The 72,089-nt window shown below is 41.8% G+C and overlaps 3 protein-coding genes and 1 pseudogene across 3 annotated transcripts; 2 read left to right on the top strand and 2 right to left on the bottom strand.

The window, feature by feature from the left end:
• Positions 1-12,507: 12,507 nt before the first annotated feature.
• thoc7 (THO complex 7) lies at positions 12,508-17,373 on the bottom strand. The gene is made up of 8 exons (XM_045224026.1): positions 17,010-17,373; positions 16,454-16,574; positions 13,859-13,986; positions 13,494-13,580; positions 13,234-13,291; positions 13,038-13,104; positions 12,878-12,947; positions 12,508-12,737 (listed from the first exon to the last, which is right to left on the bottom strand). The coding sequence occupies exons 1-8, from the start codon at positions 17,026-17,028 to the stop codon at positions 12,679-12,681; spliced, it is 609 nt and encodes a 202-aa protein (XP_045079961.1). The 5' UTR covers positions 17,029-17,373; the 3' UTR covers positions 12,508-12,678.
• Positions 17,374-17,633: 260 nt separating this feature from the next.
• Positions 17,634-56,888, top strand: LOC123492033 (ataxin-7-like). Its single transcript, XM_045223686.1, has 13 exons — positions 17,634-17,769; positions 27,458-27,557; positions 29,746-29,961; positions 30,136-30,204; positions 36,300-36,404; positions 48,000-48,237; positions 49,466-49,749; positions 50,057-50,139; positions 50,278-50,546; positions 50,670-50,859; positions 51,124-51,245; positions 51,483-52,569; positions 52,807-56,888. Exons 3-13 carry the CDS (start codon positions 29,754-29,756, stop codon positions 52,822-52,824), a joined length of 2,673 nt encoding a protein of 890 aa, XP_045079621.1. The 5' UTR covers positions 17,634-17,769; positions 27,458-27,557; positions 29,746-29,753; the 3' UTR covers positions 52,825-56,888.
• An 88-nt stretch (positions 56,889-56,976) lies between these two features.
• Positions 56,977-62,499, bottom strand: psmd6 (proteasome 26S subunit, non-ATPase 6). Its single transcript, XM_045223685.1, has 8 exons — positions 62,203-62,499; positions 61,568-61,773; positions 61,192-61,337; positions 60,724-60,943; positions 58,990-59,098; positions 58,668-58,836; positions 58,370-58,447; positions 56,977-57,199 (listed from the first exon to the last, which is right to left on the bottom strand). The coding sequence occupies exons 1-8, from the start codon at positions 62,345-62,347 to the stop codon at positions 57,103-57,105; spliced, it is 1,170 nt and encodes a 389-aa protein (XP_045079620.1). The 5' UTR covers positions 62,348-62,499; the 3' UTR covers positions 56,977-57,102.
• Positions 62,500-64,633: 2,134 nt separating this feature from the next.
• Positions 64,634-68,822, top strand: LOC123492108 (annotated as a pseudogene).
• Positions 68,823-72,089: the final 3,267 nt, after the last annotated feature.

The following is a 72,089-nucleotide window of genomic DNA, read 5'->3' as shown; positions in this document are numbered from 1 at the left end:
TGTGTGAATTTAAGTATGCTCCCTCTAATTTTCTCTCTCTCCCTCTCCCTACTCCGGGAGGACCATGCCTCAGGACTTCGTGGCCTGAAGACTCCTGGCTGTCCCCAGTCCACCTGGTCATGCTGCTGCTCCAGTTTCAACTGTTCTGCCTGCGGCTATGGAACCTTGCTGTTTGGGGTTTTAGGCTGGATTTCTGTATAGCACTTTGTGACATCTGCTGATGTAAAAAGGGCTTTATAAATCGATTTGATTTGATTTGTGTGGCACCGGGAACTGTCCCATAGGCCTATTTGTGTGGTGCTAAAACTTTATAATGTTCCCTCTCCCCACGTGAGAATATGACTCGTTGCCAAGTTGACTCCCTGGATAGCCTAACTCATGCTGAAATGGCTAACGAAGGGCTAACCGGAGAAATAAAAAGAAAGCTAAAGGGAATGGGCTACAACAGCATCATTGAAACAGGTGCTGCGAGTCAAATCCCCAGTTTGGAAGGACAACAACACGGTAGATGGATTATGGATACACAGCCTGCACAAAGTTTAAGCAGGTAGGCCTATTTGTTTTTGATAATTCAGTTAAATATCAGTTAGGATTATTACATTAATTCAGACTTTTGTTCATTAGACCATACACAGGCAATATAAAGTGTAAACCTGTGCAGCTGGTAAAGGTTTGTGTAGCCAATAGCCTACTAATGTAGACTATTCTTGCAGCCTATATTCGACTCTGGGAATGGTTTATTTAAGTTTTAATTAGGCCTAAATTATTTGATTATCTAAACAATATTGAATGTAAAGGTATTGTTTTGTTATGTCAGCTATAGTCTTTCATTAGGTAAGAAGGCTAATTAGAAGGCAATTTTTCTCAAAGTGATTTGAGTGATGCATCGGATTGTGAAAATAAAAATATATTGTTCTAAATTCATGGCATGGTTGTCACGATGTCCACCGAGGCTGCCCCTCCTCCTTGTTCGGGCAGGCTTCGGCGTTCGTCGTCACCGGAGTACTAGCTACTGCCGATCTCATTCTCATCACTCCACTTGTCATGTCTTGTCAATCACACACACCTGGTGCTCATTCCCCTAATTAGTATGTGTATTAGCATTGTATTTATACCAAGGTGGATGTTTTGCCCTGAGCTTGTTCCTTTTGACGCTTTGGACGTTTGATATATGTGAACGCATTAAACTCTGGACTTCGGTATTTTACCTCCTGCGCCTGACTCTTTAATTTCACCTCGTGCAATGGTTTCCTTTTATCCAATGTTGAATAGACATGCAGACAAATTAATGAATGTGGGGAAGGGGATTAGTAATAATAGCCTAATAATAATAATAATAATAATAATAATAATAATAAAGCCTACTACTCTGGAGTCATAAAAACAATTACATAAATTGATGTTATATGGCTGGTAACGGTTCGGCTCTTGGAACAATTCTATGCAGGTGGGTCGAATTACTGAGAAAACTCTGTACTGATGTCGGGTGTCAGGTGGGGCTCGGAATTGATGTGGCTGGCGTGGTACGGGTGCGGCTCCAAAAAAACGGACCCGTGCAGGGCTCTAATACATTCTAGCGTGGCCATCTAGTGACTACAGTCTGACCACCTGATCATCATCAAGACATCAGAGTGCCCTCCTGTGGTTGTGGAGGTGCACTGCATCTCTCTGGAAGGGTTTTGGACCAGGGCACACTCTGAACTAGGAGCATGGCCTGCCTGACTGGCTGCAGTGTGGTGCTCTGTGGCATCTGTATCTGTGCGACTCTCTCTGCTCCAATAGGCTGTGGTCATTAAGAGTAAGACCAATGCACACCAGCTAAGAGGCCTTAACTCCACTCTGCAGCCACTTTTCTCTGTCACAAAACAGATGTTTCTCTCTTGATATCACTCTTTTATCCCAACATAGATACATCCTGACATCCAAGATGATGTATAGAATATGTATATTTTCTCTGATGTCAGGGTGTCTGTGTTGGGGTAAAATAATGATATCCAGTGACAGACATCTGTGACAATATACTGTACACTGTAATGACGACATGCCAAAGCATAACTACATTTTATAAATCATATAGGGCTAATCTCCTAAACTCATTCAAGGAACATCATGGATTTATTCACGACCGAGGGTGTTTCAGCATATTCAATAATGTGAACATTTTCTTTCAGGGTCAGGGGTTGAAGCTAAAGTACAAGGATATATTTTGCTGAACTGGAGGAAGATAGGGAGAGGAGGATAGCACTTGAATACTTTCTGCTCCTCCTCATCATCAGCCTGTCTGTCACTTCAGATCTGCTGACAGAGCTCCAGACAGCTAGCCTGTAGTAGGCTAGGCTACTACACAAGCAACATAGCCTACTGTATAAGCAACATATTTGCTAAATAGGTCCAAGACAGGCAAACCTCTGAATAAATAAAGATGGAATTACAAGACTGCATTTTAAATGATGTTGCTCTACACGACAGAGACAAGACAGTGATATGCAGTTAGTTGACTCAGTGTGGAGCACGTGCTTGCAAATTCCGCTCCATCTCTTTACCTCGTTAACTTGGCAATGCTCCTTCCTTAAAAGACACAGCATCTCACCCAATCTCCAGGCAGCAGGGTGCTACCACTGGGCCCTACAGTGTGACTCAACAATGGAACTGTTTTATAATGATATTAAGTGAAACAAACAGCCATCCTCTCTCTCTCTTACTCAACAGAAACAAATGCTTTTCAGGCCTTATTCAGGGTAATAATGATATTCAGTGCCAAGGGTGACTGATACATAAATATGATTTATTTCAATGAATGAATGTGAATGAAACATGTTTGCTCTTGAAGGAATTTATTTTGCACGAGTCACGGACACAAAAACCATGAAAAGCAATGGACATAACAGTTGATGATAACACAAAAGTCACCTTGTCCTAGAGAGATTTACACGGTTTTCAAAATGTCACGCCAGGGTAGGCCTACACGAAACACAGCCCTTATTTTAAGTGTTTCTAAAATCCCCTATGGGAAAAATGAATGGTAGAAAAACGATTGGAACTATTTCCCTGTTTGACCTCTAGGTTTTATGGGTATTATGACTCATACTGTGGTACTCTATTGGTCAGATGCTCGACGTTTATGTAGTCTGTCCAAGTGTGGAAAGCTGTTTTAACATATATTCATTACTTTTTTATATAAATAATTACATTTTTTATATCAATAATTACATTTTTTATATTGATAATTAAATGCTCTATAATTTTTCTTTCACTTTAGAAATGCGGAGTAGGTTGTATACATTAGTAGAAAAAACATTTAAGTTAATCAATTTTTGTATTTAATTTTAAGTGTCACGCCTACTTCTGCTCCTGCTCCCTCCGGCGCTTGACATCGCTGGTCTACTAGCCACCGGTCCTGGCAACCCACATTGTGCTCACCTGGCAACCATCATTGCGCACACCTGCTCCCCATCATTAAGCACCCCTGGACTTCATCACCACCCTGATTACTCTCCAGAATTAAAACAAAAACCTATAATCTTACCTATTTGTAGTTAATAAATCCAACGTGAAACGTGATAACTGTAGTATCCTTAATTAGCATTGAAAAGGTTAATCCATTCTTCTCTAATAAAAAATCTCTCACCATAATTTCTAAATCAGGCTTGTAACATCAGTAGCTAGGCTGAGGGGGAGGGGCAAGTTGCCTACACACACACACACACACACACAGATACACACACACACTGGCAAAGCTTTTCAGCTGGCAGGCAGACACTGGAATAGGTTTCTGAGTGACAGAGGGCTTTGCATAGGCACTTTGTTGCGTTTTTTGGGGGCACTTTAAAAGAATGCCTGTAACGTAAAATGATGTTATTAACCGGTTCCTATGCTTTTAAAATAATGGTTCGGTTCCAGAACAGTATAGATATCTTTCGTTCCCAGTTCTGATTCTGTTCCTAGAAAATTTCATTATTTTCTGTTCTGTTCCCTGAACCGGTTACAACCACTGCTATCTACCTCTATGGTAAGACCACACAAGAAATCTGAAACTGTCGTTCGGCAAACTAAAGTTGAGTGCAGTATCTTATGGCAGCTTCCAGCTTCAGCCAGCAATAACTTTTAATGAAGAAATTTGTAAGATTCGATTCATAGGGATCCGTGTACCATTTGTTCAATCAATATCCGAACTTAAACAATGAAGATGGATAACCATTTAGACTGGATCCACATGGATGACACTCCCCTGGTCCCTGAACCGGTTGTTTCATCCATTATAAAACGAGTCGAAACTTAAAACTCTACTGTTTAAAAAAGGTATAATCTTTGTAAATGATATCATAGGTAGGACTGGCGGAGTTATGTCGCACATGCAGCTCTGTGCTGGAGGCGCTGTCTGGGGTGGCTTTACCAAGGGGGAGCGACTGGAACATTTAAATAAAGATAAAGGTTTCTTTCTGGTTGCTTTAGTTCAGTGGTTCCCAACCAGGGGTACTAGTCTAGGATCCCTGGTGGTACTTGGCCTATCCACAGGGGGTACTTGAGAAGACTCATGAGACCATAGGTTTACTGGTCAAATGTACATGTAATCCCCTGTAGCTCAGTTGGTAGAGCATGGCGCTTGCAACGCCAGGGTTGTGGGTTCGTTTCCCACGGGGGGCCAGTATGAAAAATGTATGCACTCACTAACTGAAAGTCGCTCTGGATAAGAGCGTCTGCTAAATTACTAAAATGTAAAAATGTGGGTACTCAAGGCAGAGCAAAATTCAGATGGTGGAACAGTAATCGAAAAAGGTTGGGAACCACTGCTTCAGTTGATGTATGGGTAGCTGACTAAACTCCACTCCAGAAACATCCTTCACCATGGAGTGGAGTTTAGTCAGCTGATGTATGGGTTGCTTTTCTCGGTGTTTCTTGCAGTTTCAGTTCATTTCTCTAAATTCAATTCAATATACTTTATTGACATGAAAAGTAAAACACATTGTCAAAGTAAACATATAACATTGATGGTCAAATACAAGAATATTCTAGACTGTTTGTAATTAAACATTAATAATGATAGTGGTAATCATATTAACAGCAATTATAACAAATAATAATAAAGAATAGGCAAATATGAATAATCACACTATACTTTTCATTGTCTATCCCTAAGGTTATGGCAGGAGGCCACAAATTTGGCTGCCAAAACACAGCATTTCGTTTTTTCACCAAGTATGTATTTACGTTTATCTTCATAATTAGTTTTTTATTCTTTGTATTGTATTATAATTTTGTGGAAGAATGTATTTCTTATGTCAGAATATCTGTCACAATTTAACAGAAAATGCAGCTCTATCTCTTCCTGGGGGTAGAATGAGGACAGTCTGTCCTCTCTGGGCAGCCAGGTTTGCCTGTGAAAACCGGTCTCTATGGCCAGGCTGTGCTCACTGAGTCTGTACACAGCTAGTGTTTTCCTCAGCCAGAGTGGTCAGATAGTCTGTCACCGTGTACTGTCTGTTTAGAGCCAAATAGCATTGAAGTGTTACTTTTGTCGTGTATTTCCAATAAGTTATCATTTTCTTTTTGCTTTGTGATAATTTGGTTGGGACAGATTTTCTGAGTGCTGTCCTGAGGCTTTTTTGGGTTGGTCGTTGTTAGTGAATTGAGCCTCAGGACCAGCAGGCTGAGGGGACTCTTCTCATTGGCATTTGGGGGCTTTGTAATGGTAGGAGTGGGGGTCACTTGTTTTTAAATGATTATAACATTTGGTGGCTCTTTTGTGGATATGAATCAGAAGTGGGAATTGGCCTAATTCTGCTCTGCATGCGTTGTTTGGAGTTTTTCTCTGTACTCTGAGGATGCTCTTACAGAATTTTGCATGCAGGGTTTCCATTGGGTGTTTGTCCCATTTGGCAAATTCTTTTTTTGCTTTGCTGCCATATAGTGTAATTGATTATATTATTTATTTAAATATTTTGAGCCAGATACTAATTGGTATGTCTAATTTGACAGATCTTTTAATGACATAGAAATCCCTCCTTGCTTTGTCTTTCAGTTCATTCATGTCAGGTTGAAGTTCCCTGTGTAGCTGATTTGTGTGTGTGTTCTATATCAGTGGAGCCCAGTAAAAATGGATATCGGTTTCCCTGACATCTGGATATTTTCTGGAATATCATAATTGTTGTCTTTTTGAGATTGTGGAGGACAGCAGCACCAGGTCATCTGTATATAGGAGGCATTTTATTTCTGTCGTTAAGCGTGAGACCGGGGGCTATTGATTGTTCTAGTGTTTTTGCCAATTATTCTAGTGTTTTTTTCTCTCTCTCTAACTCCTCCTCTGATGTCAACTCTGTATTGTAACATGATTCCCTCTCGAGCTGCAAATAAAGAGGAAGAGAGAAGGAGAGGAATGGCAGAAAAATCAGCTACCAAGACAATGAGGAGTTGATTGAGGACGCCTCTGATGTGGTGGCCTGCTGATTATGGCAAAGATGAAAGGCTCTAATGTTCTCTTCTCCATAAGAGACCTCACCAATTTTATTTTATTTTATTTATTCACCTTTATTTAACCAGGTAAGCCAGTTGAGAACAAGTTCTCATTTACAACTGCGACATGGCCAAGATAAAGCAAAGCAGTGCGATAAAAAATAACAACACAGAGATACATATAGGGTAAACAAAACATAAAGTTAAAAATACAACAGAAAATATATATACAGTGTGTGCAAATGTAGTAAGTTATGGAGGTAAGGCAATAAATAGGCCATAGTGCAAAATAATTACAATTTAGTATTAACACTGGAATGATAGATGTGCAAGAGATGATGTGCAAATAGAGATACTGGGTTGCAAATTAGCAAAATAAATAACAATATGGGGATGAGGTAGTTGGGTGGGATAATTTCAGATGGGCTGTGTACAGGTGCAGTGATCGGTAAGGTGCTCTGACAACTGATGCTTAAAGTTAGTGAGGGAGATAAGAGTCTCCAGCTTCAGAGATTTTTGCAGTTCGTTCCAGTCATTGGCAGCAGAGAACTGGAAGGAATGGCGGCCAAAGGACGTGTTGGCTTTGGGGATGACCAGTGAGATATACCTGCTGGAGCGTATACTACGGGTGGGTGTTGCTATGGTGACCAATGAGCTAAGATAAGGCGGGGATTTGCCTAGCAGTGATTTATAGATGACCCGGAGCCAGTGGGTTTGGCAACGAATATGTAGTGAGGACCAGCCAACAAGAGCGAACAGGTCACAGTGGTGGGTAGTATATGGGGCTTTGGTGACAAAACGGATGGCACTGTGATAGACTACATCCAATTTGCTGAGTAGAGTGTTGGAGGCTACTTTGTAAATGACATCGCCAAAGTCAAGGATCAGTAGGATAGTCAGTTTAACGAGGGCATGTTTGGCAGCATGAGTGAAGGAGGCTTTGTTGCGAAATAGGAAGCCGATTCTAGATTTTACTTTGGATTGGAGATGCTTAATGTGAGTCTGGAAGGAAAGTTTACGTCTAACCAGACACCTAGGTATTTGTAGTTATCCACATACTCTAGGTCAAGATGCAGCGGAGGGTGCAGAGCTGGTGGCCGGGTAGTGGTAGCCAGGTGGAAAGCATGGCCAGCTGTAGCAAAATGCTTGTTGAAATTCTCGATTATTGTAGATTTATCGGTGGTGATAGTGTTTCCTAGCCTCAGTGCCGTGGGCAGCTGGGAGGAGGTGCTCTTATTCTCCATGGACTTAACAGTGTTTCAAAACATTTTGGAGTTAGTGCTACAGGATGCAAATTTCTGTTTGAAAAAACTAGTCTTTGCTTTCCTAACTGCTTGTGTATATTGGTTCCTAACCCTGAAAAGTTGCATATCGCGGGGGCTATTCGATGCTAATGTAGTACGCCCCAGGATGTTTTTGTGCTGGTCAAGGGCAGTCAAGTCTGAGGAGAACCAGGGGCTATATCTGTTCTTAGTTCTGAATTTTTTGAATGGGGCATGCTTATTTAAGATTGAGAGGAAAGCACTTTTAAAGAACAACCAGGCATCCTCTACTGACGGAATGAGATCGATATCCATCCAGGATACCTGGGCCAGGTCAATTAGGAAGGCCTGCTCGCTAAAGTGTTTTAGGGAGCGTTTGACAGTGATGAGGGTTGGTCGTTTGACCGCAGACCCGTTATGGACGCAGGCAATAAGGCAGTGATCGCTGAGATCCTGGTTGAAGACAGCAGAGGTGTATTTAGAGGGTAAGTTAGTCAGGATGATATCTATGAGGGTGCCCATGTTAACGGATTTAGGGTTGTACCTGGTAGGTTCCTTGATAATTTGTGTGAGATTGAGGGCATCTAGTTTGGATTGTAGGATGGCCAGGGTGTTAAGCATATCCCAGTTTAGGTCACCAAGCAGTACGAACTCTGAGGATAGATGGGGGGCAATCAATTCACATATGGTGTCCAGGGCACAGCTGGGGGCTGAGGGGGGTCTGTAGCAAGTGGCAACAGTGAGAGACTTATTTCTGGAAAGGTGGATTTTTAGAAGAAGGAGCTCAAACTGTTTGGGCACAGACCTGGATAGTATGATAGAGCTCTGCAGGCTATCTCTACAGTAGATTGCAACTCCACAGTCCCGACACCTTACCACTGTTACACCTGGCTATCAGGTATGGCAGCGAAACAGTTAATTCAGCCTCATTTACTGCCTTTTAAAAAAGCATAGCTGATTTGGCTGACTTGCTTAAACAAATGTGGTTTCTACTGACAATTGAGATGTACAAACTATGACATAAGGGGACGACAGCAGATAAGAGGCAATCAGTAATTTCGATTAAGACATTAACGAGCAAGCTAGGACGTAGTCAATATAACTATTTGTTCAGCACTTTTGAAATGTACAGCGACCGAATTCAGAACATGGGCCGTTCTTACAGCATTCTCCCTGTACATCAAGTCAGAACCGTAGGATAAATAAAGGGGCATATAAGCAGACAATGAAAGCTCTTACTATATTCGATGATGACATTTCTCTAAAACAGGCTACATGTGCACCACCAAATCAGAACAGTAGGCTAAATTATGAGAGGAAAAGGGACCATATTATTTAGGCACATTGGCTACTAACAGCTTACTACACAACATACACTTAGTATTGCTTTCTTAGCTACAGTATACATATCTCCCTGGCATATTACATAATTTATGCAGCAGCATACAATACATTTTTTGACTCACCTTGTTGTGCTGTGCTCACTTGAACAGGAAGGTGGAGTGGCGGTCCTTCGTGGGCAAATTTTGTCATCAAACATTGTCATCAAAGTCTGGCATTCTCTGGATTTAAAGTGCTTTCAAGACAACTGGGAACAAGGTTGAATCATGACGTTAGTGATCTTCAGGTCGGTGCTCTAGAAAGAGGCCCGAGTTCCCAACTTGGAATTCCGAGTTGGATGACCGTTCAAAACGTATTTATTTCCCGAGTTCCCAGTTGTCTTGAACTCACTGAAGTCTAAGATTTCCCAGTTCCGAGTTTCCAGTTGTTTTGAAAGCGGCAGAAGTCATGCTGAATTGACAGCATGGCCAATGTTGAATGTTTATCCTTTTAAGCTTTGAAAAGAGACCCTTAAACCCAGACTTGGGACCACACATCCACTCCACTGAATAGCAGGCTAGTGATTGCTTTGCAATGCTTGCAGTTAGCCACTGATTCCTTCCAAACCACTCATTGTTGAATTTGCGATTTCCAACTTGTTGTGTAATGTTTATGTCCAATGGCCGATGAGCACCGATAAGTTTTATTTATAATTTCTCTTCATATGACAAGGATTGAAAAGGATTACATTACCAACCCCTATTTTCCGCTGGCTGCCCCACCACCACAGAAAGCACTGAGCTAGGCTGAAACACCTGCATTTTGGAGCTGCCTTGCTCAAGAAAGTAAAAACGAGACAATGTTTGTATGCGGCTTTATTAACTCAATTATTATTATTATTTATTTTTTTACATTGTTTGCAAACTGATATTGGACAAGTATTAATGCCAAAATAACATGCCCTGAATGACGGGCCGCCACTGACCTCACACCATGAAATATTCCCACAGTTGACCGTCAACCAGCATGTGATTAAGATGCCTGACTTATGTTGCACCAACTACATTTATTTAATGACGAATTACTGAGTTGTTGTTTGTTTGACCTGCTGACTAAAATCAAGGTCATCAAGCAGGTGAATGAGTCTACGGCTGAGTCCATGTTGAGGACCCAGCTCAAGATGGAGCTGATAGTGTACACACAGGACAGCACATACAGCCACTGTATGAAAGAAGAGGGAGGAGGTGGCGGAGAAGGACGACCTAGTTGTATCGGAGAGGAGTACTATCTTTAGCACAGATAACCATGCACCTCAAGTCCTTTTACTGCGTAAACAGTGTGTAAATCACCATCTTAAATGGTGGCCTACAGCCCTAAAGATGAGAAGAACCTATAGCCTACCTACATTTCCACTATCTCTTCTGACTATAGATGGGAGGGCACTGGCTGAATTTCAGAGGTGGAATGGAACTCCTAAATTAATTCGCCAATTTCCTGAGAGCTAGTTTATGTCATGACATGTGAATGTCCTATAACATTGTTAGAAGGCTAAAGCTTGAATGAGACAAAAGTGATGGTAGATCACTGTATCGGTCACTAATATTTAATAATGGGTGTGTTCATCTTCATTAGATTGCCAGTCAGCGTCTGGCTGTTTCAGATTCCGCTGCAGGAGTCTGCTTTCCAGCTGCAGAGGGAGATCCTTCAGATGCTGCAGGAGAAAGACAACATCGAGCAGCTGCTGGAGGACTTTGACATCAGCAGCAAGAGTGCTGCACTAGAGTAAGCTCAAACGCCTGAAAAAGGCACGCAGCTACCTAGTGGAGTTCTAGTATGGACAACTGCTTGTTAACATTTAGGGTGGGTGGTCTTTTCTTGGTCAATTGAACTACAGGTGCATTACATAGGAATGACACCTGTCAGGAACAACAGGTTTGATACTGTAATTCGAGCTCTATTACAGTTACTTTGCAACCATGTTTTCGTTTTTTTTTTTTAACCTTTTTTGGTTTATATGAATATGCATTATGTAAACATAAAAATGTTATATTGTTACTGTATTAATTGTGTCCATTCAATATTATGTTTGTCTTTTTGCCACCATAGAATCTCTCAAACCAGTCCTTAGAGTTGAGGTTTTATGCTTTACTTTTTATAGGGTGTGGCAAACTTGCTTATGATCAATGTTTCGTTGTTCAAATGCAAATTTAAAGATAATGAAAAACAAAAATATGTGGTCAGAGCTAGTATATAACAGTGGTTGGAACCAAAATGATTTTCCAAAAGCTTCATTCCGAACAGAACCCCCCCCAAAAATGTTTGTTCCAGTGTTCCAACCAGGAAAATAATGTTCTGAAACGGTTTGAACCCCCAAAAAAGTACCGGTTTAAGTCGTTTAATTTTAACCTGTGACTTTTATTTTATAATTTTTCTCGTCAAATTACTTCTCCAATAATAATAATATGCTATTTAGCAGACGCTTTTATCCAAAGCGACTTACAGTCATGTGTGCATACATTTTTACGTATGGGTGGTCCCGGGGATTGAACCCACTACTCTGGCGTTACAAGCGCCATGCTCTACCAATTGAGCTACAGAGGACCAATCAGCGCATATAGATCAGGCAAGCTAGTTGTTTACATGCGTGATGGGCAGACAAGTGTAGCCTATGGTGCAAGATGCGACTGAATTTTTGGGGATGGGAGAGCGCTTTAGGGTTGAGGAGGCTTGAAGCGCTGGGCATCTTGTCATGACATGCATTGCCTGAATTAGGTCCACAGAATTATACCTAGGAGGAGCGGCTTCTATGGAGGAACTTTGAATGTCCTTTGAGCTAGCTAACAAGCTTGTGTGCAGAGTAGCACCAGAATTAAAAACCTTTTTGTAGTTTATAAATCTAACGTGTAACGTGATAACTAGACCTATTGTATCCATAACTAGCATTGAAAAAGTTAATCCATTCTCTATATAATAAAAATCTCTCTACCTACCTTCTGAATTATGCTTGTAACATCAGTACAGTAGCATATGCTTCTGAGGGAGAGGGGCAGGTAGCCTAAACACACAAAGATTTTCAGCTTGCAATAAGTTTGAGTGGCAGAATGAGGGCTTTTGTTAGGCGCTTTGTCGCGTTTTGTTGTGGGACTAGAAAAAAAATGCCTGGAACGTAAAATAACATTATTAACCGGTTCCCATGTTTTTAAAATAACGGTTCTGTTCCGGAACAGTATGGATCACTTTCATCCCAGCTTCCGTTCCTTGAAAAATGTATTTTCCGGTTTTCGGTTCTGTTCCCTGAACCGGTTCCAACCCCTGGTGTATACATAAACATTTGTGAGAGGATCCTCAAACCAAAGTCATGTTAGTGCCAAGGTGAATATAGGAAAACAATAACCCCTAGCTACACTCCCACCCAGTGACAGCTTATTCATAAACATCCCTAACCCGACTGACATTCTAATGAAGAAAGAATGTGGAAGAGCAATTTACAACTTTATTCAGCAAAAAAAAAAAACATACAGGTATTATAAAAACTAAAATGTCAACTCAAGACAAACTCAAGTGAAACTTCATTGCTCAAATGAAAAGCATTATCAAAAACAAAAAAATTGTACATAACTAAATTACATTGACAGCTGAGATGCATTCATTCTCCATTCTCCATGGAGCTTTCCTGAGTGTCATCATTCTCTGACTTCTCATCATCTGAGAGAAACCAGAATATATAAACATCATTACACAGGAGTAGTGGAGGTGGATCACAATCAATAACCGACAAAACACAGTCCAGCATACTCATAGCCCATCTTGCCATAGGAGAGCACAACGGCTACAGTCATACTTACTCTCCAGTGTCTGCTGTAGTTCCTGGATGGTACTGAGGAGCACATGGAACTGTTTCTTCCTCAACTCCAGCTGAAGGACAAACAGACAATATATTAAGAAAACACCATACAAATCTATAATTAAGATAATATATCAATCAAACAAAGCAAACAGGCCTACCTTATCTTCCACATTCTCTTTGATGTGAGACAACTGCTGGAGCTCTTTGTCAAGCGCCTCCAACTGCCTGTGGTAAAAAGAAAAGCGCACATCTAAAATCGAAATATATGCATGTACATGTATACCTGTATCTGCATAGATGTACATGTTGGCTGCCTCCATTAAAATGTGTAGAGAAATGAGGAAGTAAACTCACTTTAGTGTTTCATGGCGATCTGGATGTTGCTGGATGACCTTTGCCAGTGCATCATACTCTGCCAAATGCAAAATTAAAAGGACAAAGAACATTTTAAAGTGTACTCTAGCATGAAAAGTACTCTGCCAGATTCCTGTACTAAAAGTATTGACACAAGACTAAACAACTGTGCAAGTTAAAAACAATAGATAATTTCCCCAAAACGTATACAGCCATCTTGCACTTTAATACATCTTTAAGTGCACCCAGGTTAACCTCACCTTGACGATTCTTTCGTATTCTCTTTGCCCTCTGGATCTCCTTTTTGCATTCTGATATTTTATCATGTGCTGATGTGATGTTTCGTTCTTAAGAGAAAGAAGAGAATCAAATATGGCATGACTAAGTGTTGACTAAGTTATGGGTTGACAGTAGAACATAGTGTAATGCAGGGTTGCCCAAACTCTGTCCTGACCCTCCGGATGCACGTTTAGTTTTTTTCCCTAGCACTAACACAACTGATTCAAATAACCAACTCATCATTAAGCTTTGATTATTTGAATCCTGTGTAGGGCGGGAGGGGGGAAGGAATACGTTTGGGAAACCCTGGTGTAACGGACTGAGATGCCAGTGTCTTTTCTCTCACCTATGTCGGTGTATATTTTCTCATAGTTTTCCATTTCCCGGAGGTTCATGTCATACACCAGCAAGGTCTTCCCCATTGAGAATTCACATTGTGCCAATGTACCCAACATCCTCTGGTACTGTGTGAATCTGCAAAGAGGAATACATTATAATTTCACTTTGAGATAGTTTACATGACAGTTGATGTAAACGTCAATGAAAACATTTAAACACCATTGGTCAATCTGTTAAAAATGGTAAAATGAATCTACACAAAAGTATGTGGACACCCCTTCAAATTAGTGGATTCGGCTATTTTAGCCACACCCGTTGATTACAGGTGTATAACGTCGAGCACACAGCCATGCAATGTCCATAGACAAACATTGGCAGTAGAACTGCCTTACTGAAGCGCTCAGTGACTTTCAACGTGGCACCGTCATAGGATGCCACCTTCCCAACAAGTCAGTTCGTCAAATGTCTGCCCTGCTAGAGCTGTCCCGGTCAACTGTAAGTGCTGTTATTGTGAAGTGGAAACATCTAGGAGCATCAACAGCTCAGCCGCGAAGTGGTAGGCCACACAAGCTCACAGAACGGGACCGCCGAGTGCTGAAGCGCGTAAAAAAAAAAATGCCTGTCCTCGGTTCCAACACTCAATACCAAGTTCCAAACTGCCTCTGGAAGCAACGACAGCACGAGAACTGTTCGTCGGCAGCTTCATGAAATGGGTTTCCATGGCCGAGCAGCCGCACACAAGCCTAAGATCACCATGTGCAATGCCAAGCGTCTGCTGGAGTGGTGTAAAGCTCGCCGCCATTGGACTCTGGAGCAGTGGAAAAGCATTCGCTGGAGTGATCATCTGGCAGTCCGATGGACAAAACTGGGTTTGGCGGATGCCAGGAGAACGCTACCTGTCCCAATGCATAGTGCCAACTGTATAGTTTGATGGAGGAGGAATAATAGTCTGGGGCTGTTTTTCATGGTTCGGGCTTGGCCCCTTAGTTCCAGTGAAGGGAAATCTTAACGCTACAGCATACAATGACATTCTAGACAATTCTGTGCTTCCAACTTTGTGGCAACCGTTTGGGGAAGGCCCTTTCCTATTTCAGCATGACAATGCCCCCGTGCACAAAGCAAGGTCCATACAGAAATGGTTTGTTGAGATCGGTGTGGAAGAACTTGACTGGCCTGCACAGAACCCTGATCTCAACCCCATCGAAACACCTTTGGGATGAATTGAAAAGCTGACTGCGTGCCAGGCCTAATCGCCCAACCTCACTAATGCTTTGTGGCCGAATGGAAGCAAGTCCCCGCAGCAATGTTCCAACATCTAGTGGAAAGCCTTCCCAGAAGAGTGGAGGCTGTTAAAGCAACAAAGGGAGACCAACTCCATATTAATGCCAATGATTTTGGAATGAGATGTTTGACGAACGGGTGTCCTCATACTTTTGGTCATGTAGTGTATATGCGGATGATACTATTATGTATGCTATTGCTCCGATTGTTGATCTGGCTGTGTCAAAACCAGTAAGATTTATTAGCTATGCTGATTTAAAACTTGTGCTTAATACGGACAAAACCAAATACATGTTTTTAAACTCTTGTAAGAATGTTTCAGATGAACTACATACATACATATACATATATATATATAAAAAATGCTGCTTAAGAAGCTATGATTTAAAGTTGGCTATTTCTACAGAAACAGATCATGCCTTTCACTAAGCAGTAGAAAGCAGATTATTCAGTATACCTTTTTATCTGTTCTTGATTATGGTGATATTTATCAAAGTGCAGCTGCTACTAATCTTAAACCTTTGGATGCCATCTACAATAGTGCCCTTCATTTTGTTACAGGTGACAGTTTTGATACTCATCTCTGCATTCTGTATCAAAAGGTTGGCTGGACTTCACTGAAGACCCGTAGATCTCCACATTACTCCTTTTGTTTACAAGGCCCTACTTCAAAAACGTTGTCTTATCCAACTTTGCTGTTGAAGTGTGGACATCAGAGTTGCTGAACCCCTTCACAGGATTGGTTAACTTGAGGTTCCTAGGTTCTCCACCGAGCTAGGTGAATCTGCTTTCAGTTTTAATGCACTGTATTGCTGGAACAAAATTCTAAATACATTTCATCTTGATGTTCTGGTGCCATTCAGGCAATTTAAAGTGTTGATTGGGAACTTCTTTGTGGAAGAATCAAACTGTTTTTCTGGGTGATTTGTGAGATTCTATCCATCCATATAATGTGTATATTTGTGTTGTATTATTTACATTTTAGTCATTTAGCAGACGCTCTTATCCAGAGCGACTTACAGTTAGTGAGTGCATACATTTTCATACTGGCCCCCGTGGGAAACAAACCCATAATCCTGGCGTTGCAAGCGCCATGCTCTACCAACTGAACTACAGGGGACTATACAGGGTGCATTTGAAAAAGAGACCTATGTCTCAATAGGTCTTCTCTGTTAAATTAAAAGGTTAAATAAAAATGATATATATATATATATATAAAAATAGTCAGTCAAATCAACTTCTCCTGGTATTAAAGGCAATGATTGGTGGTTAGATAGTAGCAACAACGGCTTATCACACAGGGCAGAGCAGTCACATTTACCCTTCTTGAGGCGACCCAGTTGAATTGCACCATTTAGTAAAGCTCTTCAAAAGAACATTGATACGTCGGTCGTCTCCAGCCCCGTCTCCATCAATGAGAAGACGTTTTCGAATAACTTCGTCTGTAATGTAGAAGTTAGCAATGAGCACATTGACCACCTCCAGACCAACAACCTTTGCAAGCTAACCCTAGCTTCATGTCTGCTAACTAGTAACACATTCATATCGCTTGTTCATGACAAACTCAGAAAGGTCCGCCATGCACACTTATGTAAAATTATGTAGTTAGTTAAACACAAGAGATATGTAGCGCCTATCATCATCACGTACTCATGAAATACTGTACACAATAGTTCACTAGCTAGTTAGCATAGCTAACAAATACATGTAACGGTCGCTTGCTAACGTTAGCTAGCCAATCAATGTAGCTGAGGCCTTCAAGACAAGATTAAAATGGCCATTTCAAATACGCAGAACTATTTAAGACAGGTAGCTACTTCATGATTAAGAAACCATTTTCAACAAATTGGGTAATATCAAACAATTAACAATCTCACCATCAGTTACAGCACCCATTTGCCCATCAAGATTAGTTTCTTCTTTGAATTCAACTTTATTTGTTCAAGGAAATATGCCACGTTCATACAACTCGGAAGTGGAAACTCGGAAATCTCCGACTTCAGTGCGTTCAAGACAACTTGGGACTCGTTAAAAAACGAACTCCGATTTGAACGTTCATCCAACTAGGAATTCCAGTCAGAAACTCGGGCATCTTTTTAGAGCTCCGACCTGAAGAACACTGGCGCTATGATTTGACCTCGTTTTTCCCCCGAGTTCCCAGTTGTCTGAAAGTTCCAACAAAGACACGTTTGGAAACTCCGTGGCATAAATAAACAAGGCTACTGGAAATGTCCCACCTCTTAATAAAGGGACATGGATTGGTCAAAAGGCCTCGTGTTAATTTTGACAGCATGCGAATCACATGAAACTGCACTTCTTTGTTCACCATTACGGTGCCTTTATTTAGCTGGAAATTGTTACTTGGCCCCTTTGAGAAGACACAAAATGGCACCAGTTTCAGCATTTTGAAACCGCGTGCTGGCAGGGCTGCAACGTGCGTGCGTGCTGGTGAAGTGACGTACACGTCCCAGAATGCATTCTGGTAAACAGACATGGAAGCACCTGGTAAAGACCTCCACAGTCAGTGAGCATTGCATTCGTTATTTTTTCACGATCTCCTGACTTTAATATCTGCCACATTCAACAGATTTCCATCTGTCTGCCGTCACATTTGCATCCCCAACGTCCAGGACCCTTGTAAGTGTAAATACATCATGTTTCTATTAAGGCTGTTAATGACTTATGCTGTGCTTTTGCCAGCTTCATTGGAAGACATGTCTGGCCAGCTAGCTAGCTAGCAAGCTTACTTGGGCTAGCGCTAATATTAGCAACTCTTCGATTGATTGCAAAATTAGCTACATTTTGGTGAGCTGGGCATCTTTTACAGCTAATTTCACAGTCAGATAAGATATTTTGTGTTTGAATCTGTAGTTATGTCATGTTATTCACTTGGTTTTATGTGATGCAATCTGGAATCCAACATTCCCAGAGCTAGCTAGCCAACTGTCAATTTGCCCATGGTGTCAAAGTCTGAGATGCAACTACAGTCCCTAACTAATATAATAGTAGTATCTAATATACTAATACCTGAACCAGTGCCTGGGCAGAGGAGACAATGAATATGACGAGATCATCGTCTCCTCTGCCCAGATACTGGTTCAACTAATACCTAGCTACCATATAGCTATGTTGTTTAGCTAGCTAGTTAACTTCACATATAAATAACGTTAACATGTTTAACTTCTGTTTCTGGCACGCTATTGGCTGCCTGGCCTACATGTTTGTTTTTTTGTGCCCTATTTTAGCAGTTAACTTTAATTATTTAGTGCAAATGTAGGGTAATTAGACAAATTGTTGAACTTGTGAACATAATCGTTGAGGGATGTGCACTTGACAGTGCAATGTCAACAAACAATGTCAATGCCACCATCAACTGTCAGATGACAAGTGTGTCATTTTTTTATTTTCCCCCCTCGATGAGCCACTATTAAACATTAATAAGTATGATGTTACTTTTAAACTTGTCTCAATGCAGTGTAAACTATGCATTTATAAATTTCTCGATGTAAAATGTATTTTGTGCAGAGAACATTGGTGTTGAGCGGTGAAATGGCTCTGTGCCACAATGCGGTTCATATGAACAGTCATATGCGTGACCAAAGTGTGCATTGGTTTTTAATCAGTGTAACTGACAAACCAAACCAAAAGTAGCCTAAATACATTGTATAAAACAGGCTTAATTTTTCTTTCCTGCTGCTGTAAATCTTTTTCATTATTTTGACACAATTATGTCATTTACTCAAATAATACATTTAACCTACTAGATAGCTAATGTTCTTGATTAGTAATTGTTTTAGTCAAGTTAACAAGTGGGTCGCTCAATGTCATTTAAGCAAGCCATGACACCCACCATCTCAGATTGTTCTGAATCCTTTCTGTAGTTAGAAACAGAAAAGATTAACATTCCTGCAATGTTATTTTGTTGAAATATAATTTGATATCTGAGAAATTAAGCAAATTGATTGCATCCAAATTGGCAATTTTATAGGATTAATATAATATTTAATTAATATAGTACCTATCATCCGATTTGGGCCAAACTTTTTTCTATCAATGAGTAAGACATGAGGAATCCAAAGAAATGGGCAAAAGACACCCATGGACTCCGCCACACCCCACACCAATCCCACCCCAATGAGTATATAGTATCAGTTCTCTATGGCTGACAAGTAGTATACATTTACATTTTAGTCATTTAGCAGACGCTCTTATCCAGAGCGACTTACAGGAGCAATTAGGGTTAAGTGCCTTGCTCAAGGGCACATTAACGTCATTTAGCAGACGCTCTTAGCCAGAGCGTATGGAGTTGCGGCTTGGAGTATTGTTTCTTCATCCTATGTAATGTATTCTTAGTGAATTTGAAGATGTTTTTTTACCCTGTTCAGAGAAATTAGTCATTGAAGTTAAGTTTATGTCCCATCCTACCTCCTGATATTACCAGGTTCTGACCACGAGATGATGCTGTTCCTGCTATTAGGTGATTTAACAAAAAATAGAATCCTCCCCCTCAATGTTAAAGGGATAGTTCACCCAAATTAGAAATTACATATTCGTTTCCTTAACCTGTAAGCAGTCTATGAACAAGGTATGACAGCAACCCATGCTTTGGATTTGTTTACCTGACTGGCCACTGTTTCAAATGTTAACTTTTTTACATTTGTGGCACATCCAATGCAAGTCAATGGTACCTATATTGGCATTTTCAGGCTTCATATCCATCTATAAGTAACATCATGGAGTTACACAATCATTTTTTTGATACTTTAGAATGATTTGGATATGAAGTGTGAAAATACTAATAAAGGTACCATTGACTTGCATTGGTTTCGTTGAAACAGTGGCCAACGAAACCAAAGCATGGGTTGCTGTCATACCTTGTCCATAGGCTGCTTACAAGGGTAAGGAAACCAATATATATTTTTTTATTTGGGTGAACTATCCCTTTAACATTGAGGGTGGTATTTCTTCAAACCTTTTTCACCAAATAGAGGAAACAGCACCATCTAGTGGTTAGGACCTGGTAATATCAGGATGTAGGATGGGACATGAACCTAACAACTTAAATGACTAATTTCTCTGAATGGGGAAAAAAAACATCACCAAATTCAATTAGAATACATTACATAGGATGAAGAAACAATACTCCAAGCTGCAACTCCATACTACTTGTCAGACATAGAGAACTGATACTATATACTCGTTGTTGGGGTGGGAGTCCGTGGTTGGCTTTTGACAATTTCTTTGGATTCCTCATGTCTAACTCAATGTTCGAAAAAGTTTGGTCCAAATTGGATGTTAGATACTACATTTATTAAATATGAAAATGAATCCTATGAATTAAAATGGCCAATTTGGGTGCAATCAATTCGCTTAATTTCTTAGAGATCAAATTATATTTGAACAAAACAATGTTGTAGGAATGCTAATCTTATGTTTCTAACAACCAAAACGATTTCAGAACAATCTGAGATGGTGGGTGTCAAATCCTCTTTCTTGTGCTTTTTGAGGTGGAATGACCCAAGTGACTCTTTCACTATTCATTTTCATGTAGACCAAATGCAGCTAATGCTAGCTGACCGGTAAATAAAGTAAGTAACTTAGAATTTTTTTGGGTCTCATGATTTCAATAGATTAGGCCTTCTTGCTAGTTACACAATTTGGAAAATGTGGCTTTTGAATGAACTAGGCTTAACTCCTCTAGTAATAATATATGCCATTTAGCAGACACTTTTATCAAAAGTGACTTAGTCGTGTGCATACATTTTACGTATGGGTGGCCCCGGGAATCAAACCCACAACCCTGGTGGTGAAAGCGCCATGCTCTACCAACTGAGGTCTCTCCTATCATTGCTACACTATGTTGCTTACTGTGTAGGGCTGGGCGATATGGCCTAAAAATCATATCTCCATTTTTTTCAAACATGGGCGATTCATGATCTATATCTCTTTTTTGTTTTCTGTAAATTAGCCTTGTTGCACAATTAAAGGTCAATACACTGCATGTAAAATTATATCTATACTAAATATAAGCCTCCCACAACCATAAGACTCACTAATCATTTAATTATTTTACCAAATTGTTTAACCTGCTTTTTTCCAATAATCACTGATCTGGCCTTCAAGACTGTCAATGAAAAATGATATATTTTTTATTTATTTAACCAGAACCATGCACAATGCACATCCACTAATAATGACCAAGTTCTTGTAGCAGGCGTTATAGAAAATTAACACACTCTCATAAACAATCTCTCAAGCGCAAGCCAACGTGCTAGTGAGAAACCAGTTAATCTTTATATTTAAAGTCTAAACAACTTGAATCTATTTGCTTGCTAACAAGGTAGAACAGTTGAACTGTTATGAAAACACCCTCTTGTCCGTCTCCAACTGTTTGAACAACATGACCTATTCACTTTGTTAAGATATTGAAGTCAAGTGGCCTACCTGGTTAAGAAGATGCATATTTTGTCAGAATGAGAACAAGTTTCCAATTCGTGATATAAATGCATCTTTTTATGCTCATTACACATTTTGTAAAACACAGACTGGACAGTCTGTGGCTGAAATGCTGCTAGCGGTACAGAAACGGAGCATTCATTTTCCACAGTCATGTTCATTGATACGCTTGTTTTTAGTAGAGTCTTCTCTTTTTATTTTATTTTATTTTACTTTGTCTCCCCAATTTCGATCTTGTCTCATCGCTGCAACTCGGGAGGTCGAGTCTTGCGTCCTCCGAAACATGACCCGTCAAACTGCGCTTCTTAACACCCGCCTGCCTAGCCCGGAAGCCAGCCACACCAATGTGTCGGAGGAAACACTGTTCACCTGACAACCGAGGTCAAAAAAACTATATTCTTGCGATACAGGCATTTGGAACATTGTGCTAAAACATACATTCAAATGAATATATCGCCCAGCCCTTCTACTTCACTTAATCTAGTAGGCCTAGGCTGGTTGAAGTCATGATGCATCAGTGCTGATGTAGCCTAGGCCTATATTGTGTTTTGTGATTTAAGGGTGTGTACATATTTTTTTGATTAAACAAGGCCTCACTAGTATGTGCAGCTGAGCAAAAATGGAAGAAAACTAAACTTCCAGAGGACTTATCATCCTTCCCCTCTCTCTTCTCTACCTTCTCCTCCTCTGTATCTGCTGCTAAAGCCGCTTTCTATCACTTCTGGCTCTAACCCTAGGAAACTATTTTCCAACTTCTCATCCCTCCTTAATCCTCCACCTCCTTCCCCTCCCTCCTCCCTCTCTGCGGATGACTTTGTCAGCCACTTTGAAGAAGACGGTAGACGGTAGACGACATCCGCTTCTCTTTCACTCCTATTGAGTCCACTGCTCCCGCTCACAAAGAACTACCCTACACATTGATCTCTTTCTCTCCTCTCTCTCCAGATGAAATCCTGGGACTAGTGATGTCTAGCACACCCGACAACTTGCCTGCTCGACCCTATCCCCTCCTCCCTTCTCCAGATCATCTCTGGAGACCTCCCGTGGTCCTATGTAGCTCAATTGGTAGAGCATGGCGCTTGTAATGCCAGGGTAGTGGGTTCAATTCCCGGGACGACCCATACGTAAAATGTATGCATGCATGACTGTAAGTCGCATTGGATAAAAACATCTGCTAAATGGCATATATTATTATTATCATTATATTATTCCTCACTTCCTTCATCAACTCATCCCTGACCACTGACTGATTTCAAGATGGCCAGAGTTGCTCCCCTCCTCAAGAAACCAATACTCGACCCCTCTGACATCAAAAACTACAGTCCGGTATCCCTTTTTTCTTTCCTTTCCAAAACAGTTTGCTGTCTATGACCAACTCTCTCATTATCTCTCTCGATCTTCTTGACCCTAACCAGTCAGTCTTCAAGATGGCTCACTCAACTGAGACCGCTCTCCTCTGTGTCACGGAGGCTCTCCGCTCTGACATAGCTGACTCTCTGTTCTCATCCTGCTAGATCTATCTGCTGCCTTCGACACCGTGAACCATCAGATCCTCCTTTCCACCTTTTCAGGGCTGGGCGTCTCATATCGGCAGGTTGCTCGTACCAGGTGACGTGGAGAGGATTTGTGTCTGCACCAGGTCCTCTCACTTCAGGGCTCGGATTTAGGCCCTTTCCTCTTCTCTCTATACACCAAGTCACTCGGCTCCTTCATATCCTCACAAATGATGTCTCTCCTATCATTGCTATGCAGATGACACTCAACTACTTTTCTTCTTACCCCCTTCTGACACTCAGGTGGCGACACGCATCTCAACGTGCCTGGCAGACATCTCAAGCTCAACCTCGACAAGATGGAGCTGCTCTTCCTCCCGTGGAAGGCATGCATGCTCCAAGACCTCTCCATCACGGTTGACAACTCCACGGTGTCCCCCTCCCAGAATGCAAAGAACCTTGGCATGACCCTGGACAACACCCTGTCGTTCTCTGCAAACATCAAAGCAGTGACTCGCTTCTGCAGGTTCATGCTACAACATCCATAGAGTATGAACTTTCCTCACACAGGAAGCAGTGCAGGTCCTATTCCAGGCACTTGTCATCTCCCGTCTGGACTACTGCAACTCTTTGTTGGCTGGGCTCTCTGCTTTTGCCATCAAACCCCTGCAACTTATCCAGAACGCTGCAGCCCGCCTGGTGTTGAACATTACCAAGTTGTCCCATCTCACACCACTCCTCCGCACACTCCACTGGCTTCCAGTCGAAGTACAGATCCACTTCAAGACCCTGGTGCTTGCCTACGGAGCAGCAAGGGGAACTGCCCCTCCCTACCTTCAGGCTATGCTCAAACCCTACACCCCAATCGATTGGTCGAAAAATGTGTATGTGTATTTTTCCATATATAGACATGTTTTTACACCCTATGTGTTTTAATAAAATCAACTATATGCGTTGAGCCTGTCTGATGGCTTTAAGATTATGGTTTGATGAAATAAGACAAATGCCTCGAGGGCGCCAGAGATCTAGATAAATAAAATGTAACCTGACCCAACTATTCTCCTCCTGCTGGCTTTAGCATATTCTGCCATTACACTGCTGAAGTTGCTGGTAATAGGCTACACGAGGAGTCTGCAACCTTTCTCATGTGGAATGCCAATTTATCTTACCATTTCTACCGATCTGCGTGCCAGTTATGGTTTTCATATGCACATTTTCGTGAAACGGTTTAATTTAATTTATAATAACGTCTTCATATGTCAAAATCATTGTCATGTGGTTAATCAAAATTCTATCCAAATCAAAATAAAAATTATACAAACCTAAAAAGTAACTTATATTGCCATTGCCAACTATGTCAAATAAATAAAGCCAACAAATAAAAACATTGCTGCCTGCATGTAGAAAATATCCTGATAAAAATAAGTATCCTATAAATCACATTGGCTACACATGGCCTGTCTGCAAAGAACTTGAAACATTGTATCAACTATTAACTTTGGGTCTGCCCCAAAGCTTGAGCTAGTGAACTTGTAACATTGTATAAAATATTCTGGGCCCTCAGAGTTTCCTGCGCCAGTGAGCTCTGGACAACTATTTTATGACGTTTCCACTGGATCAGAGCATGACATTTTACCCTTTCAAGCTGAGTGGTTATCGAAAGGGAGAGAGCTGGAAAGATTTTTCAAATACATTGAGGAACTATTGTAATTCTCAATGGATGTAAAAACAGACTTTGTTTGCTTGCAGTTTGAGGTGAAGAAAACATTACTTTGAGAAGCTCCACAGGTCATTAATGGTGGTGCGTTAAGCCAATCAGAAATACTATCAGATCCCCAAATGGGTACATTTTCTATGTCTACATTTACGCGCAGGCCAGGTAACTTATAGGCCTACTTCTATGCGTGCGCGTCCTAACTCCACATTGACAGGAGCGCTCCAAACAAAAATACAATGATTAAATTGACAAAACTCGTAAATGGAATGAAATAAACCAAAACTTGTTTCTCACAAGTGTAGCATAGGTTGTGCACTCTGCAAACATTGTGTCCACTCCGACAATGATAACGGGAAGACTGGAATAGTAATTTATTTTATATTTTATTTTACCTTTATTTATCTAGGCAAGTCAGTTAAAAACAAATTCTTATTTACAATGACCGGCCAAACCCGGATGACGCTGGGCCAATTGTGCGCTGCCCTATGGGACTCCCAATCACGGCCGGTTGTGATACAACCTGGAATCGAACCAGGGGGTCTGTAGTGACGCCTCAAGCACTGAGATGCAGTGCCTTAAACAGCTGCGCCACTCTGGAGCCGAATACATTAACATAAATTACCGTAACCAAAATAACAAACATTGTATATTAGAAATTATAGGAATTAACGGTAAATGTACTACTGGTGATATATGTAATGGGGAATTGATATACACTAACAATCAAACGCAAACAATTCACACCATGAAGTTATGAAACAATGAATGTGCACAAATTGGCGGGAGAGGGCGCATTCTGGAGAGATAAGTGCATTGTGCATCTGGGCGCATGGTCAATCCGACGGTGATACGGCCTCAGCAGAAGTCAGAGCATTCATACTTCTTCCGCTTCGTGGAGCAGTGCAGAGCTGTTGTCAAGGAAGTGAGTTTGTTTTTCTACAGGATGTACCGCCCCCACCTACCGTCAACCAATCATGTCAATTCTGAGTTATACAGAGCCGTCTGCATTGTTACAACATTTGGGAGTCGCATGGCGATGCGGTACAGAACTCGATTTGGCCTCTGCATGCCTCTGGAGGCTCCGCAATTGCGTCACATCCTCTATATGGAGCCTCCAACCACATTTTCAGATCAAGCATAAAATGGCTTTTAGTCTAGGCCTCCGCAATGGATTAGTTCACTGAGATGGATTAGTTTGATGAGATGGGCGCAAATATACACTATGTTCAAAAGTTTGGGGTCACTTAGAAATGTCCTTGTTTTCGAAAAAAAAGCCATTTTTTTGTCCATTAAAATAACATCAAATTGATCAGAAATACAGTTGAGACATTGTTAATGTTGTAAATGGCTATTGTAGCTGGAAACGGCTGATTTCTTTTATGGAATATCTACATAGGCGTACAGAGGCCCATTGTCAGCAACCAACAGTCCTGTGTTCCAATGGCACGTTGTGTTTGCTAATCCAAGTTGATCATTTTAAAAGGCTAATTGAACATTAGAAAACCCTTTTGCAATTATGTTAGCACAGCTGAAAACTGTTGTGGTGATTTAAAGAGACTAGTTGAGTATCTGGAGCATCGGCAATTGTGGGTTCGATTACAGGCTCAAAATGGCCAGAAACAAATAACTTTCTTCTGAAACTCGTCAGTCTATTCTTGTTCTGAGAAATTAAGGCTATTCCATTCGAGAAATTGCCAAAAACTGAATTTGTACAACGCTGTGTACTACTCCCTTCACAGAACAGCGTAAACTGGCTCTAACCAGAATAGAAAGAGGAGTGGGAGGCCCCGGTGCACAACTGAGCAAGAGGACAAATACATTAGAGTGCCCTAACCTTTGAACGGTAGTGTATATATTTGTTACTGCTCGACTAAAGAAATCTTGGTCGACCAACAGCCTAACGACCAAACAATCGACCAGTCGACTAATTGGGGTCAGCCCTAAAGGGTTTCATATTCACCACCTACACCTATTTAATGTCTTATCTTTGTAATACTGTTTTCATTATTCACATTGTGTTGAATTGATGAGTAACCTACAATGGTAAAAAAAAACAGAAATTGTCTAAAGTTCTTGAAGTTAGTTCTGGGCCTACTGATGTTTACAATGCTTTTGTGTACAAAACTAAAATGGATGGCCTAATTGTTATTACTGTTCTGTATTTAATTTTTCAACTAATTTTCTTGCTGTCATATTAGGCTACTATGTGTGGTGCATTAAAAGCCTACAGTTTGCAACAGTTTTTCTAGTGGAAATAATTGGTTTCCTGTGTCTAGCTAAATTAAGTTAGGTGGCTCAAGCCCCCAACCCCTCTCAAAAAATGTTTTAATGGGAAAATGATTTTAGTGTTGTTTTTTCTCATCTTTGGAAGGGATTATTGCGCTGCAAACTGCAGGGCTCTGGAGTGGTTAACCAGGGATAGTGCTTATTGGATTGGATTACTCTGCTGCGGCGAGGAGCTCCATAAGTAGCTCATGTGCTAGCTTGAAAGCTGCCGAGCACAGAGCTACAGCCAGATCCACCAGGAGCATTGGAGGCAGTGTTATCTTCCAGACAGACAACCTGTAATTCCCTAAACAGTGATTACGGCATCAAGACAAGGAAAACAATTAACCTAATACTAACTTTTCCCACCCGTCTCTTTCTCTATCTCACCCAGATTCCTTCCACAACTTGTGTGGAGTGACCAGAGATCACCCAAACCGATGAGGTTTTACTGATCCAGTTAAGATTGCGTTCCCTTTTCCACATTTGACAAGGTAAGGTTTCAGTGAGCACAATACCCTGTATTTCTACTCATTCTACACATCAATCTTGAGACTCACTCCACAGTCCTGCAACATAGCTACAATCAGACTGCTCTCAGGTCTGCAGTTGTTCAGCGGCCATTTCATTACAAAATCTCAATAAGATATTGATAATAAATTAGTAAATGTAACAGAAGTGGTACGACGCATATGAGTAACCTAGGCTGAGACCGGAAGAGCCAATGCCTAGGCCTTGACTTATTAGGCTGATGCGCTCTTCTGCTGCACCATAAACCTGAGTTCGAACCCCATGGGTCATATTGGTTCCATGAACTGGATGAGTCTCTGTCAGGAGGTCAAAGCGAGATGAAGTGTCATAGAGGTATCCCTGAGACCTGAAGAGCAGCATTGGCTCCTGAGTCAATGCCTTCTGATGCACGGCGGACCCGTTGGTCCCATAAACAGTAGGCCTAAATACATATGGTATAACAACTGCATAGACCAACATGGAAGTGTAATATTTATCATTTGTAATTTCAAAGAATAGCCTAACTTTATTCTTAGTATGTCAGTCTGTCAGATGCAGACAATTAGCCAAATAATATTTTATTATTGATTAGAATACAATTATTTAATATTTGTAATACGTTAACACTGTGGAACCATATACAATCCCCCAAAACCAGCTCCATCACAGCATCATACCTACACATTTCGCTGTCTGTCATAAATTGTTGCACTGATTAGTTGTCATTTATAGGGCTAGTTTCTGCACACTTATTTGTCCTTTTAGACTTTTGTAATGGCAGTAGAAGTTTTGCGCATGCAGTGAAAATGCATTCAGTAATTTCTGGTTACTACTGGTAAACAAGATTAAAAACTAAAGATGGTTGTGTAGGATTTCACCACTTATTAACATGTTATGAAACCAGTATGAAAAATGTATGCACTCACTTAACTGCATGTCACTCTGGATAAGAGCATCTGCTAAATGACTAAAATGTAAAATGTTATAACTTTCACTTCGAACTTCAATCCTGTATGGCAGGTGAGGTTACAGTGTACACTATCTGTTACAAGTTGATTCTGCCCATGAGTAGCAGGAGTAGTTTAGGCCTGTGCTGAGAGTTACAAACATGAGATAATATGAAGATACATCCGAATCCCATTTTGAAAGTGGAAGGTATACATCCGAGGAATATTTCAATGCTATAAAGACCTCAGACATTCATATGTTTGTAAGACCTAATCTACAGACTCTTATATAACTGTACATCTGAATGAAGTCTTTTAGAAAGGTAACCGTGAACGGATAGCTTTCTTTCTGCTTGTTTGGTGTAAAGTGTTCCCAATTCCTAGATTATGGATGTAGGAATTCCATCCATGCGTCACATAGCACTGATGTGTTGCAAAAGGTTGTGAGAAATATGAATCTGTCAGTACTGTAAACTGGAAAGCAGTCGCGCTTTAAGGAAGTAGGACATCAATGAATATCTAGTCCCCCATCCCGCGACAAAAAACAGGTCCCTGTCTTAATTGTTTTACTTTAACAAGCATTTTTATATAAATGAACTGTTCGGTCATCGATGTGCATTATCGAGGGTGTGTACCCTCTCTGTCATCATTCTGAAGTTGGAAGCAAGAGTGATTCAGGTTGTTATGATATAATACATCGGAGCATATTCATTTGATCAATATTAGGGCACTGTAAAAAAATACAATAAAAATAGTAATAATATGTTACTATAACTAACCACATTTTCATTAATTAAACAGGTTTTTCGATAAAAAAAAAACAACAACAACTAATTACTACAATGTGAACTGTATCAATTAGGGATAGGCTATAAGAAGGTGATGAGTATAGTATTTATTTTCTAGTTGACAACATATTGTTGTCACACCCCGTGTAAGTGACCTGGATTTATTACGTTTAATGCACTCAGGGAGGTGAATTTAGATGTTCCTCCTTAAAGTTTTATCTGCGATATCTGCGATTGCCAAGACTGTATGTACCGGGGGACGGCCTCGCACACATGCACCCGTCAAAACAAGAGCTATTCCGGTGGTGTCACTCCCTCTAGCTTCTGAACACATAATCGAAGGGATTAGCGTTACGGAAACATGCGTTTGCCCGAGTCTATCAATGAAGCAATCCTGAGAACACCATAACGCTGACTGCCGTTTTGTTACATTCTAGCGGAAAGAATGTCGGAAAGGGCCGATGATGACGTCAGGGGGGAGCAGCGCAGAGTGGCCAGGCAGCTAAAGCAGCAACAGCAGCAGATCCAGCGGGGAGAAGGCTCCACAGCAATGGCGACTGTTGCGGAGCGCAGATCCATGCCTAGTCCAGAAATAATGTTGGGACAGCCTTGGAGCAGCTGGGTCAATGCTGCCAAACTCCACGGCAACGACGGTGAGTGCTCGTGCGTACTGGATGTGTGTGTAGAATCGAGACATAACGATGATCGTGAGCTTTTTTGCCGATTGCGTGCAGTTTTTGGAATATGAAGAAACGCTACTGGTAACAACAGCAGAAGCAAGCAAGTGCAACTATTTATCTCAGTGTGTAATCGATTGCCTCTTTTAGGTGCTGAATCAGAGGAAAGTTTGAAAGAGTTCGGGAAAAATCGAGAAGCCATGCGACTGTGCAGAGATGGTGAGTGTTCTCGCTTTTGTCAAAGCCAAGGTGTGTTTTGGATTTGTTGGGTTGCACCGGCTGAAATCTGGTTGTTCTGTTTAACAAGTGCACCAGACTGACCGGTGACAACAAAAGTCTGATCAATCAATGATATAGCCCAGGAATCTGTGGCCACTAGTTGACACCTTGAAGAGGGGGCTCCTATCCTCTGACCCTAAGTAGGTGCACACCACAGGTAACAACCAGGGCTTATTCAGTGGGGTGGAAAAATATACATGTAATGTAATAAAGCTGAAATGTATGTTTGTCTTACACAACAGAGAATTATAAATCTGTTTTACACCATAATTTCTGTCTGACTGTTAAGTATCATTGTGCCCACCTGAAAAAGCCTGTGTGCACGGTTAGGGGATGGGCACACTCAGTGTGGTGATGGCACTTTCACAGTTAAAATGGGTGCAATGAGGCTTTCATTAAAGCTAGAATCTTAATTGAAACAATAAGAAAGCGGACTCCCCGCCTCTGTTTTGGTTAAAAGCTGAGGGAAGGGCCTGGAGAAATATAACTGTTCGCAAATTCATAGAACAAGTCATAGATGCAAGGACTAACCATCCATGATATCAGACTTAGAGTTTTATTCATGTTTTGAGGCTATACAGTGTTTGTTTACATTTACATTGTTTACAAACATTGGACTAAAACAAGCTTATAAGCTATATTCTTCAAGAATCAATGCATATATATATATATATATATATATGTGTATGTGTGTGTATATATATATATTTTTTTAAAGTCCAAAAATGAATGTAGCAACTAAGGATTCTAGCTTTAAAGTGGCAATATGTAACTTTTTGGGCAACCTGACCAAATTCACATAGAATGTAAGTTATAGATCTATAATTCTACTTGAAATTAAGTCTATGAAGCGGTAGATCTGTTTTATGTGTGCTATTTCTAAGCTTCCCATTCTTAAGTTTAGTTTTAGTGGGGGGTTTTTAACTTAAAGTTTTGTACACCAGCTTCAAACAGCTGAAACAACAATATTTTTGATTTTGGAAAATATATTTCACAGCATTTTAGATAGTATAGTGTAGAGATTCATTTTACCATCTTATTTTGTCACATAAACTGAAATTAGGCAAACTATTCGAGTTTTGGCAACCAGGAAATTGCGGCGCGATTTCTGCATAGTGCAACTTTAAGAATAACTGCTATTCTTGTTGGAAACGGTCTAAAACCTCAGATGGCTTTCCTATGTTAGTTGAATATTTATAGTGCTACTAAACTACTACACATTCACATCTTTGTTTAGCACATATTTATATTAGCACACTCAATAAAGTACTCATCATTTACAATATTAACAACAAAGGATGACCTTACTCTTTGTTTTGGCTGCTATGATCTATAATTGATTTATTACATGGGTTGGTGTCAGTGATCTGATCAAGGCTGTCTTGAAATGTTAATTACCATGCTATAAAATTAGAGAAGCCCAAGGCTGTATGTGCAACACTGACATAACAAAAAAATGGAATGCAGTCAAACGCATTTAATTATATTTTGCCACATAGCCATCAGAAGGCATAGTGGTCCTTTTGCAAAAAAAATCTGAAGAATATTATGTTTTTTAGTAATGGTGACAAAAACTGTGCTGTAAATAGTCACTCTAGGCTGAAGTTACCCGTAAGCACAAATCTAGGATCAGCATAGCCAATCCTAACCTTTAGTATGGTAACAAGATACTGTCCTCAGTGTAAAGTCACGCTACAACTTGATTCCCAAAAAGCAACTTGTAAAAGTAAGCACTATACATGTAAGGACATCATGTACTGCACACAGTCAGTCTAGTCTTTACTCACTGTTTGGGAAGTAAGAACGGAGATGAGAAAATAGTTTGTTCTATTCATTAAATATCTATAAGGTGAAAGCTAAATTCTCCCTTAATAAGTTACCCCACTTATAGTCAAGAGAGCAGGGGAAACGCCTCGATCACACCTACAGTGTCATTGCGTTTTGGTACACCAGAAGTACATTCATTTCCAATGGAACACTGTTTGCCTTGCAGCATTGCGTTGCAGAGGCAGTTGCAGTGCGTTCTGTGTGTTGCATATGTTAGATTTCAAGAACGTATGCATCAAATTGTATGCGTAGACGGCTTGACGGAAATGGTCGCAGAAGGTGAATGTTGAACTTTTGTTGCACACATATCCAGATGAGGTGTGATCGAGGCTAAACTCACCCCTGAAGTCCTCTATAGCTGTCATGTGTCATAGGCCTACACTTGTGATGTCAGCAATACGTAGGCAGCTCATTTCAGACTTTTCCAAATAGCTTTTTTTCATGTTGAAATGGAAGGGGTTATATACTGTAGCCTACTTGTCAGGGCACTTATCTAACAGTGCATTTGCATTGGCAAACAATGGTGCCAGTGTGCGCACTGCAGTGACATTGCACAATTAAGAACAAATCACTTGTATGCTAGAGGTCTCACAGAAGCCATAACAGAAGACCAGACCTGTCTGATTTACACACTTATTTCCAGGCGTAAAAGGAGCCAAAACTGTTCAGCAAAGCACCTGGATCCAGACAATTTTGACATGACCTTCATTTACATCTTAACTTTTTCTCAGGAAGACCAAGAAGCTTGTTGACAGAATGTGATCAGGAAAGTCACTGTTGTGCTACTGCATTAGTCCAGCTACAATAGCCTATTATTACAGTGATTCAGGAAACCTTTTCTTTGTGTCATTTAGTGCTTGTTGGATCACTAAGAGGAGTATGGACCAGAGCTCGGTTTGTGTGGAATATGTAATTGAAATGGGGATAATGTTGGCTCCAAAGGTTCGAAGACAGTTCCATTTTAGTGAGAATGCTAATTCAATTGGTTGTTTTGATACGTTTGGTGCCAATGTGGAAGATAGTTTTGTCAAACCATATATCTACACACCTGATGGGGACTGAGAATGTATGCCACTGCCCGCTGATTCTGCAGAGGTGAAATGTGGCAGTGTCTCATAGTAGGTGTTGGCACTGTGAAAAAGCACCAGCTACATGTCTGAAGGCCTCAGAGTCTGGGCCTTGTTCGTCAGGCAGAGGATTCCGGAACTGTTTGAAAGGACCTGAACAGACGAAGTGAAATATCACTTCTTTTTGAAAATGAATGGAAATATTTGCTCATTTTAGTAGAATGAGAACATGACCTGAACAAGACCCAGATGTTCTGAACTTTGTTTTTCCCTAATTGTTTGTGTGACCTGCAGGATCCAATGGGATGATATTAGTGCAGTAAACTGCTGTCTGTAGGAAAACAGGGGAGCACTGATCGTGTCCTAAAAACATCAATAGAATAGAATACGACTTTATTGTGTCCATTGGTTAGAACAGAAATGTGTCTTCTGCCTTTCCCAACACCCAGAGGTACACACACACTCGTTGAGAGGCACAGGGTCAGCAGCAGTGCAGCATCCCTGGATGGAGAGCAATTGTGGGGGGCTAAGTGCCTTGCTCAAGGGCACAACTGCAGGAGATGATACATGGGATCAGAGACCAGCAGGCTGCCAGTTCAGTTCCATTTCCATTTTTCTGTTGACCAGCCTAGGGCTTTAACCAGCAACCTTGCGGCTGCTGGGCCTCTCTAACCTTGAGGCTACTGCCACAAATGCCTTCCTTTCCTCATTCTCTCTACCTCATCACCATGTATAGGTGCACACACTGGATAGGGTTTCCACCATAATGGCCTCACCTATCACAGCCTCACCTATTGATTACAGTTCAATGGTCTTGAAAGAAAATAGATGAGTACAGGACGGCTGATGCTAGGGTGTGTCCTTAGTTGGACTGCAGGCCTACTGGCTCCACACACACCAGCTCCTCTCCTGTGTTTTATATCACATTGGGTCCACAAACTCCTACATGCTCATCAGGTCTGGAGTGTGTCCTCTTGTCTTTGTCTCCTAGCACATTGTCATTCAGACCAAGCCTTGTGAAATGGGGGTACTATGGCTTACCCTGTGGATGACTACACCACTACCATGACTCACCACATATCTCCCTGGTGGAAAAGCCGTTCCTACGCACGCACGCACACACACATATACACACACACGCTCCAGAGTCCAGACATGACACACTCACATATTGGAACATGACTGTGGGATTCTCTCCTCTGATCTGCTTCTGAGTTCACTCACTCCAATATCTCTGACTCGCCTTCACCTATTTGACTGATAGCAGACTGAGAGGGGGAGGCTGGGGAATGTAGTGGCAGCAGGTCAGAGGTTGCTGCCCTGTGTCTGTGTGTGCAGTCAGCCTCTGTGCTGTGTGCCTCCAATAGCTGCTACTACTCTACCTAGATCATTCATCACTGCCATGGAAAAGGATGGTGAAATTAACTTCTCACTCACTCACTCACTCACTCACTCACTCACTCACTCACTCACTCACTCACTCACTCACTCACTCACTCACTCACTCACTCACTCACACCTTCACCCGCTCTCCCTCTCTCATCTCCATACCACACAAGTAAATGGAGAATGAAATGGCACAATGGAGCTTCACCACTTTTAAAGTCAGGCGCTTCAAGTGCAGTGCCACTGCCATGTCCTGAATGCAGAGTGGACTGGTGATTCAGCTCATTTAAGCGACCAATGGACACCCATGATAGCCAGTGTGAGCTTTTGCATAGGAATTTAATGCGACTCCTAATTTTTCCTATGAAAACAATTTCACCTTGTCAACTTTGTTTTCCACTCATTTAGATATGAAGGGTTTGTTCTTAAGAAGGTACGGTTGCATTTAAATCATTCGGTAGTAGACCGTAACTCTGTTTGGTAGGCCTATGAACTCTTTATATGTTAATTAACCAGACATTTTCATCTGAGCCAGTAGTCGATACTTCCACCTCAGTGGTAGGAGCTAACACTTAGTGAAGTGGGCCCAGACACTAACCCTGTGTGAAGTATGGGTCGGCTTGTTAATTCCCGCTCCACAGCAGCAAATGACTTCCCTAAGAGCACAGGTAAGCTTTTGTGTGGACATCGCTTGGTGACGTTTCAAGTGTCCTCAGCCGTGTGTGTGTTAAATTTTTTACATTTGAGTCATTTAGCAGACGCTCTTATCCAGAGCGACTTAAAGTTAGTGAGTGCATAAATTTTTCATACTGGCCCCCCGTGGGAATCGAACCCACAACCCTGGCGTTGCAAGCGCCATGCCCTACCAACTGAGCTACAGGAGGCCTCGTCTGCCATGGCGGTCAGGCGGGCGCTCTGGGTGGTTTCATAATTAGCCCCTTCATTAGCTCTTTGTAGTTCTCCTTGTGAGGGTCTCATCTTCTAACGTACCCCTCTGATTTCCATGATCATGAGGCTTTCACCAAAAAAGGAGGGAGTTGTTTGTGAGTGGTGGTGTTGAATCCATCAAATAACCAATCGGATCTGTTTACCTAGCATTTAACTAACACAACGACTGACAAAGGTTAAATATTTTGACATTGTTAACTGCATTCAACAGGTAATGTGGTTTTCTTGACACGTAAGATAACATTCATTCCTGTGAATGATGGTGTCCTTTTTTGCCTGGATGAATTTATTTATTTGAATATTTGCAGGTATGGTACATTAAAGCCCAAATGGCAGTCTCTCTATCGCAGTTGCTCTCCATTCTCTCTTTTTGATTTGAAGTCACATATCATTCAGAGACTCTGCCACTGGCTGTATTTCTCCTGCCTACTTTGTTGTGTAGCGAGTCTGTGTGTGTGTGTGTTTGCTTCTGCAGCAGGTAACCTTTGGAGTGCTGGCTCGGTCCTCTTTATCACTAGGTAGTTTACGTAAACGTAGTTTCCTCTACTGTGAAATGGGGCTAGTACCTAGGAGTACCCTCTGCGTTTGTAATCTCTGCACCTGTACAATCATTTTTTCTCTGCAATGATTTATCAACCATAACCATCCTAGAGTATTTAATGCTAGGCTCCATCTCCCTCCATAACACAGCATGGTTTGAAATGTTTCATTCAGCAACTGCCTGTGTCTACCTCCTACAGTTTAGGCTAGATACTGGTTATCTTCATCCTGTTCATCTGTGTTTTTCTCTCCCCCATGGAACCACAGACATGCCCATATTTGGCCAGTGTCCAGCACAGGATGACTTCTACCTGGTGATGTGCAGCCACTGCAGTCAGGTGGTGAAGCCCCAGGCCTTCCAAGCGCACTACGGTAAGTCTCACACACACACACACACACACACCACTCATGCAAACATTGTCCCCAAGAGCTGATCCAGGGTCGGGGTTTATATTGTTTTGTTTTATAGCTCTCCTGATGGGAAAGGTTTGGGCAGGGAGAGAACTAGGGATGGGAATTGCCAGGGACCTCACAATACGATATTATCACAATACTTAGGTGCCGATATGTGTTGAGATTCTCACAATTCTATATGTATTGTGATTCGATACTGTGATTTTATTTGCGAAACATGTCTGCAGCAGAGGGACAAGATAGAGCCATGAGAAAACAACATGTTTTGATCAGTCAAATTGGCTACCTATTTAAAAAGATGGAGAATAAGCTATGAAGGAAAAATAGTTTTGGTGCAGGTACAGCCAATTAGCGCAAAAGTAATATTGCAATATTGTCAAAACGATACGATATATCATCAGAAATATCCCGATATGGAACTGTATTGATTTCTTTCCCCCATCACTAGAGAGAACATTCTAGACTTGTGCTTTGGGGAAATCTGCTTGGCACTAATCTCTGTCAGGATGGCACACTACTGTGTGTGTGTGCGCATGTTCAAACACTATCAACCTCAGGAGGATTAAAAGCACACCTCCCGTTCTCCACCTCTAACATGAGAAAGGAGCACTCCGGCTTTTGATTTCCACCGCCTGAGACTTGTGTTTTCAATTCTCCTGTTAATATTTGATTTGCTCCTCCAAGTCCATTCCTCTGTGTGAGTGCAGCCTAATTTATTGTTTTATAATATGCCATTTATTTTAGCATGTTAAGCTGTCCCTGAGACATCTGAAGATGTCTAAAACATACTAGTTTCCCTCTCCACGGTGTGTTAGTTCTTAAACTGGCTCTTTGGCCGGCACGCTGGAAAGAATTGAATTTATTATGGATTTCAGAATCAAGGGATCGCTTTGCTGTGTATCTCGTTAAAACCAGCCTGTTGAACCCTCTATGCACACACTTGCGGCACGCACACAGACACACACACACACACACACCCCTGTGCTTCAGTGCAGTTAAGGGAACTGCTCTGTCCACAGACACAGTGAGTGCCTATGAGCCAGTGAGGTGGTGTAAAATGTAAACTCTCTCGCTTTCTCTTTCTGGTTAGTTCCTCTCCACGGTGGGCTGTTATGCATCAATTGGCATGTATAATTCATTTATTCCAGCTGTTCTTTAGGTCAAAGTTTGGAGACCTTCTAAAATTGATTTCAGTGCACTCTTCCACTTACCGTTATCATTGATACCTCTAGTAAAGAAGAGCAAGGTGCTTTCTGTTGTTCCTTGAGCCATTTCATTTAAGGATTTTTGTCAATGAAATAGACTAGTCTAAACTGGCAGATAACCTTATGTTATGGGTAATTCTTCAATATTTTATCGTTTTATCATATTTTCTAACACATACTGTATATTGGATAGGTCAGTGTTCCGACTCCTCACTACATTGACAGAGGGAGAGCGTTCTAATCTTTTAGGCATGCTTTCAGAGGCTTTAGTATGGATCTTTCAGTCCTTATAAACTAATGAGTTTGTAAAATTGCATGCAAGCAGTTTGCTTTTTAAGCTAAATTGGAATATTAATTTTCTAGTGTAATCCTGGTGAGCCTCTAGCCTATATCTTCCTGTGGGTGTCAAAACCAATGCCTCAATGGCACATCCTTCCATTTCTACTCTGGGCTGATCACTTAAGTCCATCTGTGTCCCAATATGCATACATTACTACACTGCACTTTATGTTGGTGTGGACATTGGGATCAATACCATTAAAATTGTCCAGTCAAGGCCACAGGGCTTCAAAGGAATCACTACTGTCCTTTTTACTATGGGGTGTTTGTTTCTTTCTCAAAGGAAAGATTGAATGAAAAGCTAGGCCTATAATATTTCATAACTGGTTGTTGCTGGTTATACAGTTATCAGGATTGGCCACAAGATGGAGACACAATAGCACTCAAGTGTCATTGGGAACACTCATTGGTCGTGTGTCAAGAGTCAAGACAGAGCAATCATGGACTAATGGCACGTGAATAGAGTAGCAACTACAGAAGTTCATACTTTCCACAAATTGAGGTTAGCCTAGTGCTGGTGTGGTTGCACCTGACTACTATAGCTTAGTAGTTCATTAACCCCTACGGGATCAATTTGTAAGTTGCTCTGGATAAGAGCGTCTGCTAAATGATGTAAATGTAAATGGGATCGGTGTCCCGTATACGGGACAGTTGAGCTAACGTGCGCTAATGTGATTAGCATGACTGTTGTAAGTAACAGCAAACTTTCAAGGACATAGACATGTCTTATATGGGCAGAACGCTTAAATTCTTGTTAATCAAACTGAACTGTCCAATTTACTGTAGCTATTGCAGTGAGAAAATACCATGCTATTGTTTGAGGAGAGTGCACAACAACAAAAAAACGTATCACGCCAATTGGTTTGATACATTCACCTCTGAAGGTAAATAATGTACTTACATTCAGTAATCTTGCTCTGATTTGTCATCCTAAGGGTCCCAGAGATAAAATGTAGCATAGTTTTGTTTGATATTCAAATGTAACTGGGTTCTACAGTTTGAACCCCTGCTGTCTCTGGCTCCACACCCACCCCTCCCGGCCATCTAGATGTGTGAAAGTTAGTGTATAAGCTAATGATCGGTTATGTATGACATTCCTGGGAGTGTGTAAACTTACATTTTGTATTACCATATCATTTTTGAATGTTCTCTATAGTTATGTACTTGAAAATTTATCAATTCGGCACATTTGGGCAGACTTGATACAAAGTAGTCCAGTATTGCAATGCTTCACAGGATCAATCTGAAACTTTGCGCACACACTGCAAAATCTAAATTGCGCCTAAACAGCAATATTATATTGTGGCCTTTCTCTTGAATTTCAAAACATGTTTTTTTGTTTGTATTATCTTTTACCAGATCTAATGTGTAATATTCTCCTACATTCATTTCACATATCCACAAACTTCAAAGTGTTTCCTTTCAAATGGTATCAAGAATATGCATATCCTTGCTTCAGGTCCTGCACTACAGGCAGTTAGATTTGGGTATGTCATTTTAGGCGAAAATCTGATACTTAAGAGGTTAACAGAACTTCCACTTTAGATGTTGTGCAATAACATTAAATTAGATAGGATGAATCTGGCTTGGATCATTGTCTTAAGTCAGATAGTGTGACTATTCCACCTGCACTGATCTGTCTCGGGTCTCGCAAAGGGTAATGGGATAGATTAAAAGTAGTTTGGCTACAATGTGCTGTCTAATGTGCTAAAATATCACCTAGGTGACATCGTCTGCTGAAAAACAGCTAAAACAATAAAAATGTCAAAGTTTTACATATTTTTTACATCTAGCTAAGGATTTTTGTGCCTCACCGAGCAGTATTTCTGAAGTTTGGCAGTGGGTTGAAAGCTAGCATAAATGTGTCCAACATAGCTTGCTAGCTGAGCCTGTCAATGAAATGATGCCGCTAACCAACCAGTGCCTATTTCATGGAGTTAATTGAGAGCGCAGTGATAGAAAAAATGAGGAACTATGTTTTCATGTTTGAATGACGGATTGTCGGGAATCCCAACATTTTAGGATGAGTTCCACGTCCTACAGGACAGATCGGTTGAGGGACGAGCGTCGCGTAGGAGTGACGCGATTTGACGTAAGACAATGGTCTTGGATAGCTCACATCCACTGGTACCACAGACTGTCTGTCTCATCTTCATAGTGATAGTCTCAGTGAATTGTAGAGATAGACTAGTCATTATGAAGCTCCATAGTAGGCCTGTTCATTCATTAGTCTTCCAGTGTACAGTGTGTGAACACAGGACTCGCCAGTGCCTCTCTGAAGACTACTGGACTTGTCTGGCCAGTGAAACATTAGTGGACTTGTCTTCTATAGAGTAATGAGCTCATCTCTGCAAGGCACAAAAGACGGACCTTCATTTTCTGCGCTGGTTGTAGTCTGTAGTTTTACATGACTTTCATTCCATGAAGCCACTGTGTTGCTTTGTTGTGTTGCTGCTGGTAGGAAAGGCATTAGCTGAGAGAGTCCGCTAAAGTTCAGTGCACTGTGATTCTATATGCTGTGATTCTTCTCTCTCTGAGGGCAGATCCACTGAGCTTAACACAATCTAGACTGTTTCACCTCATTCTCCTGTATTGCTTGAAGCCCATCCATATGGTGTATGGCAGGGGTAGGCAACTAGATTCAGCCGCAGGTCGATTTTTGTCGGAGTGAATGGGTGGGGGGCCGGAACATAATTTGTATAATTTTTTTACTTTTTTTAATCGACCACAACTAGGCCCAAAAAGAGATTGTATTTGAAAATATCAATAATTTCATACCTTGATTACATTGACACACGATCACATGCATACATACAGGTAACTGGCAAAATAAAGAAACCACCAACATAAAGTGGCTTAATAGGGCGTTGGACCGCCACGTTTTAAAAAACAAAAACGGGGATACCAAAAAACAATGCTTGCGGGATGGTTTTGGCCGACAGGCCGCCTGTTGCGGTCCCCTGGTGGATGGTGTGTTTTGACAGTGGGGCTATATGCAGAGTTATATGCTCTGATGAGAACAGGCCTGCACTGTTGACAGGACTATGTAAATACACCATCCACACCATATGAGTATGCAATCCACCAACTGGTTGCTCTAAAGCAGATCTGGTTTTATTAACCGATTTCTACAATAGTGTTGTCAAGGTGTAAGAGGATATTTTAAGGCCTATTCCTTTTGATTGGGCCTTTTTGTTTTATGTGTAGCCTACACTGAGTGTACAGTGTGTAGGCCTATACTGTATGCCGGGGCCCACTATCCAAAATGTTCCCCAGCCAGCCTGTCTCCTCAGTAGCCAGGGATTCCACGGAGAGAAGATGGTGTGAGAATAGACCATAACACTGCTCCTCTCCTCTCCGTCACTGTTTTCCTGTTCTACTGGTCTGCCAGGACCTCTGTGGCTGGCTGGCTCTCTCAGCGTTTGGCAGGCGTTGTGGGAACGTCACGCTGGGGAAGCCTGCTTGTGCTTGCGTGTGGGTTATTAAGCAACTTCTGAGCTGGACTGAGCAGCAGCGATGGGTTGGGGGGTTGAATGGGGGGAGAGGCTGGGTGCTAGCCTAGCCTGTTAGCAGGAAGACAGTGTGTCATGGGCGGGAGGGTATAAGAGGGAGAGGCCCTGGGGGGAAGCTCCAGCTTGACTCAGGGAGGAGCTTTGTCACAGCATATAGGCTGGGCTGGTTTAGTCTGTGTGAGGAGGGAGAGGAAAGGCCTGGGGTTGTTGCTCTGTTAGCTAGCTGGTGTAGTGTAGAACTGTGGGTGTGGGGCTAGGAGTGGTAGCTGTGCATTCGGTCCTGCTCTGTTGCTGCTCACCCACTGAGACAGCATTGGCATGAAGCCCAGATCTGCATGGAGTTAGTTGGAGTTTCGTATCTATGTATATATCTATCTATCCATCTCTCTCTTGTGCTTTCTCTCCATTCTCTTATTTCTCTACTCTCTCACTGTTTCCTCTCATACACTGATTGTATGTATATTTATTGGTTTCTCTGTCTCTCGCTCTCTCCTTCTCTGACACATGCTTTTCTCCATGGCTAGAAGATGAAACTGGTTTTGTAGTGCTGCTCTGCTGGTTGGGAGGAGGTAGTGCAGTCAGTGTTTCTGTTTCTGTTATCTGGCTGTAAAATAGTCAGATTAACCCTCTCAGGACTGGAACAGCCCCGAGTTGCTTTGGCCAAAATTCAACACCACATTGGAGTTTGCATTTAGTCTTTAGCTCACTTTCATTTCAGTGCTCTGCTCTTATCTAAAGAGCTGACTCTCTTGCTTTCTCTCACATGCTTTCTTCCTCTCTTACTGTATAACTTTCATTTTCTCTCTTTCTGTTTTACCTTCATGTTCTCTTTGTGTGTGTGTCAGCTTGTGTTCGTTTATGGGGTGTGAGAGCTGCATAACTTTAGAAATAACTGTTCAGGCTAAATACTGCAATACGGTTTTGATTGCACGGGGCCCTTTGTCCTGTTCAGCAGCTGCTGTTTTTTTGTCTTTGTTTAATTATTTTCATCTCTGTCTTTTATCAGTTATAGGAAGCCCAACCGTTCCATTCTGGCTGACAGGAAATCAAGCTCTTGACCCGTGTTTCTAGTTCAGGATGAATTGGCCTGGATCAGCAAGGCTTTCTTTGCTTTTGAAGCTGCCTGCTTTTGACTCTATTAAGGAAATGTTTACCCGTTGATTCCATGCACATTTATAGCAAAAATGTTACTGTTCAAAGGCCCGTTGTTTCAGGAAGAAAGAACACTACTACCTTATGAGTTATGTGCCCGTGTCAAGGAAATCACACTACAAACAATCACCCTCATGCTCTTAAGGAAATCGTGAATGTCATGGATACATTAGAACTAGTAGATATATGGAGGCTTAAATATCCTGATCTAGTGAGGTATACATGGCGGAGACTCAATCAAGCTAGTCGTCTTGACTTCTTTCTTATGTCATTCTCGTTGGCACCAAAAGTGTTGATAGGGGACAGAATGCGGTCGGACCGTCATATAATTGGCATATACATTACTCTTACTGAATTTCCACGTGGGCGAGGATATTGGAAATTTTATCAAAGCCTATTGGATGATAACTTGTTTTTAACTAGGACAGAGGAATTTATATTATATTATATATTTTCCGACATAACATAGGTACAGCAAATCCCCTTATTGTATAGGACACCTTTTAAATGTGCCTTTAGAGGCCATGCAATTCAGTACTCATCTCGAAAACAAAAGCAATTTAGGTCAAAAGAGTCCACACTAACAAAGGAAATAGAAGGTCTAACAGAACAGATAGATAGCAAAAAAAAAATGTAACAAAGAGGCTCAGAATAAATTAGAGGAAAAACTAAAAGAAATGGAGAAACTTATTCAAGAAAGATCAAGTGTAATATATTATAAAAAATAAAGCAAACTGGATGGAATACGGGGAAAAATGCACCAAATTATTTTTTAAATCTTCAACATAGGAATGCTACCAAAAATAATTTATTGAAACTGGTTACAAATGATGGAGTCACCCATGATTCACCAAATTATATTTTGAAGGAGGAATCAAAGTACTTGAAGCGTATGTTTTCGTTTCAGTCGCCTCCACCTCCTCTAACTGAAGCAAATTGTAGAGATTTGTTTTCTATTGATAATGTAACATTAACAGCTATACAGAAAGACTCATGTGAAGGTGAATTAAAGAGAAGGAACTTCTGGATGCAATTAAAGACTTTAAGTCCGGGAAAACTCCAGGGTTGGATGGCATACCAGTCGAGGTATACCAAACCTTTTTTGATATACTCAGAGGACCGTTATTAGCATGTTTTAACCACTCCTATGTAAATGATAGATTATCAGACACTCAAGAAGAAGGTCTGATTTCATTATTACTGAAACAGGATACAAGTGGAAAATATAAAGATCCAGTCCATTTTAAAAATTGGAGGCCCCTTACACTTCAGTGTTGTGATGCAAAATGTATAGCGCATAGAATTAAAAAGGTATTGTCGGACATTATTCATTCTAATCAGACAGGTTTTTTACATGGGCGATACATTGAGATAATATAAGGCAAGTACTGGAAACAATAGAACACTATGAAAAATCTGTGAAACCAGGCCTGCTATTCATAGTAGACTTCGAAAAGGCATTTGATAAAGTACGACTGGGGTTTATATATAAATGCCTGGAGCATTTCAATTTTGGACAATCTCTTTATAAATTGGGTTAAAATCATGTATAGTAACCCTAGGTGTAAAATAGTAAATAATGGCTATTTCTTTTAAAGTTTTAAACTGTCAAGAGGAGTGAAACAAGGTTGTCCACTATTGGCATATATGTTTATTATGGCCATCGAAATGTTAGCTATTAAAATCAGATCCAAAAATAATATCAAGGGATTAGAAATCCAGGGCTTAAAAACAAAGGTGTCATTGTACACTGATGATTCATGTTTTCTTTTAAATCCACAACTTGAATCCCTCCACAGCCTCATAGAGGATCTAGATACATTTTCTAACCGCTCTGGATTACAACCAAATTATGATGAATGTACTATATTACGAATTGGATCACTAAAAAATAAAATATTTACATTACCATGTAGTTTACCAATACAATGGTCTGATGGTGATGTGGATATACTCGGAATACATGTCCCAAATCAAATAAATGATCTCACTCCAATACATTTTAATAGAAAGTTAGCAAAAATAGATAAGATCTTACTACCATGGAAAGGAAAATACCTGTCAATTTGTGGAAAAATCACCCTGATTAACTCTTTAGTATTATCCCAGTTTACCTATTTGCTTATGGTCTTGCTTACGCCTAGCGAACAGTTTTTTAAATGATATGAGGAAAAAATATTCAATTTTATTTGGAACGGCAAGCCAGACAAAATTAAACGGCCCTATTTATATAATGAATATGAATTCGGAAGACAGAAATTATTCAATATTAAAGCATTAGACCTATCACTAAAAGCTTCAGTCATACAAAAGTTATACTTAAATCCGAAATGGTTCTCTAGCAATGTTCAAGAATGGCCTTTTTCCCTTTATTCAGATTACAACCTCTCACTTTCAGTTATTTGAAAAGGAAATAATCCCCCAAATATCACTATTTCTAAAACAAGGCATCGAAAGTTGGTTGCAATTTCAATTTAATCCTCCAGAAACAACAGAACAAATATTGCAACAAATATTGTGGTTAAACTCAAATATACTAATTGATAAAAAACAATTTTATTCTGACAAAATGTTTAAAAAAGGTATAATCTTCGTAAATGATATTATCGGTAGGACTGGTGGAGTTATGTCGCACACGCAGCTAACAAAAACATATGGATATATCTGCTCTACCCAAAATTACAACCAAATAATTGTAAAGTTGGTTGTTGATCATTGCTAGATAGCCATTTTCAAGTCATGCCATAGATTTTCAAGCTGATTTAAGTCAAAACTGTAACTAGGCCACTCAGGAACATTCAATGTCGTCTTGGTAAGCAACTCCAGTGCATTCAGAAAGTATTCAGACCCCTTTTTCCACATTTTGTTACGTTACAGCCTTATTCTAAAATTGATTAAATACATGTTTTTCCTCATCAATCTACACACAATACCTCATAATGACAAAGTGAAAACAGGTTTTAAGACATTTTTTCAAATGTATTACAAAATAAAAAACAGATACCTTATTTACGTAAGTATTCCAACCCTTTGCTATGATACTCGAAATTGAGCTCAGGTGCATCCTGTTTCCATTGATCATCCTTGAGATGATTCTACAACTTGATTGGAGTCCACCTGTGGTAAATTCAATTGATTGGACATGATTTGGAAAGACACACACCTGGCTATATAAGGTCCCACCGTTGACAGTGCATGTCAGAGCAAAAACCAAGCCATGAGGTTGTAGGAATTGTCCGTAGAGCTCCGAGACAGGATTGTGTCGAGGCACAGATCTGGGGAAGGGTACCAAAACATTTCTGCAGCATTGAAGGTCCCAAAGAACACAGTGGCCTCCATCATTCTTAAATGGAAGAAGTTTGGAACAACCAAGACTCTTCCTAGAGCTGGCCGCCTGGCCAAACGGAGTAATCGGGGGAGAAGGGCCTTGGTCAGGGAGGTGACCAAGAACCACTCTGACAGAGCTTCAGAGTTCCTCTGTGGAGATGGGAGAACCTTCCAGAAGGACAACCATCTCTGCAGCATTCCACCAATCACGCCTTTATGGTAGAGTGGAAGCCACTCCTCAGTAAAAGACACATGACAGCTCGCTTGGAATTTGCCAAAAGGCACCTAAAGGACTCTCAGACCATGAGAATCAAGATTCTCTGGTCTGATGAAACCAAGATTGAACTCTTTGGCCTGAATGCCAAGCGTCACATCTGGAGGAAACCTGGCACCATCCCTACGGTGAAGCATGGTGGTGTTTTTCAGCGGCAGGGAGACTAGTCAGGATCGAGGGAAAGATGAACGGAGCAAAGTACAGAGAGATTCTTGATTAAAACCTGCCCCAGAGCGCTCGGGACCTCAGACTGGGGTGAAGGTTCACATTCCAACAGGACAACAACCCTAAGCACACAGCAAAACAACGCAGGAGTGGCTTCGGGACAAGTTTCTGAATGTCCTTGAGTGGTCCAGCCAGAGCACAGATTTGAACCCGATTGAACATCTCTGGAGAGACCTGAAAATAGCTGTGCAGCAACGATGTGATATTTCAGGGTTTAAAAAAAATAATAAAGAAATGCAGAAAATTCTAAAAACCTGTTTTTGCTTCGTCATTATTGGGTATTGTGTGTAGATTGATGAGGGAAAAACGATTTAATCAATTTTAGAATAAGGCTGTAACGAATCAAAATGTGGAAAAAGTGAAGGGGACTGAATACCTTCTGAATGCACTGTATATTTGGCCTTGTGTTTTAGGTTATTGCCCTGGTGAAAGGTGAATTTGTTTCCCAGTGTCTGTTGGAAAGAAGAATGAACAAGGTTTTCATTTAGGATTTTACCTGCACTTAGCTTAATTTGGTTAATGTTTATCCTAAACAACAAGCATACCAATAACATGATGCAGCCACCACCACGCTTCAAAGTATGAAGACTGGTGCTCAGTGATGTGTTGTCTTGGATTTGACCCAAACATAAGGCTTCGTATTCAGGACATAAACTGAATTTCTTTTGCCACATGTTTGGCAGTTTTACTTTAGTGCCTTATTGCAAACAGGATGCATGTTTTGGAATTTTTGTAATTCTGTACAGGCTTCCTTTTCACTCTCATTTAGGTTAGTATCGAGGAGTAACTACAATGTTGTTCCATCCTCAGTTTTCTCTTATCACGGTCATTCAACTCTGTAACTGTTTTAAAGTCACCATTGGCCTCATGGTGAAATCCCTGAGCGGTTTCCTTTCTGTCCGGCAACTGAGTTAGGAAGGACGCCTGTATTTCTGTAGTGACTGGGTGTATTCATCACCACCCAAAGTGTAATTCATAACTTCACCATGCTCCAAAGGATATTCAATGTTGCATTTTACATATTTATCGTTCTACCAATAGGTGCCCTTCTTTGCGAGGCATTGGAAAACCTCCCTGGTCTTTCTGGTTGAATCTGTGTTTGAAATTCACTGCTCGACTGAGGGACCTTACAGATAATTGTATGTGTGGGGTACAGAGATGAAGTAGTCATTAAAAAATCATGTTAAACACTATTATTGCACACAGAGTCCATGCAACGTATGTGACTTGCATAACAAAGGGGTTGAATACTTATTGACTCAAGACATTTCAGCTTTTCATTTGTAATTAATTTGTAAACATTTCTAAAAACATAATTCCACTTTGACATTATGGGTTATTGTGTGTATGCCAGTGACACAATCTAATTTTAATCCGTTTTAAATTCAGGCTGTAACACAACAAAAATTTGAAAAAGTCAAGGGGTGTAAATACTTTCTGAAGGCACTGTAGGTCATGTGTCTGTGTGGACTGTACATTAGGTTATCCCTAACCTGCTTTTCCCCTGACCCCTATCTAGAGAGAAGACACAGCTCGTCCAGCAAGCCCACCTCCACCTTAGCCACCTCCTCACCCCTGTCTCGGAGCAGGAGCAGTGGGACGGGTGGCGGGGGTGTCAGCGGAGGGGCCATGGGGCGCTCTTCCAGTGGGACCAGCGCCTCGTCCAACTCCAAAATCCTCAAACCAGCCAAAGAGAAGCTGCCAGGCATCCAGCAGAGACCTCACTTCCCTCCCTTCAGGATGCTCAACGACAAGATGTAAGTCATGTCTAGCCTAGCCATGCTGGTGAACCATGCTGAACTCTAGTAAAACGTATTGTCATGTTGAACTTCAGCCTAGGACTGGGCGATATGGCTCAATGTTTTTCCAATATATGGGTGATTCACGATACAGTGTATATCTAAATATTTTTAGTGTTTTTTCCTAAATAAGCTTTGTTGCACAATTAAAGGTCACTGCATTTCAAACAGTCAGCAATAATCTAATGAAAGGGGCGGAGCTGGACAGTTTTTCCTGCCCAAAGTCGACCTTTCAAATGTTTATTTAATCCTAACCTTAAAGCGTAGTCTCAGCGATATGACGTAGATGCAGAAAGTAAACAGCATAGTGGGTCAATTTCCGCAGCAACTAAGAGCGCTAAAGTGCGAGGCTCAATTTCTCTGTTGTTTTGCGTGAAGCGCAAGCGCAAGCGTGAAGCGAACCCGTTCACATGTACAGATACTGTGCATCTCGCTCATCTCATTTCAGTATTTTGCTGAGTCTACCTTTAACCATAACCACACTGCTAACCTTATGCCTAACCCTAACCTTAAGTTAAGACCAAAAAGCACATTCTTGTTTTCATAGTTATTCATAATATAGTCCATTTTGACTTTGTTGCTATAGTAACTAGTGGAAATTCAGTTGTGAGTGGCAGGGGAGGGGCTTGGTGTGTCTATGAGTGAGAAGGTGCACACAGGACAGAAAGAGATGAGACCAAAAAGACAACATGAGAACAAGCAGACATAAACGCTCATAAATAATACAAAATAATCTTGATTCTTGCGAGACAGGCATTTGGAATTTTGCACTAAAACATCAATTCTAATTAATTCGATATATCGGCCAGCCCTACTTCAGTCCCCTGCTTCTTAAAGCCCTGCTTCACGTTTGTTTTGATCCTCTGAGTTAGATCTTATCTCTTCATCTTAGGTCCTCTCCCTGCTCCTCAGAAGTCTAGCTCTGTCGGAAGTCTTCCTGTGCTACTCTCTGTCTAAATGAGCCCCTTAAAGAGTTAGTTTTAAAAATAGATCCTTTATCGAACTCCATTTGCAACCACTCAAAACATGTTGGCTTTCTGCTTGAGGATTTGAACACATTTCAAACTCTTCCTACAGCTGTTCTGTTAAAATGAAACGTTTTTTCTGAAGTATTTGATGCTGCTATAGATGAATGAACTCCCTCTATCCCTCGCTTTCTCCACCTCCGTCCATCCCTCTCTTCCAGCCTGACCCCTGCGGTCAAAGTGGAGAAGATGCGTCTGAAGTTGGATTCGTCGGCCAAGATGGTGCAGGTTCCCTCGGCCCCCTTATCGTCCTCTTCCTCCAGCAGCACTGTGAGCTCCTCGTCACCCCTGAAGCCAGGCCTTAACTGTCCCTCCATACCAAAGGCTCCCCTGCTGGCCCCCGGCCAGATCCCCAACGGCAAGGGCCATCTCTCCCTTTCTGCCCTGGACAAGAAGCAGGACAACAGCGCCAGTAGCAGACAACACCTCTACAAGAGACTGTCAGGTGAGAGGAGATGATGGGGGTTTATGTCTGTAGGATGTTTTGTTTTAAAGGTCCAATGCAGCTGTTTTTATCTCAATATCAAATCATTTCTGGGTAACAATTAAGTACCTTACTGTGATTGTTTTCAATTAAAGAGCAATTTCTCAAGCAATACTTTTGCTAGGACTGTCTGGGAGTGGTCTGAGTGGGGAGGGGGAAACTGAAAACTAGCTGTTATTGGCAGAAATGCCACTAACTGAATACTATGTTTCTCTGCTACCGCTCTCTCTTCCTTTCTACCTCTCCTGTTCTCTCTCTCTTCCATCAGAACGTGAGTTTAATCCAGATATCCACTGTGGAGTCCTGGATATGACAGCTCGGAAGCCATGCACACGATCCCTAACATGCAAGGTACCAAGCCCTCTCTTCTGCCCCCTCTCTTTCTCTCTGTTCTGTGTGGTTATGAATTATTCCATGTCACAGCCTTCAGATACTCAGAGTGCAGCTCACCCTGACCTAACATACGTTTTGGCCTTCTCCCTCCCTCAGACACATTCCCTAAGCCAGCGGAGGGCAGTGCTGGGCCGGAGGAAACGGTTCGACACACTGTTGGCTGAGCACAAAAGCAAAGCCCGGGAACGGGAACTGCAGCACCCCCACCCCCAGCAGACCACCCCTCTCAGGGAACCCCACCCCTCCCCCTCCCGGCTTGCCCCCCACCACGACGCCCACCAGGTGCCTCATGGCAACGGAGCCACCGACGTCACCAAGCCTTTGGCGTTTGGCAAGCCCAGACCTCACAATCTTGGTCTTCCACGGTGAGTCACTTCACGTGCTCTTCCTGGGTTCTCAACATCCAACAACTACTTTTTGCAGTGTGGTACAGCCAGTACCTGCATCCCTGATGTGTGTTCCTAAATCACTGTTTCCTCTGCACTCAGACTGAACAGCATTATTTCTCACGGAGGTGGGGGTACCCCGGGAGACCCCTTGTCGGTCCACGAGTCGCCCCACCCCTCTACGTCCGCCCCCGACGGGGTCTCCCGCCTGTCCAGTGACGAGGGGGAGAGGGAGGAGAGCACAGACAAACTGGACTGTCACTATTCAGGTTACCACCCACGGCCGGCAGCTGTAAGTTCACCACAAGTTCACTTTATATTTGACTCTTACAGGAATATGCTCTACATTTATTAAGCTCCTTAAATTCACATCACAGCAACAATGAAACAACAGCATAGCCAGATGTGTGAAAAAATCTGTCCTTATCCAGTTTTGACAGGCCCTATAAACAGTACCAACCTCCATTGAGTGGCAGCTTGCACCGTGCATGGGAAGCAGCAGTGTGTGTGATTGGTTTGTTAGTTTGTGTTAACTATTTCCATCCCTGCTGCTCAGTTTTGTACCTTTGGAAGTCAACTGTTTGGGAGAAGCTGCTACTCGTTTGACCGGCGCTGGGATCGAATGCGATGTGCTCTTACCGCCATGATGGACAAGCACGTCAACACTCAGATGTGGAAGTAAGTCTGTGCACATTCATTAGACCAGAGTTCCTTCCATAATACCTACCTAATTCACAAACCTATTGCAAAATCACAGAGGCAGGGAGCAATAGTGTTGCAGGGTGGTGAAAGGAGATGTATGGGACACCATAAGCTAGCAGTTCCAGTGTCTCTCCAGGACTGTCCTGCGCTGACCCCTCTCTAGGTGTAAATGTTACTGATGGGGATGCTCATGGTGGTCTGTTTGTGTTATAGGAAAATCCCTTTCGCCTTGGAGAACTCCTCCTCCTCTTCTTCCTCTGCACCGGCCCACAGGACAACCACAAACTCCATGTCCTCATCCCACGGTAGCGCCCCTGTCTCGGGCTTCCTCAGCCCCTCCTCTGCGCCCCTTCCGCCCCCCTACACTCAGTCCTACGACAGCAAGTCTGTGCTCTCGTACGGGACCACCTTAAACGCCCGTGCCTCCCCGCAGGGCGCAGCCGACCACCCTGCCTACAGCGCAGCACAGGCCAGACAAGTGTCTTCGTCGCCCCAGATGCCTTCAACCCACTCCTCGGTCCCCTCCCTGGCTTCAGGACGACCGCTCAAGTCCAGATCCAGCGTCAAGTCCTTCAGACCCCGGGAGTCCTCCTCCACAGCTGCCATAACCAACTCCACCTGCGGGGGCAGCAGTGGAGGCAGTAGCCTCAGCTCGGGGAAGAAGAGGAAGAACAGCTCCCTCCCTACATCGTCTCACGCTACCACCTACTCCTCAGAGTCCTCTTCCTCCTCCAACACCACCCCTTCCTCCTTCAAGAAGAACTGCATGGTAAACAGTGGCAGCTCAGGGAGCACGTACCACCACGCCTCGCTAGTCCCCCCCTCCTCCTCCTCGTCTCACAGTGGCGTCCACAGTGTGGGACTCAACTGTGGCCCCAACGCCAGGACCAACTCCCTCAGTCTGAAGGCAGAGCCCTCGGGGCCAGCTGGGGTGTCGGGGCCCGGGGTCAGAGGCCCCCCCTCAGGCAGCCCGGCCGAGTCCATCAAGAGGATGAGTGTGGTGATGAACAGCAGTGACTCCACCCTCTCCCTGGGGCCCTTTGTCCACCAGGCCTCAGAGCACCACAGCAGCTTCAGCCATGCCCACACTGACGTCCGCCTGGAGGGGAAGAAACGCAAGGGCTCCCCCGCTGTCAGCTCCATCAACAGTGGAGGAGGAGGAGGAGGTTTAGGGGGCGGTGGAGGGGGGCCGGGCAGGCCCAAAGTGGCCAAGTCTCCAGCCATCAACAACATCCACAGCAAACATGGACGAACAATCCCAGGAGCCACGGGGCTCCCCAACAACTCCCTCATCCATCAGGTGGGTTGGACACCTCACACACTGGCTGCTAATGCCTATCATCAACCAGTCAATCTCTTTATCTGTTGGAAAATTCACTGTGCAGTCAGGACTTGTATATCTTCAACATGTACATGTGACCACATATAGACTTGAGAAAAAAACATTAAACTAAAAATCACCAATGAATGAATGTTGTAATTTATCATCTAACTTCCCTGCCCCTCTCTCTCTCTCTCTCTCTCTTGCTCTCCTCAGCCAAAGGCCCGCCCCTGACAGCGGTGGCTGGGTTCTCTGTATGGAACCGAGGGGCGGATGAAGAGGAGGCAACATGTGCGCTGCTCCGGACTGCACGAGGCCTTCTAATACGTTACTCTCAGCTTCCCAAGATCCTCAGGGTGGATATGATCTGGACAGCCCAGTGACGTCACCGTTGTCGTCTATAGTGTAACTATTCCTCCCAAAGCCATGTAGGAGCGCCGTGTGGAGGTGGCAGGCGTTAGCACCCAGGGTGGGTCACACTTGGTCCCCTGTCAGTCAGTGTACTGAGGGAGGTATTCCTATGGGGAAGACAGGAGAGAAAAGGAGGGAGTAGCAGCCTGCCTGCCCTTTGACCTAATGTTGGAATTCCAGAGGTACGGAGGAAGGGAAAAGTGCTGGCACAACAGCCATGGCACTGCCCACCTACCGTCATGACGTAGAGCCACTGGGAGTGACTGGAGAGCCCTTAAGCCGCAATCCGTTGGTTTCCGACGATCTCTTCCGTGCGTGCGTGTGTGTGTGTATGTGTGTGTGTGTGTGTGTGTCACTTTAGATTCTACTGGACTACTGGAAATTCAAATGTACACCTCCACGCCTGAACTCAGAAGCCTTGGAAGGAGAGGGCAGGAAGAGGAAAAACTGTCAGTTGCAACACTTCGAACACAATCACATTGTTGTTTTTTAATCCTTTCACTACATTTTGTCGGTTGGTTTTAATCAGTGTGACGTGTGCGTACATAACGTCAGGTTATGTACAGTAAGTAGCCAGAGATGAACAACATGAGGAGCAGATCCAGTCAATTCTCTATGTGAGTTCCATACATGACCGAAACAATTATGCAAGTGTTACTTTTTTATGTTTCTTATGTTTTTCACTGAATTTACCTACAAAAGTCTGTGTGGAGATGGGGAAGAAAGTAAATTGTGCATGCATATGTGAAAAAAGGATGCCTGATACGACAATTTGATTGAATGGTTGTGAAAGAGGGAGTACTTGTCTTGAGGACAAGTGTTAATTCCTACATTATTTTCATCTTACAAATGAACAGCTACAGTAGACCTAGCCCTAACTGTGAACAGCACTAAACAAACACAGACCCACTACTTGCTTTAGGACATTTAAGTTGTGCTTAATTGCCCCAAAAGCAATCCAAAGGCAGCCATCTGTTTCTCCCACCCTAGTCTGTAACCACTACGCCAGCTTCGGCTATTGGCTATTAGGGTTTCCATTCCGGTACAATATAGTGTTGTAGTTTGTGAGTAGAGGGGTTTGTCATGACTCACATCACACTTGTCCTTCGTCAAAGCACGGAGTCTTAAACTGGCAATACTTCCCCTTGTCTGTCTCTCTGAGATGAGATGATGCTCCTTGGGATCAAGTGGTGTTTTTTTTGGGGTGCGAGATTCATGGAGATGGCTTCAGAGTAGGTTACTACTTTTTTTGTAACTCCTGTAAATTTCGTAAACTCCACTGATGTCAGGCAGCGAGCGTAGTTGAGGAGCCGAGTGTTTTCTATCTTACTTTCGCTTTTTCTTGTATGTATTGAACAAATATCGAAGTATCCCTATTTCAGAATACATATTTTGTTAATGAATTGTACATATTGAAATATGTATTTTTGCACAGGCATTTTCTTATACAGTTTGTTTTGGTACAATTGAGATCATTATTATTTATTTAGTAAATGAAATAAGTTTAAGAACTTAACTTATTTGAAGTGGTTCACTGCCAAGTCTATAATGCAATACGCCTATAACTAGAGGTTAAAGCGTCACATTAATCATGTACTGGGATCCTTTTAAAACAGGGGTGTCAAACTCAATTTTGCCCCGAGGGGCACATTCGGTCTTCAACGAGGTGAATGTAGGTGTATTCTCATTTCTACACAGTTTCGATTTGGTTTTAGTCCTTTTTAAAGCAGGGTTCCCCGAATTAGGCCCGGGGGTGGTTTTATTTGGCCCCTCAAGTTTTCTGAGCAAAAAACAACTTTTTTTTGTTATTTTATTTTCATTGTTGGACATAAGGCTGTAAAAATACCAGGAAATTAGCTCCAGGTAATTTTAATTTTGTAAGTCTGCTTCCAAGTATTCCCACACTTAATAGAGATGTGATCATATACAAATGTAAGCAAGGTTGTTTTAGTCAAACATGATATCTGTTCAGGCTTCTTGCGGTCAATTAGCAATCTACAAATTATTATTTTTATGTAATTATGTTCAGGCCTCCCGACCATCTGCTCAAGAAAAGAATCGGCCCGCGGCTGAATCTAGTTGATGATCCCTGTTTGAAAGTATATTGAGTTTGTTTTGTTTTACTCAAATTACCCCTGGGCTGGATTGGACCCCCCTCCATATGTTTGACACCCCTGCTTTAAAAGGTAGTGTTGCCACAAGCATGCGTTTGTGTGGCAGACATTACTTTGTTGTTAACTCTCCAAGGTCTCACTTGTGCTTTTTACTATTTTCAAGTAGCCTCTGAATCAACAAAAGAAACATCTTTTTTTTTTTTACCCAAATAGCCTGTGATTCTGAAATGTCCCGCAGGCTGAAAGCTGTGCCCATTGTCTAAGCGATTTCCATGGATTCAATCATTTACCTTTTTAGACGAAGACCTTGTAACATTTCATAATTTGAAACACTTTCCTTTAAGGCTGAAGGGACTTAGCAATCATTAAAGCAAGGAAGATGAACACTTCAAACAGTGGAACTGCTTGCATCATTGTTGCCAAACTTAATTTGAAGCACAGCGTTTATGGAAATTCTTAGTTTGCAGCTTTTAGAAATGCTGAAATAAGAAAGTGCCTGCATTTGTTTCACACTGACTGTTTGAGGACAGAGCTTTTTTAATTTTAGTTTTACCTTACTTGAATGTTCAAAGTGTTTTAGGAGCTTGCTTTTAAAATATGCCTATGAACCCTAAATGTGGTAAAAACCTGATAGCTTGTCAGCTAGCTGGTATGAAACACTTTGGCCTCTATTCAAGCCGTATCACGGAAGTTAAGCGTTACATTGTCGTTGAAATTTAAAAGCAATGTTCCCTTATTAGCGTAGACTGCATTCGTGGTAAACACTGCAAATGTTTGCCTGGCTACCCAAACTCCTTGCTCCGGGCAACCGCTACGCCACACCAATGGATGTTTGTTTCTTCTCCGTAATGAGTCTGGAGCTGAGTACCTCCCTGATGATTTCTAGAACGCAAACACATTCTAACCCAGGATTTCCCAAACTCGGTCCTTGGGACCCCAAGGGCTGCACTACACAGCTGATTTCAAATAATCAACTAATCATCAAGGTTTGATAATTTGAATCAGCTGTGTAGTGTTAGTGTAAAAAAACTAAACGCGCACAGAGTTTGAGAAACGCTGTTCTAACCGTTCTGAAAATTCGTCATTGGCTTTGATACTCTTGATTGTTTAGAGAAGATCCAATCGCTGATGACTTCTTGTATAACACTACCACAAATGACTTCAATGATGGCAGTCTCATACTGAAGTATGTAGCGAACGAAATAATTCAGTTTGAGTTGTTAATCAATGCATGACCTTTACATTTCCATTGTGCAATCTGTAACGCTTAAAGGATCCAGATTGAATAGAGCACATAGTGTTAACCGTTATTTTTATCAATGTTTTCCAGATAAGAGACGTCAGATCTTGGTGCAGACCAGGGGGTGTTGAAGCTCCCTGGTCGGTTATGAGTTGTTTAACAGGTTCAGTAAAGTGTTTTTGTTTACCCTCAACCTCCACTGACAACGCTGACCTTGTTTCCATATGATGGAAACTTTGCAAAGATGTTTTTATCAAGTACCACATACTTGGAATGTGAAAGTGAGATAGAACACAGCTTGCTTGTGGGAGGAAAATATTTTCAGTACAAACTCCTATATAAGAGCGTGTATAGTTTTTTTTTTTGTAAACATTATCAGAATCATTTGATCAGCTGGACTTTTGTGTATTGGCTGCTATGTAATTCATGAACAAACTTGTTAGGTTAGATTTACTTAATATTTAAGATTGTATAGTCTTTGTTTTGTAACATGTTTCTGTAAATAAAAAATAATTTATACAGCTATTTATACAGAAAAAAAACAGTCTTTGCTTCATTACTGAAATTGTTTTATTTCAGAAATCACTTTCATCCATGTCTGTATCAAAGGAAAAGAAGAAGTCACCAAAAAGAATTTTATTATATACACAATAAGGGTCAGTTCTTCAGACAAACTATTGGTGTGGATACTGGTACAACAGAAAACCCCAGATCTCCCTCCCAAAGGACAAAGGTAACACTGCCATGTTACATGTTAATAACTCGGGACAGCTTCTGGACGCGGTTGAGCAGTAGATCCCCTTTCTTGATTGTCTCCTGGTACTGCCAGTTCTTGCTATCAGGTCTGAAGGAAATAAAATACAACACTGAGCTCTGCCACTTTTAATATAGAAACCAATGTTTTACTACCGTTCAAAAGTTTGGGGTCACTTAGAAATGTCCTTGTTTTCAAAAGAAAAGCATTTTTTTTGTCCATTTAAAATAACAAATTGATCAGAAATACAGTGTAGACGTTAATGTTGTAAATGGCTATTGTAGCTGGAAACGGCTGATTTTTTATGGAATATCTACATAGGCGTACATAGGCCCACTATCAGCAACCATCAGTCTTGTGTTCCAATGGCACGTTGTGTTTGCTAATCCAAGTTCATTTTAAAAGGCTAATTGATCATTAGAAAACCCTTTTACAATTATGTTAGCACAGCTGAAAACTGTTGTGCTGATTAAAGAAGCAATAAAACTGGCCTTCTTGAGACTAGTTGATTATCTGGAGAATCAGCAATTGTGGGTTTGATTACAGGCTGAAAATGGCCAGAAACAAAGTACTTTCTTCTGAAACTCGTCAGTCTATACTTGTTCTGAGAAATGAAGGCTATTCTATGCGAGAAATTGCCAAGAAACTGAAGATCTCGTACAACGCTGTTTACTTCTCCCTTCACAGAACAGCGCAAACTGGCTCTAACCAGAATATAATGAGGAGAGGGAGGCCCCGGTGCACAACTGAGCAAGAGGACGAAAACTGTGTCTAATTTGAGAAACAGACGCATCACAGGTCCTCAACTGGCAGCTTCATTAAATAGTACCCGCAAAACACCAGTCTCAACAGTAAAGAGGCTCCAGATACACAACTAGTCTCAAGAAGGCCAGTTGTATTGCTTCTTTAATCAGCATAACAGTTTTCAGCTGTGCTAACATAATTGTAAAAGGGTTTTCTAATGATCAATTAGCCTTTTAAAATGATAAACTTGGATTAGCAAACAAAGGTGCCATTGGAACACAGGACTGATGGTTGCTGATAATGGGCCTCTGTACGCCTATGTAGATATTCCATTAGAAAATCAGCCGTTTACAGCTACAATAGCCATTTACAACATTAACAATGTCTACACTGTATTTCTGATCAATTTGATGTTATTTTAATGGACAAAAAAATTGCCTTTCTTTCAAAAACAAGGGCATTTCTAAGTGACCCCAAACTTTTAAACGGTAGTGTATGTGAAAATGTTATTCTTACCTGTTGGTTTCCACAATCTCGTTTACTTTGTCGATTTTGCAATGGAGGCGACCAGCAGCTATGAATCGGGAGAGTTCCCTGAGAGCGAAGGAAAAACAAATGTAGTTATCACAGTACAACCTTTTCTGTTCCAGTGTAATCAAGAGCAATAATCATTGTCTTCTGACAGGCGGCATCATTCCTACGCGACTCGCAGTCCTCAACCAACGGAGTAATCGCTATCTGACGTAAGACAACCTCCAGGATGAGCACTAATAGGTTTTGTGGGTATGGGACAAGAGGTAGACGTGAGACTCACTGGTCAATGAACTCTGTACTGACTCCAAAGGCCTCAGCCATGTAGCCCAGGGTGAGTGAGCGGTAGGACTCCAGGAGCTGGCTGTAGGCATGGATACGCATCTCCCTCACGTAGTAACGGTAGTGAGGGGCAAACAACCAGTCCTTCTTCATATCCTGCTCCACCGTGGCTGCAGAGAGAGGACAGAAACAAACAGGTTTACAACTAAGGAATGACGGGAAGTGAAACATACATGTCCACTCACTGGCTGCAGACATCAATGCTCTTCAGCTTTACTTTTTGTAAGCCTAAATGAGGGGAGAGCAAAGGAGGGGTGTCTCACCCAGTGACTGGAAGAAGACAGAGTAGCGACACTCGTAGAGGGAGAAGAGGTACTGGCGGACAGCAGGGAGACTGTGCAGCACCTCCAGGATCTCTGCTCCCTTTATCACCTGGGGGAGAGGGAGAACAACACATTAGTCCACAGGAGATGCTACAGTCATGCCAGAACTAGAAATCTACCAGCTAGAAAGTATTCAGACTGCTTGACGTTTTCCACATTTTGTTACGTTACAGCCTTATTCTAAAATTGATTAAATAAATAAAAATCCTCTGCAGTTTACACACAATACCCCATAATGACAAAGCAAAAATAGCTTTTTGGAAATGTTTGCAAATGTATTAAAAATTAAAAACAGAAATACCTTATTTACATTAGTATTCAGACCCTTTGCTATGAGACTCGAAATTGAGCTCAGGTACATCCTGTTTCCATTGATCATGATTGGACATGATTTGGAAAGGCACACACCTGTCTATTTAAGGTCCTACAGTTGACAGTGCATGTCAGAGCAAAAACCAAGCCATGAGGTCGAAGGAATTGTCCGTAGAGCTCCGAGACTGGATTGTGTCGAGCCACATATCTGGGGAAGGGTACCAAAACATTTCTGTAGCATTGAAGATTCCCAAGAACACAGTGGCCTCCATCATTCTTAAATGGAAGAAGTTTTGAACCACCAAGACTCTTCCTAGAGCTGGCCGCCCGGCCAAACTGAGCAATCAGGGGAGAAGGGCCTTGGTCAGGGAGGTGACCAAAAACCCGATGGTCACTCTGACAGAGCTCTAGAGTTCCTCTGTGGAGATGGGAGAACCTTCCAGAAGGACCACCATCTCCGCAGCACTCCACCAATCAGGCCTTTATGGTAGAGTGACCAGACAGAAGCCACTCCTCAGTAAAAGGCACATGACTGCCCGCTTGGAGTTTGCCAAAATGCACCTAAACACTCTCATACCATGAGAAACAACATTCTCTGGTCTGATGAAACCAAGATTGAACTATTTTGCCTGAATGCCAAGTGTCACGTCTGGAGGAAACCTGGCACCATCCCTACGGTGAAGCATGGTGGTGGCAGCATCATGCTGTGGGGATGTTTTTCAGCGGCAGGGACTGGGACACTAGTCAGGATCGAGGCAAAGATGAACGGAGCAAAGTATAGAGAGATCCTTGATGAAAACCTGCTCCAGAGCGCTCAGGACCTCAGACTGGGGCAAAGTTTTACCTTCCAACAGGACAACGACCCTAAGCACACAGCCGAGACAAAGCAGGAGTGACAAGTCTCAATGTCCTTGAGTGGCCCAGCCAGAACCCGGACTTGAACCCGATTTAACATCTCTGGAGAGACCTGAAAATAGTTGTGCAGCAACGCTCCCAATCCAACCTGACAGAGCTTGAGAGGATCTGCAGAGAAGAATAGGAGAAACTCCCCAAACACAGATGTGCCAAGCTTGTAGCGTCATACCCAAGAAGACTCGATGCTGTAAAACTTGTTTTTGCTTTGTCATTATAGTCAAGGGGTCTGAATACTTTCCGAAGGCACTGTAGAACATAAGTGTCTTCACTTAAAACAAGTTTGAATGTTCATGTTCTGGCATGTAGAAAGTATTGTCTACACATTGTTTTCTGCAACCACACTGTCTTAAAACGACCAACTCTAGAATGACGTAGTCACATGGATGCACTGTTGATGACAACACTGCCACCGTGGCTCCAGAATCTTCCTCCTCTCCTGCTACCAACCTTTTCTCTGAGGTCGGGCCTCTTCAGGGCAATCATGCAGACGTAGACAGTGTACGTGACGAAGGTCTTGTAATCCATGAGCTCATAGGAGGTGAAGGTGGACACTGTGTCCAGGAAGAGCTCAGCAGCCTGTTTAAAGTCACGAATTGCCACACAGTACAGGCCCTGGTACACCTTGAGACGGTTCCTCCTGTCCCAGTCACCCCCCTCCTCAATAAGGCTGTGCAGACACAAACAAGGTCACTGTAATGATGATGCTTACAAAATACGAGGATATAGAAAACAATGGCTTACAACAAATAAGAGTCAACAATGGAATGCAGGCAAAACGATATGAAAACACCTAAACAGGCCTAAACAGTTCCAGTCACTGCAAATATAATTCTTAGAATAGATAGTGAGGACCCCAAATGGCATGTCATCAAAGTAGTGAATGCAGAGAGAAGCAGTCCCTTTTAGCCAAACTACCTTTTAGCTTTCTCAGTGTTGCGTGTGATGAGGTCACTGTCCATGTAGAACAGTCCAATCCTTAGCAGGTAGAACACAATGTCTAGTCGATGTCCCAGGGCCACAGTCTTATCAAAGGTCTTCCTGAAGGCAGTCAACGCTTCCTCCTGTGAAATGAAAGTCAGTGACTTGTTTGATTGAGCTAGTGATGTACGTGCCTGGCTAGGTTTTGCAGAGGCAGCTCCTTGCTTTATAAGTATAAAATATGTAGCTCTACAATGAGCTATGGGCTGACACCATGTATTGTATGAGGTCAAATCATGGTACTAACAAATAACATGGTTTCTTACTCTGTGGCCTCTGCTCTGAATGTAGTAGCTGATTAATGCAAACTCACCTTATTCCCGATTCTGATTAGATATTCAGCTCTAGCCATCATTGCATCTCGGATTTCACTCTCCCCAAGGTTCTTCTCTGCATCTTCCAGGACGTCATCCAGGCGTTTTAGCTCGTCCTCGTTGGCCTTCTTCATCTTACTCAGCAGGTCTGTGTCAAGCTGCCACTTTAGGTCTTTACACAGGCTTTCATAGTAGGGTGCCATATCTGAAACAAGAGACAATTCATCATCAGCTATAGTGGCTAGCTAGCTACAACTTGACGGTTGTAACCTTGGCAACATTCTAACGTTAGACATTTTTATTTAACCAGTATATTGCCGTTATCTGTTTGAGTAGCTAACTAGCAAACTTAGCTAGTTATAATACCTTGTATATTGAGTAGCTAACTGACCAGTAGCTAGGTAACATTAGCAGTCTGATTTATGTCTGACAGTGACGCAACGTCACTGGTTTAATTTCAGGCCAGAGACAGTCAGAGTATGTTAACGTTAGGGAACTAAGCTAGCGAGACAACCGTGTTACTTGCAGCACCATACTACGGACAGAGCAACTAACGTTAATGTGGTAGCGGAACAAACTAGCTAGCTAACGTTATTGTTGTTGGTTTTTTTGCGAGGCAGAAGCCTAAACTCACTATTCTCTTTGATTGAGTCCATGAGCTCGGTTTTCACTTTAGCGTCCTGTCGGTGACCGTCCATCGTGAGCAAAAATTTCAGCTGTGCTATCCTAAGATCAGGGTTTTTAGGCAGACCCTCTTCTTCCAGATTTTCCAACGGCATTTTGACTAGTATTAAAGTAATGAGCGCAGATATTTTTTTTATTTGTGACAACAATAATCAGAGGGATCTTCTGCTAGTTTGCTAACAATGACTACGGAAAACACTGATCTGCCACTTCCGAGGTACGGCGCAAACGAGTTGAAAAGAGAACGTCAGAGGTGACAGGATGAGAACGTGCTGCCCTCGTCTGGCTAAAAAGGGAATGCCCGCCGAGCACACGAAGAATACCAAATTATCTCATTATAAAGCAGGTCTGTAACAACTTATCACTCAACAAAAAATATATATTTTGCCAGATGTATTTCTTACTTTCTACAACATATACAGCGATGAGTACTGTGTCAGAGACAGTGACTCAGGGGTTGAAAGGTAAGCTCCCTCTGAGATGTAAAAAATGAATCTTATTCCAAAAAATATCTAACAAAGCCATTGTCTGGTGGACATGCAGACATAAATAAGTGTGTTACATGGAACTCTCAAGATACACAGCATGGAGACTTTGCTGAGGCACCTGGTAGGCACAATTTGATTATTTAAAAAGGACATACTTTTTCATATCTGTGTTACTATATCTAATTATTAGTTAACATGAGAAACAATTAAACTGTTGAAACCATGATTAATATATATATATACAGTACCAGTGAAAAGTTTGGACACCTACTCATTCTAGGGTTTTTCATTATCTTTACTATTCTCTACATTGTAGAATAATAGTGAAGACATCAAAACTAAAATAACACATATGGAATCATGTAGTAACCAAAAAAGTGTTAAACAAATCAAAATACATGTTATATTTGAGATTCTTCAAATAGCCACCCTTTGCCTTGATGACAGCTTTGCACACTCTTGGCACTCTCTCAACCAGCTTCACCTGGAATGCTTTTCCAACAGTCTTGAAGGAGTTCACACAAATGCTGAGCACTTGTTGATAGTCCCACTAAGCCCAAACCAGATGGGATTGCGTATCGCTGCAGAATGCTGTGGTAACCATACTGGTTAAGTGTGCCTTGAATTCTAAATAAATCACAGACAGTGTCACCAACAAAGCACCCCCACACCATAACACCTCCTCCTCCATGCTTTACGGTGGGTACTACACATGCAGAGATCATCCGTTCACCCACACCGCGTCTCACAAAGACACAGCGGTTGGAACCAAAAATCTCAAATTTGGACTCCAGACCAAAGGATACATTTCCACCGGTCTAATGCCCATTGCTCGTGTTTCTTGTCCCAAGCAGGGCTCTTCTTCTTATTGGTGTCCTTTAGTAGTGGTTTCTTTGCAGCAATTCGACCACGAAGGCCTGATTCACACAATACCCTCTGAACAGTTGCTGTTGAGATGTGTTTGTGACTTGAACCCTGTGAAGCATTTATTTAGGCTGCAATTTCTGAGGCTGGTAACTCTAATGAACTTATCCTCTACAGCAGGGGAAACTCTGGGTCTTCCATTCCTATGGCGGTCCTCATGAGAGCCAGTTTCATCATAGCGCTTGATGGTTTTTGCGACAGCACTTGAATAAACTTTTAAAGTTCTTGAAATGTTCTGTATTGACTGACCTTCATGTCTTAAAGTAATGATGGACTGTCGTTTATCTTTGCTTGTTTGAGCTGTTCTTGCTATAATATGGACTTGGTCTTTTACCAGATAGGGCTATCTTCTGTATACCCCACCTACCTTGTCACAACACAACTGATTGGCTCAAACGCATTAAGAAGGAAAGCAATTCCACAAATTAACTTTTAAGAAGGCACACCTGTTAATTGAAATGCATTCCAGGTGACTACCTCATGAAGCTGGTTGAGAGAATGCCAAGAGTGGGCAAAGCTGTCATCAACGCAAATGGTGGCTATTTGAAGAATCTCAAATATAAAATATATTTTGATTTGTTGAACACTTTTTTGGTTACTACATGATTTCATATGTGTTATTTCATAGTTTTGATGTCTTCACTATTATTCTACAATGTAAAAAAATGTAAAAATAAAGAGAAACCCTTGAATGAGTAGGTGTTTTCAAACTTTTGACTGGTAGTGTATATATTAAGAAATTAACTTCTTATTATGAACAACACATTTATAGCTATAACTTAATTAATTGCTGTATGAATGGGTAATAACATGACAATAGAGAGGTACAAATTAGACAAAAAACTGAGCATCATGACTCAACTAAACAGGTGAGAGAAGTAATGTTGAAGTAGGCTATCCATGCCTTCTCCATGCCATTGTGAAAATGTTGATGAAATATATGTAGGCCTATAACTGTAATTGTAAAATGTTTATCCTGTTTATGTTCTCCATTCCAGACCATGTGGTAATGCTCTAGTCTTCATAATCATTTTCGGGACTGGCAGATCTTTTCAAAATGGGTTCCATGTTACTGTCATCAGTTCCCCTTCACCAGTAAAAGACATCAGCACAAAAACCTCATTCTCACACAAGTTAACTTTGCACATTCACTTGTGCTAAAATTAACACCTAGCCTACTTCACCAGGCTTGTAGACATACTACTGGTGAACTGTCTGTTGCCTTAACCATGTCTGTCTGCTTGCAGTACATCCAGAGCTTTGTCAATAGCAGTTGGATTGGGCGACGTGAGGAAACCCCACCGGCACAGACAGTCAAACTTATCTGGTCTATGTATGCTGTAGGAGGTCTCCTGGGATCTATGAGTGTCAGGTGCATTGCACAGATTTTTTTCACCATCTATACTCTTTTTATTTTGAAAGAGAGCCATGTGACTATCATTGTTGCGACGGTGATAATGTTTACGAGTAGGGGGGGATATTTTTGTTTTTACATTTAGCAGACGTTCTTATCCAGAGTGACTTACAGGAGCAATTAGGGTTAAGTACATTGCTCAAGGGCACATCAACAGATTTTTCACCTAGTCGGCTGAGGGATTCGAACCAGCAACCTTTCGGTTACTGTCTCAACACTCTTAACCGCTATGCTACCTGCCTAGGCTAGATTACCTGGTTAGGCTACCTGCCACACCTGATAGATCGGTTTCTGTATGGATTCACTGCAGGTAGGCCTATGTGATATTGCACCTTAAATTTCATGCAGATTAGTTTAATCTAAGGATCATTATGTCATGGTAAAATAGAATCCCAGAATGACCTTGTATCTTACAGTGATAATAGTAATTTATGTTTTATTCTTGTTTGTGAACCTCAGGTTCAGGAGCAAATATCCATGCGATATACCTGGGTGAGAGTTCACTCTAAAAGATAACGGGCATGGTAACACTAACGTCAGCTACTTTTGCCTCCATTGTTAAACTGTCAGGACAATTTGTTGGACTAATGAAAAGTGCTATTTTTGAATTTCAACATTTCCCTGAAAAAAAGAAGCATCAAGCATCACACTAAACATATGGTTGTCAATGTGTGCCAAATCGGATATCCTGATGATTGATGCTTTGTCTCAACTTTCTCAGAGAGATTCTTGGCTGTGAGAATAGCTGGAACATCCTGCTGTGTGTTCCAACATGTTTCTCTGTGGTACAGCTGCTAACACTGCCCTTCTTTCCTGAGGCCCCAAGGCACCACCCTCTGTCTTTTATCCCATACCTCAGGGGGTTTTGGCTCGAGGGTCATATCGGGATTTCGAAATTCAACGGAGGGCCGCACAGATTTTTGCGGACCAGAAAAAGGCAGGTTATTTCTACATACTATCTATCTATTTTTAGACGTTCAAGTGTGGCCTGGATAAAAAAAAAATAATAATAATAATAATTTCCCAAAAATATGTTTTAATGTTTTTTTACTAAATCCCTCACAGGCCGTATTTAATCGGCTGGCGGGTCAGATGCTGCCCGTGGGCCATAGTTTGCCCACCGCTGCCATACCTACTGTACATCCTACTCACAACCTCTTCTTCTCTTCTGCCCTTTACCCTCAGATCAGTGAGTTCTCCTTTGACATCTTCAAGGAGGCAGGCATCCACTTGAATAAGAGCCGCTGTGTGATTCTGGGTGTTGGAGTGTCTGAGGTCCTCACCGCCATCATCTGGGTGTGTCGCTGGGGAACATGGGCTACACTACAGGGGGTGCACTACGATACCCCTCTGCAGTATTATAGTAATCAGTCCGGTCTCGAGACCACATATTGAGAGGGGCCCTCTGTAACTTCTACAAAGCATGTACCCAGGCTAAAAACGTTAAAAGTAGAGTACTTTTTAATTAACTTGAAAATGTCACTGGTTAAGTGGTCATTAGACAACAGTGATAAGGACTAATAAGCTAAAGTAATCAGTGAACAGTATAGGAGAGTGACCATAGGGAAAGAAACACTGTGCAGGAATCCACCCCCTGTGCATACCGTACAGTAGCTCCGCTAGGTGGAACATGTTTGTCACTAAGATGTGAATGCCACTCCTGAGCTCCTAAACATTAAATCATGTGTGAGCTCCTCTGGCTTTGCCGTCCCCTAGGCGGAGGGAGGGAGGGAGTGATGGAGGGAGAAGGTTCCGGATAAGTTCTGTTATGTGCAATCATCCCCAGGGCCTGCTGATCATGAGTGTGTGGAGGAGAGCGCTACTCTGGGGGGCTTTGGGGCCATGTCTGCCATCATGATATGAATCACCATCACTCTCAACCTGAAGGTGAGCTCTTGACCTTTCAACTCTCCTGCACTGTGACAAACCTACAGTAAGAGGACCAAGGGGATGATACGTGGATGAGACAGTTTTGCTCAAAATACCAACATTACATTGCTGTGATCATCAATGGGTGATTGATCAGATGCATCCTTCCCTGTTGCCTGTGGTATTCCTAGCTGGAGTGTTGCCGTCTCTCACACATTATATCTTTATCCAATCATGCCAGCCTGCAGCGTTTGTCTTCACTGGAATCCTGTGCTGGCTTTCCTGTGCTGGGACTAGTCTTCCCTTTCTTATTGTAAGTCTATAGCGCACCATCAATATACTGTACCTCTATATGTATTCAATACATGTAAAGGACAGCAGAACACTTCGGAATGAAGTCTTGTTATATAATGCTTTTTATAATGCTTTCAAAGTTACCAATTGAGATACAATAAGATTTCCTGAGCTCAATTCACATTGTTCTGCACTATGACAGTTTGATACCCCAGAGATACCAGGCATACAGTAATTCCATACTTTGAACATCATATTAAAACCTTTTTTTATCATCAGTATTACTTTTGTCTCAGCCGGTCTGTGTAAAAAGCAGAGCTCTAAATTAGGTACCAGTGGAATATATAAAATTGAAAGGTTTCCTATAGCCATGAGTAGAACAATAGGACAGGACTATTTAATCACAGGCTCTCAACCAACCGTCCAAGTTGTTCCCCTAGTTATTGTTGCTCTAGGAACTCACCTGCATCTTCTCTTTACCACAGGAGCTCTTTACTCAAGTCGTTCAGCTTCGTGCTGTTCGCCTGCATGTGTCTGTTGGCATGACTCTACATCTTCTCCTACCTCCTGGAGACCAAGGGGAAAACCCTCCTGGAGACCAAGGGGAAAACCCTCCTGGAGACCAAGGGGAAAACCCTCCTGGAGATCTCAGGGAGTTTAAAAACATCACTCTGTGTGTAAAACCCCTCTCAGATGACAAGACCCTGGAGACAAAGTTATGAAAACTGTTGAAAGCAAATGAACTGAGATGTATTATACTCTGAGTTGTTTAGTTTGTATTTTAGCATTGTCCATCATATATCTTTATACACTGCATTCACAGCCATATACCATATTCAATAAAAAAATCTAAACGTGTTATATATCTGAATGAGTTTAATGGACCAATTGAAAATAATAATATGCTATTTACTCTGATTTCTTTCAAAATCCCTTTTCAAATAGTCGTTAAATTACTTGTAAAGTCCTAAAACAAATGTTGTTTCCAACTTGTGTTATAGGACCTCACAGAAAGCCATATGGTCTGGTCTGATGTTCTTCTGTTTTCCTGAGGTTCATAGTAGGATATTTATAGGACAAAAATGCACTCTCTTTATCTCTCAATTTATCTCATACACCACATAAAATCCACCCCAAGTCTGATTTCTTACGGACTCATTAGTAAGAACCGTGTAGACTTAACCAATGCCCATGGCCAACGTGGGAGACTCCCTCAGCCTCTTAGCTGGCTCTTTGTCCATAATGATGAGGCTGGGTCTTTGAGGGTTGGCTTTTCTAGTATGGTCCTTGAGCTGGTGGCTCTTTGAGGGTCTCCCCTTCTCCCCCTTATCACTGGCTGCCAGCTGCTGCTGGGCACAGGGTCTTCATTAGCAGTTAAATGCGCTGGGTGCACAGCTCCTGTTCGGGGATGGGGAATGATTGACATTATCTTGGCTGGGGTGAGAGGGTGTATTGGCGTCCTCCTGTTTGCGTTGTCTCTAGAGGGGATTAACTAGAGGATTAATTAGAGCTACCATAGTGATGCCTAACCGTCTTTCCCCATAGACCTGCCTGCCTGGTCACTGCCTGGCCAATGGGCTGCTTTTACTCTTTACAGTTTTTGCCTATTGCTTACACACTTTTTGCAGAATTTGGCTCATTATGTCAAAACTCAACACACAAGCCAATCAGACATAGCACTTGGAGATTAACAACTCACATATATGCCAAAATGAAACACTGCAATCAAAACTTAACACTCCTTTCTAAAAATGAAATTCTTGCAACAAAACCATACACACAAGCAACATTTGAATTACTCTTTCATATCACCAGCAACACACTGATGGGCTTTATATAAAACACTGCAGTCTTTGTGTTTCTATTTTTATTGTCATTTTATTGTCATTGTCTTCTGTAAAACTCAAAAGTAGAATTTCTGCAGTAATCAAACAGTATTTACAAAAAAGTTTTTACAAAAAAACAAACATTCTTACAGAAATACTTAACATCAAATTTAGCAACAAAACAAAACAAAAGCAAAAAAACTAAACAATTACTGGATAAATTGCTATTGGGGGAAAAAACATATACTTGTTTTGTGTGTGTGTGTGCGTGTGTGTGTGCGTGTGCGTGTGTGTGGTGGGGGGCGGGGGGGCTTATGGATCACGCCTTCTGTTCGGATCTGGCCACAAGACCTTGTCAACATCACAGGCGATGTCCTCGCGGGCTAGGCATCGGGGAAAATATTGCCTTGTGTGCCGAATCCACCCTTGGATTGATCCCACCTCAATGTCTCCACATGCCTCTTCCATTGCTTGCAGAAGAGTCATGCGAGCATGTGGTTGCCGATCATATACTTTCCACCGCCACGCTGAAAATAATTCCTCGATTGCATTTAGAAAGGGGCTGTAAGGGGGCAGGTATAAAACTGTGAAATGATTATGGTTGTTGAACCAATCTCGGACCAGAGCAGCCCGGTGGAAACTAACATTATCCCAGATGACAACAAACCTGGGCTGCTGTGGTCTGTCCTGCACAACTGCATGTAGTGCATCTAGAAATGCAATGATCTGTCCTGTATTGTAGGGACCTAGAGTGGCATGATGATGCAGGACTCCTTGGACACTAATTGCAGCACACAAGGTGATATTTCCCCCACGCTGCCCAGGGACATTTACAACAGCCCTTTGTCCAACTACGTTACGGCCCCGACGCCTGGTTTTGGCCAGATTGAAGCCTGCCTCATCCACGTAGATGAACTCATGCGGCAGTTCGGCGGCATCAAACTCCAGAACTGTCTGTAACAGAAAATATTGAATAGTGTTACTGAAAACACATACAGTAACTACAATGTCTATATTTTCACACAAGTAGGGGCTGGGTTGGGTGAGTATAGACAAAAACTACAAGCTACAGGCAGGGCATGTGGCAGCATAAACCCTCATTCCCACATCACAATATATAGTATGTAAAGTAAAGTGACACATACCTGCACATAATCATGGTACAGATCCTTGACCCTGACACTGTTCCTCTCAAATGGCACCCAGTACAGCTGCTTCATTCTGAAGTTATGTTTCTGTAGGATGCGTCTTAGTGTAGAAATGCTGACCCTGTTGATATTGTTGAATTCATTTCCATTTGCAATTATGTGTTGTTGCAACTCACGAAGTCGGATTGCATTATTTTCTCGCACCATTTCAATGATGGCAAGCTCTTGTTGTTGAGTGAAGAGCCGTTCCCTTCCACCTTGAGGAGGTCGTCCAACCATTCTGTAGAAAATGCCACCACAAGATGTCATTGGTTAGGTTATTTTTCACATACTGTACTTTCAAACTGTACACAGTACTGCAACATCACAATGGTATTCCTTTACATATACAGTACTTCACAGCACTACCCATTTTTGTATAGTATAGTTAGTACAGTAATATGATACAGAATCATGTGACACATACAGTAGGTACAGTCTGGAGTAGAAACTTGAAGATATACCTGTTCTCCAGTCGGAATGTCCTTATTATCGATGCTACTGTGTAGCGACTGAGGTTAGGGTGGACTCTTTGCCCAGCCTCCCTCATGGACAGGCCATGATTTATCACATGGTCCACCAGTGTAGCCCTGATGTCATCTGATATACGTCTCCACACTGGTCCTCGTCCTCTTCCACGTCCTCTTCCACATCCGACTCCTCTCTCTCTTTGTCCTCCTCTGACTCTCATTGCCTCCATGCTTGCAAAGTTCTAAAAATGGCTTACCTGAGGCCTATTTGTAGTGCTAAGGCTCAGACTGATTGGTGTTCTGTTTTCTGTGCAAGTGTTTTCAGGTGTGTATGTAAGTGCATACAATTGCCAGATGAGTTTGGCATTTTGAACAGAGTGTTTTCCCAATGATAACAGGTGATTTCGTTTTTGAACAAAGTGTCTAATGTAAGAAAACGTGTGTAGTGTTTCGCAATAAGTGTGTTACAGAATTGCAAACAAAGTGCAAAGTTGACATTGTGTTTAAGCTATGGTTACACTGTGTTTAAGGTATGCTACAAGAAGTTTAGGTATTGAGGCTTTGGTCTAAGCATTCGGTTTTAGTGTGTAAGCAATGGGCAAAAACTGTAATGGAAAATGCTGACACTGAGGTAAATATCATGGACACATATAGCAGGTATTTCAGTCTGAGCATTTGTGTCAAATAAAGGGTTAGACTTAGACCAAACAGTATCCATGACAATGCAATGTTCTATATCTAAACTGTAAACTAAACTGTCAATAATAATAGATTGATCTTGGGAAGATGAACACTCGATTTTGTCATATTTAAGTGTAAGGGATAGACTATATTGGTTTATTATTTCTAGTGCTGTAGTAAAATAAAAAATATATAAAAAACATTCTAGTGCTGTAGTGACATCATGCTCTCAACAGATGGCAGAGTTTATCTGCGTTGTGAAAACAACATCATTCAAGGCATGACAGAATAGAGTTGAATCTCCTACAGTAGGTAAGGAGAACATATCTCCCAAAACTCCAATACTGAACCATGCTGTGGCACTGTAATACATTCATATTAACATATTAACATATTCTCTGATGGAATGAGTGATAAAAATAGGTTTGGTTGACTGATGCTGCTTCTCAATACAACAATATCGTATGTCTCTGAGAATGTATTTATTTAAAGTCCATTCTCTATCCTTTACTGTTTTCCCTGCTCCTCCATATTAAGCACTCAGGAACAATATTGCAAACAAAACTTTCATGGTGGGGGGGGTGACAGAGGGAGCGAGAGAGGGAGGAGAGAGAGATAGAAAAGGGCAACCAGTGAAGAACAAACACCATTGTAAATACAACCCATATTTATGTTTATTTATTT

This window comes from Coregonus clupeaformis, chromosome 12, assembly GCF_020615455.1.
Source record: "Coregonus clupeaformis isolate EN_2021a chromosome 12, ASM2061545v1, whole genome shotgun sequence".
Classification (NCBI taxonomy): domain Eukaryota; kingdom Metazoa; phylum Chordata; class Actinopteri; order Salmoniformes; family Salmonidae; genus Coregonus; species Coregonus clupeaformis.
This window is presented reverse-complemented; position numbering and strand designations above follow the sequence as displayed.

Bases quoted from the DNA above. Each gene is read 5' to 3' on its own strand.
- thoc7 (XM_045224026.1), bottom strand. The intron at 13,987-16,453 runs GTAAATGTGACT...TCCTCTTTGCAG, and splicing joins ACTGGGTCGCCTCAAGAAGG to ATTCACACAGTACCAGAGGA. The intron at 13,581-13,858 runs GTGAGAGAAAAG...CTTTCTCTTAAG, and splicing joins GAAAATATACACCGACATAG to AACGAAACATCACATCAGCA.
- LOC123492033 (XM_045223686.1), top strand. From the start codon at position 29,754: ATGTCGGAAAGGGCCGATGATGACGTCAGGGGGGAGCAGCGCAGAGTG. The intron at 30,205-36,299 runs GTGAGTGTTCTC...ATGGAACCACAG, and splicing joins CATGCGACTGTGCAGAGATG to ACATGCCCATATTTGGCCAG. The intron at 51,246-51,482 runs GTAAGTCTGTGC...TTTGTGTTATAG, and splicing joins GTCAACACTCAGATGTGGAA to GAAAATCCCTTTCGCCTTGG.
- psmd6 (XM_045223685.1), bottom strand. From the start codon at position 62,347: ATGCCGTTGGAAAATCTGGAAGAAGAGGGTCTGCCTAAAAACCCTGAT. The intron at 61,338-61,567 runs GTGAGTTTGCAT...TTCATTTCACAG, and splicing joins TAATCAGAATCGGGAATAAG to GAGGAAGCGTTGACTGCCTT. The intron at 58,837-58,989 runs GTGAGACACCCC...CTCTCTCTGCAG, and splicing joins TGTCTTCTTCCAGTCACTGG to CCACGGTGGAGCAGGATATG.